A 65,968-nucleotide genomic window follows, 5' to 3' on the forward strand; every position below is an offset into this window, starting at 1 on the left:
TCCTATTTCTACTTCTTTTTTTTTCTATCATATTTGTCTTTTCTCTCTTCTTGTAGGAAATACTTTAGTTGAAAAGCCTTGACAATCTTCAACATTACTCCACTATATCCTACATCCACCCTCGACAAGTCTTTACAAATAGTAGTAGTTGTCGACATATGTTGTCCTAAACTTTCGGCATATGTTGACAGGAATTGGCAAGTGTCTACTAGGTGCTCGATGAAATACCCCAATGTGTTGATATTATGACCTTATTATTCAAAAATCTTGGCTACACCACTGGTGGTGCAATCTAGGAAAGCTACAAGGTTTTGACCCCAGCATTGCGATTATTTGTGATATATGAATTATGAAATATATGATCGCCCCTTACCTTCAAATTGTACATGTTTGTTTTTGGACCTAGATCTTTCAAAGTTACAAGGGCATTTTCCATGTGAATTCCCACTTTATGGTATAACACGATCCGATAGTTTGAGATTAATCTATATCTTTCTAAACAAGAATGAATTTGACAATGTTTTTGGAAGTGCATTTTCTCTGTGGCTCGTTTGAAAGTGTTTTCAAAATGATTGAAATCACTTTTAGGGAAAATGCTTTTTTGTTCCAAAAGCACTTGAAGTGCTTCCTAGAAGAAGCACGTAACTATTACTTATTCTAGATTTACTTTTGTTTTTATTAAGGATTGGTTTCAAAAACTTTCGTCAAAAACAATTTCGGTCATTTTAAAAGCACTTTAAAGCGAGTTTTTATACTAATTTGAAATCTTGTTTGCTGACGACTTTTAGTTTTCAAAATTTTGCCTTCACTTTTTTTTTTAACTGAAAATAGTATACCAAACAAAATTTCATGTTTTTAGTTTTAAAAAAAGTTAAAATAAAAACCGAAAAATGAAAATGAAATGGTTATCAAATGACCTCCAAATCAAAAGAACATTGCGCTAGCTTGATTATACATTCATGACTAAAATTTGATTCTTATTTTCTGCCTCACTTGAACATTAAGAAGAAAATGATACAATTATTTGAAACCCTAATATATTCTTAACTACATATGGAGTAACCAAACACTTAGAGATCCCTCAAATTTCTTAGCCCTTCACTACCGACTCCTTCCTTTGGTTGGGGTTGGCATGCAGTCCCCCTTTCTCTTCTTCCTTTTCAATCTCCTATCATTTCATTATGTTTGTGACCTGCCATTCCACTGCTTATGGCTGTTGGTGCAAAATTCAGTTTCTGGATTTCACTGTTATAATCTACGTATTTGTATTATTGAGATTTTATATTATTTTTCAAGAATTTATATCGATTTATTTGAAATTAGATTTTAATTAAACTAGTTACGAAGAGTGAATTTTGGAAAATTATTATTTACTTGTTGACCTTTCGAGGTCACAAGTAACGTTTTCAAATAGATCTCAAACCCACGAACGCATAGGCGAAAGCCGTTTGTGAGTCCGGGTTATAACGGTATAATTATGGACGTTTGAAGTTGTGAACTATATATTGTGGAAATTATTTAATTCCTACATGTGGGTTAAAGGTTAAGGGGAAGGGGGACCAATCAGATTAGGAGTGGGAAAAAAAAAAAAAAAAGAACCAATGAGGAGGAAGAGGAAACGAGAGGGAAAAGAAAAAGAAAAGAAAGGGGATATTTCCCCTCCATTCCGATGGATCCATTTACCCGCGCCAACCTGGAGTGGTTTTCAGCCAATTCCACCATTTTTTTCAGGTAAAATTTAAATATCCATCACCTGCAACCTCTTCCACCATCTCCCATCTTCCATTTCCACTCCAAGTTGAGGGTTATTAGGTCCAAAACCATGTAAAAACTGTGCGGGTGACCCATGGAGCTTTGACGGCAATTCCGCCGTTCCGGTGAGTTTCACCACCCACCACCACCCTTAGTGAACTCCCCTCGAACCTAGGAACAAGACCCAACAGGTTGTAGGGGCGTTGGAACACCGAGAAAGTTGAATTGAAGAACACCCACCTTAGGGTTTTCGGCGGTTCGTGGCTAGTTTGGGGTGTTTTCCGGCCAAATTGGCCTTGGCCGCAGTTATAAGTTTACTCTACTTGTTGAGATCTTTATTCTTGTGAAATTTGAAAATTTTTAGAAAAAGTCAAATTTTCTGATATGTAACATTTGATTTATGAAATGTTGTTGGTTGAGTATATTTTCGATAATGTCCTTCACTTGAATATTCTAACAATTGACGATTTTATCTTTGAATTGACACCAAATTTTAGTATGCTATTGTAGATATGGTTTACGGACCTTAGGGTATTACTAGTGAAAATCTAGTGGGCCTATATTGGTTTGTTAGCGACTTGAATATATGAGATATTATTATCTTAATTTCTTTTATTTGTATCAATTGTGAATAAGAATTGGTCTTATGAATATGATTTCTATTGAAATGTGATTTTATATATTTAGCCATAGACCTGTGTTTATTAAACATGATTTGGCTTGTGTATTGATAAGGATTGTGATATGTGATTTGACTTGCATATTTGAAATGTGGTTGATGTGCATAGATGGTATGATATGATAAAATGTGGGTGACTTTAATATATGTGATATTTGTAATTACCCATGTTTTCATAATTATGATCCGGTGTGGATATGAATTGGTTTTATGAATATGTATCTATTGAATTGTTATTTCCAATACTGAGACATTGATTTAAGTTTATGAAATGAGATTTGATATGTATATATATTGAAATATGGTTTGATTGGTTTGCTTGGCATGTTGTAATGAAATGTGAGGACTAGTGGTAGACCGTTCACTCGTGGTGATGGGGATTTGTTGCTTCGATATGGTTTTATCTCCCGTTTCGTTGATTCGTTCTAAATTTAGTATTTGTGCCTTATTTCCCTTGGTTGAACTTTTGTAAATTAAGTAACTTGTGCTTGTCTCATTTCTTTGAGCCATTGTATATATGGTTGTTGGCCTTTCGCAATTTCATTGAGTGATGGTCCGGAATTGTATCCACTCGGATTCCGTTAAAAGATGGTCTGGAATCCCTCCTACTCCGCAATTCCGTTGAGTAATGGTCCGGAATCATATCCATTCGGATTCCGTTGAGAGATGGTTTGGAATCCTTCCTACTCCCGGATTCCGTTGAGTGGTCTGAAACTCGAGGTTGTTGAATTTCGTGGAGTAGCCTAAAATCCCATTGTTTGGAGAAGTATGCTTGGCCTAACTATGTAACTCTAGCCTTAGTGTTATATATATATATATATATATATATATATATATATATATTTGTGTCAATGGTTTCGAAAGTTTTGTGAATTGAGTTAGAAAAGATGTTAGACGTCTGAGTGACTCATTCAGGATTTTTCATGATTCGATTATGATTTCATAAGGTATGAATTTAAAAGATATGGGAATGATTGTTATTACCTTGATCAAATTAATTAATTAATGCGGCTAGATAATGGTTTTGTGTTTCATCGGTTCTTAAATATGATGTATGTTGTGAATTGTGATATCATAATGAGACATAATGATTTATATGTTGGATGAGAGAGAAATCATGTTTTCATGGGGGTTGGTTATGTAGCCTGAGTCCAGGAATTACATGTTGTCAGGTTATAATAAATGATTGAGGAATGCTATGCTTCTCTGCTTGAACTTAGTAGAATAAACGTCTGGTTTTGTGGCAATGAACTACGAATGGTTTGAACCCTATTTGAGGGTACGTATGCAATCTAACGAGGAGGTTAGATGCAGCCATAAGGTAAACGAAAGATTTCTTTGCAATTTGATTTTCGAATTGTGATTACCATATTCCTGTGAGTTATACGAGTATTTGGGTGACGTCACGTGTCGATCTTGGATGTATGTCGGAATCAGGGCGTGACAGTCGGATTGTAAAGTCAAGACCTTTTTTTCCAGCGTCCTTCGCCATTTACTGGCTTATTTCATTGGTTTTTAATCTCCTGTTTTACTGCCTGCTTTTTCTTCTTCTCCTACATCTTGCCTTTTTTTTAAACCTTAATTTCATTTATTCAGTCTTTTTCTCTCACATCCATTTTTATGATTTCTCCTTGCATCTCCTGACACCTGTATCTCCTACCTCTCCATTAGTTTCCCTTTATTCCTACCAAAAATCAGATTTTCGAGTTCTGGACTCGATTTGGGATGTAGATCTCTATCCTACTGCCCCTTGTTTTACCGGCATGCCAGAGAGTTTTGGCGAAGTGTTATGCGACCTCCGTCATAGTAAGGGTGTTTTACACATCCCCTTGGCCCTCCCCACCCTCGTGTTGTGTTAACTTGGTTCTCTTCTTGCAGGTGTGGTGGTTGGTGGTACGGATCTGCATGGCTCAGTCGGTTGAATCACTTTGAGATTTGATTTTTGCTGTAGAATTTCTTTTTATTTTTGGGTTATTTTGGTTGTGCTTGACTCTTTGCAGATTCACCTTCTGTTTGGTTCCTACATGGCTGTCACTCCAGTGGTTGTTGGCAGAGTTTGGTGGCAGTTAGCTCCTCCTCCTTGATGGAGATTAGGTTTTCTTTTCTGTCGTTTTTTTTCAGTTCTAGGCCTTTGTCAATGGCAAGTTGGGCCTCCCACTTTTTATCTTGGGCCATTGGTTGACTTTGTAATATGTTTTATCTTTAATGAATTCCGACCTTCTCGACCCAAAAAAAGTTGTTTGCTAAGAGAACTCTTTTGGGTCATCTGGATGGGGCTGGTGATTTACTAGGCCTATTTGGGTCATAGCAAGACTTTACTTTGGGCTAGCATTTTCAGGCCTCAGCCTAGTGCTATTTGCTAGTTTTGTCATTTGTTGGGCTGTGGTTTGCCAATTACCAGCCGTCACAATCACTCTAAAAATCTGATTCTGCATTCCTCTTTTTTGAAAATACTAGATAGAACGATACATGATGCGGAACGACTTTTTCGAAGTGTCATTAGCTGCTGAAAAATAAAAGCTATAAAAGTGGAATCTGAAGTATTTTAGAGCGGATAAAGTGTGTATGATTTTGGTGACGAGAAAAGTACATGCAAGTTTGAGCAAGTTTGTAAAGTAAGGAAACCAAAAACAAACTAATTGTTGACTTCAAAACTTTCTTGCAGGAATTGGTAAAGCTCCTCTGCAACCATAGCAGGATACTCCTCTTGAGGAAGAAGAGCACCTGGCACCTCGACAAACTTACTTACTCCCTCAGCTTCCCGGAGAGCTTCCATTTCTGCTTTTGACCTCTTTGGAGATCCTTCGGTTGAGAGGACAATAACTGGTATCTTCCTTCTGCCCATATCCGCAAAGAGTTCAAGAAATTCCTCTCGGGTTTGTACAGGATCAAGGAGGCCAGTCAAGAAAGCAGCGGGTGCGTAGCGAGCTCCCTTCCGCTTTGTCAGCGCATATCTACTTTCGACAATTCCAGGAGTCACACTGTCAGGATTTGAATAGACATGTGATCGGTACTGAGATTCAATTGACTTCTCATTGCTGACAAGCATGTTATACATCATCCAGCCCACAGCAGGGGCTCGTAAGGTGCCTCGAAGCAGTCCATACCTGCAAAAAAATATTAACGAAAGGACTGATCAATCAGGTTCATGGATCATAATAAAACTGGTGGTTCAATATGGTTTCGAGGAAAAGGAACACTTTCCATTGAAGACATCTACATCAAAATCTTAACAATGGCCGAACTATGTGCAACATATAGAAGCAAGGGAAGCATTAACAGCACTTTTCCTCCAGAACAGTTATCCTCAATTTACCATCTTTATCTATTACCCCTCAAGTCTCAAGAACAAGAATCATTCCACACACACACATATATGAGGGTTTCAGATAGAATACCTAGTTTCCATGCTAGAATCTCTACCAAACACAATAGGAAGGGGACCAGCCCACGTGGGTGCAATAGCGGCAATGGCTTTAGGTTTCACAGCACCACGTTTTACAGCACGAATACTTAAAGTAGCTGCATGCCCTCCTCCAAATACCACAAAGTCATTTTCTGGTTGATATCAAGAGACTGTTAGACGAGGTTGACTACGTAACATATGCACAATAGATCAACAGGGCTAGCATACATCTTACTAAAAAGATTTAAACAGTAGTGGTATCATCATAACTGACGATTAATTTCAAGAAGAGAAGTAGTTACTCATCAACCTGAGCCACTTATAGGACCATCAGGTGCATTGATGAAGTCAACCAGAAATTTCTCCATGATATCAGCGGTGTAGTCCATCTTTGGTCTATCAGAGTACCCCAGACCAGGCCAATCAACAATGGTTGCTCGCCAATTAACATTACCGTCTTGCTGAACAAGATCACTTGCTACTGATCTCCATTCTTCAACAGTGCTTACATCCGAAATGGTTGGTATCAAAAGAATGTTTTTAGAAGGACCCTCCCTCTCCTTTTCATGCTCCTCATAGTAGATGTTGATAGAATTTTCCTTGAATTTCCATTGCCAACTATTGCTCTGAAACAAAGTACAATCATTTGTGAGGTAAGGTGACAACACGTTTAAACTGAATTCTGCAAATTACGAACACAACAACATGGCTGACCAGATTATAGTTTCCAAGTGCTGTTTCTTACCATATCAAATAGAATCATACGATATTGCATGGAATCTAACATAACATTAGCTCGCGTTTGAGTTTGATGATATAATGAGTCTCTTAGGTGTAAAAAATACAAACTTTCAACACAATACATGCAGAAAGTAAACTACTTTAAATCTTTTTCAACATCCAATTTCTCATTTCGATATGAAACTACGCATGATTGTTTTTTTTTTTCCTTTCAAATTTCCTAACAAAAAAGCATCAAATTACACGTTTTAATGCTTAAACATACCAAAATTCCGAGTTCATATTGCTTAGTTTTGAGAATTCCCATAACTCACATTAGCAAATTCATTCAATTTTCTCAAGTTTCCAATTCATTCATGATTCAAGAGCATGGTAAAAAAACTGTGTATTGATTCCAAACCCATGTGAAAACTGACAATCTAAGAACAAAGAAAAAGGTACAATTTCAAATTTTCGATCACTGACCTTTGATGGGGCTATAGATTTCTCACCCACAGGGAGCTTGGAGTAGTTTTCCAGGGTGGTTGAAGCCCTAACTGTGAGGGTTTTCTGGAAGCAAGCAGTCCGAGAGAAATTCGGTTTCCGGGTTCCGAACAAAAGAGCACGGGACGCCTGTGAAGGTGCGTAGAATGCTGCAGAGAGCGCCATGGATTTGTTGCAGGAATTGAGAGGAAGATGCTGACCGCTGGTTTCTCTTCTGTAGAAAAATATCAAAGAATCTCAGTTCTGCAGTCAGCACAAGGAATGAGAGATGTGAAAATATCACTAGTGTCCACACAAGTTTTGGAAATATCACTCCGCACCAAATGAGATACAAGTTTGTTCACTTCTTCATATGGTGGTGCCGTTGGCCTCCCTCCCGCCAAACGTTAAATTTTCTCACCTGACTCCTTTGGATAACTTTTTTTTTTTTTTTCAATATTGTATCATAACCACAAGAGTTTGAGAAAACCCCATGAAAATTGTAAATGCCACGAACTTTTCACGAATTAACAAGTGCTTCCTACGAAAGCAATTCCAAAGAGAAGTTCAATTGACGTAGATACTTTCAAAAATCTTGAAAAGTTCCATCTTTGAAGAATGTTTCCAGCACATAAGATTTGTACAATTTTGGGGGGGTCAAAAGCTATACATTTCAAAGAATTACACATAATTGTTGACAGAAAGTTAAAAACCAATTGAGTGAACTTAATTGCTGATCTAGCAGCACTTCAATTTCTTCCACCGAACCATAAGTCGAAATTTTCAATCAATGATACAACTCAAAGCCAAATTCTTGGCGTTCCGTCTTGTCTTTGTGTACTTCTTCAAGTGCTTCGTCAGTCGCCACTCACCAGTAATCTTTGCATGAACAAGAGCCATCCTTGAAGGAGTGAAAACGGCTTCTATCTCTCACAACTATCTCCACTCCATAAACCTTAGAAATCAGCTTCATCACCGTATGACAGTCCCTACAGACCCGTAAATTCTTCACAATCCTTATAATCTGCCCTTCACGCTGTCTTGCCAACCCAAAAGCTACAGCAAGTTTCTCACTGTGCCTGAAAACTGAATCTTCTTTATCCTCTTCTTCTATGTCATGCAAAACACTCCTAACCTCTGGAACATAGCCTCCTTCAACCCTAAGTTTTAACATTATCCCCCGTAGCTTCTCATAAGCCTCTTCTGTAATTTTATTTGATTGTTTACCAGCCATAAAACTATACATGACCCGGTCAACTTCAATCACACTCCATCCTGGAGCTTTCTTAATCCTCTGGTCAGCCATTGATCTTCTTAGAGCAGCAACATCCTTCCACTTCCCTGCAACAGCATATACATTTGACAAGAGAACGTGATCACCAGAATTGTCTGGGTCAAGTTTGGAAAGAGCTTCCTTCACTTGTTCTGCCAACTCAACATTACCATGAATGCTGCAAGCCCCAAGAAGAGTTCGCCAAATAACAGCATTAGGAGATATTGGCAGTTCATGTACAAAATCGTAGGCCTTCTGCAGTTTACCAGCTCGACCATATAGATCTACCATACAACCGTAATGTTCGATAGCTGGTTCTATACCATACAAATCTCTCATCTTAGCGAAATACTCACATCCTTCGTCAACCAAACCAGCATGACTACAAGCATACAAGACTGAAATGAAGGTGATACCATCAGGCTTAGTTCCTGACATTTCCATCTTACGGAAAATTTGTATTGCTTCTTTGCCATAACCATGCATGGCAAGCGCTGCTATCATTGAAGTCCAAGAAATAATACTCTTCTTCTCTGGCATTCTTTCAAAGACCAACCTAGCCATGTCCATATTTCCAGATTTAGAGTAGGTATCCAGGAGCGCATTATTGACTGATATCATCCAGTGTAATCCAGCCTTCTCTACTAAACCATGTAAAATTTTACCAAACTCAAATGCGCCAGCTTGTGCACACGCAGAGAGTACCCCGGTCAAGCTCGCCTCATTTGGTCTAATTCCCTCCCGCTGTAGTTCCCTGAAAAACCCAAAAGCCTCATCAAAACAACCACTCTGAGCAAACCCAACTATCATAGTACTCCAAGACACATCATCTTTCATCGGCATCCTCAAAAATGCCTTCTTGGCAAGCTCGAGCTCATCCGTTTTCACATACCCTGAAAGCAAAATGTTCCAAGACGTCAAATTCCTCAAAGGCATCCAGCGAAACATCGCCTCCACACCCTTCGCATCCCCACACCGAAAACACGCGGTAAGAATCGCATTCCACGCGACCACATTTGGTTCGCGCATTTCCTCAAACACTTGTCGAGCAAACTTAACACGCCCACATTCAGCATACATACTAATCAGAGTTGTCCCAACAAAAAGATGGGTATCAAGCCCACAAACCAAAGATTGACAATGGAGCCCCATCCCATCTCTCAAACCCCCGCAATTCGCCGCCGCCTTGAGTACGAACGCGAAAGAGAAGCTATCAATCGGGTCAGTCAATTTCCGACGCATTTCAGCAAACACAACAAGCGCATCATGCGGAGTATCCGATTCAGCCAGCCCGCGAATGAGAGTATTGTACATGAAGGCATCTGGGTTTCGAAAATGAAGGAAAAGGCGGCGAGCGTAGCGGAGAGCGTCGGAGATTGTGACGGCGCAGTGGAGGAGGAGCTTGCCGAAGACAAAGGGATGGGCGTCGAGGCCCGTCTTGGATGCAAAGGCGTGAACTTGCTTCACGGTTTTGAGGGTCTTGCACTTGCTCAGAAGAGACACGCAGAGCTGCTCCGCCGTGTTCATTGTCAGCTCTCATACTCCATAACTCAAAGGCGCAGGCTTTTTCGCGGGAAAAACTTCCCAACATCAATCGCAATCGATAAATTACAAGTTTCGGTGGAACAATTGGGATTTTCATCAAACCATAAGGGTATATAAGCAAACAAGCCAATAAAAAAATGAAACAAGTAGAAATCATGACCGTTGAAAGAGAACACATGACAGCCGTTGGATCGTAGGGCAACTGAATATCCTCTCTCTCTACCTCTAGGGCTTGTACTTTCTCGCTCTACCCCCAAAACGCAGTTGTTCTGAGTTAACCTAGAGAGAGGGAGAGAGATTGAAGATGGTTCAGAGGCTCACATACCGTACGCGCCACAGCTACGCAACCAAGTCGAACCAGCATCGGATCGTCAAAACCCCTGGTATCTTTACTATCCTTAATACATAGTTAATTATATGTTCATATGAGATTAAATGATGGTGCTTTTGTGATCAAAGTGCAAACTTTGAGTGTTCTTCATGTACTTTGGCTAATTAAATTTAATTTCTGGGGTTTTTTATATGTTATTTTGTAAAGAAATGATATGATGCGGCTGTTAAATCTCAAAATTTTGAGATTTTGATCGATCCAATTTCACAAAATAGTCTAGTAGTATGAAAATTTGTGTTCTTTTTATGAAATTTCTGTGATTTGAGATAATGAGTAAAAATTGAAAGAAAAACTAATGAAAATGACTTCAAAATTTTGAGATTTAACGATAAGGACAAAATAAAGAGGGAAGTGAAATTGACTTTTTAGTGTAAAAATGTAGTTTTTCGTTAAAGTGAACAGTACTGGGAGATTTCGTTAAAATTCCCAAAATTGAAATGGGACTTCAAAATTGATGAAAATAAGAATCTGCATTGTTTACAGTTATGAAGTCTTAATTTCTAAGAGTGAGATGGTTACCGTATAATTGTTTTTAAAGGTTACATTTCCGTACTGGTTTCGACTCGCTAAATGCCTGTTTGATTGTAGGTTTCTGAGTTGTAGTAATGGAGAAATGTTTGAAACAATGCTGAACTTTAGTTTATTTGCTCCATTTGTATGTCATCGATCATAGTTTTATTTGGGATCATAATCTATTCGTTCCTGCAGTTGCGTTTTAATTGTATTATAAAGTTTTATATTCCGTTGGTTTTGTGTGGGTTTCGCTTATTCCTGCGCTTTGATATTTAGGTGGAAAGCTCGTGTATCAGACCAGTAAGAAGAGAGCGAGTGGACCAAAATGTCCTGTTACCGGAAAGAGAATCCAAGGGGTGAGTTGATTGTTTGGGGCTATGACTTGTTTTGGTTCTAAGTTCTAACTATTGTTTTCCGTCTTTTGATCACGGATTTCTATTTTTTTCAGCAAGAAATGTGTACCGTATATGGTATTGACTTGGTGTTGTAATTACTAATTAGGAAAACAAGGATTCACATTAAGCATTTTTGTATATCGCATATTGTTGCTAACACTGCAAATCAAAAATTTTGTGCCATTTCTTCTTTTATATGGTTGCGTCATATGTATGGTTAGGAGTAGATTATTTCATGTTGAGCTTAACTTTGTCACAATTAGTGTTTTATGGAATGTTAGGGATGCCATGTTGATATATGTTGACGATACAAAGTATGTTGTATTTCCTTTTTCCTTCCAATTATAGTTTGCTTTCTGTTTCCTTTCTTGAGAAACTGTGTTGTGGCACAGCCTACCCTTTGCTAAGTTGTCACTCACTGCCATATGCAGATTCCTCACTTGAGACCCGCTGAATATAAGAGGTCTAGACTATCAAGGAACAGGAGGACCGTGAATCGTGCCTATGGGGGTGTGCTGTCCGGTGGAGCTGTCAGAGAGAGGTTTGTATTTCTATAAGTTTTACTTATCGAGTTGTGTGGTTTGTTTGGGCTCATCCGACTATATTTCTTGTAATTGTTGGCATTGCAGGATCATCCGAGCCTTTTTGGTGGAGGAGCAGAAGATCGTGAAGAAGGTTTTGAAGATTCAGAAGGCAAAAGAAAAGCAGGCGTCCAAAAGCAAATAGAAAGTGAACTATTCCCGTGATATGCAAGCGAGAAATTTTGACTAGTATTATGAGATGAGGAAAAATTGTTGGAACCATATAATTTGTTGTCATCTTTCCGTTAAATTTGAATGAGTTTCTTAGCTAACAGCATCATCTCAAATATTCTTATTACGTTTTCAGCTCCTTTGTTCTTGTGCACACAATGTATTAGATTCGGATGGATACAGATCGAAAATATGAGCTTTGTAAGGGCCAAACGTTGCAACCGTCAGTATGTCCAGGAGGCCCAGATCTCGCCATTGGTGAAAGGATCTCCGCCGTGAAGATACTCCATTCCTTCTTCAAACGCTCCCAGCCGCGCAAACACTTCCTCGAGCGCTTTCTTTTGTGCTTCACCTTGACTTCTCGCCACTTGGCTCGTGCCCTCGAACAACTGCATCAACGGAATTAAGCATGCTGATGATCGAAAAGACAGACAAACATAAAAACAATGACACTGACTCACCTGTTGCTGGATGTAGGAGGCCTAGAACCGAACTTTGGCTCGTCCATAAGGATCTTCGGGCACGATTTTAGGAGCGCTGTTCCAAGTTTCATCAATGTATTCTAGGACGATGTACGTTTCAGCAATCGGTTTTCCATTGTGGACGAGTACCAGAACGTTCTTGTGAACTGGATCGTACTCGAGTAGCAGCTCGCTCTTGCTCAAATCTTCTGCGGTGTACTCGTAACGTACGCCTTTAAGCCGGAGAGCCAGTTCCACTCTCTTAGAGTAAGTAGTAGCCCTCATCCCGTGTAGTTTTACTCCGTTTTCGCCTTCCATCTCTCCCACTACAAGCAACGGCTAGTTTTCTGGGTTCGAGTCTATGAGACTATAGTCAAACAAATGACCTCAGATATGCTTTTGGGGTAAGGAAGGCATGATCTTTGAAATTTGACCATCAACTAACAAAATATTAGTAACTGCACTTTTCAAAATTATTTGCACTCAAGGTCCCGAATTCAATTTTTCCTCCTTTAAATATCGACTGTTAAAAGACTCAAAATTATTTGCACTCGAGACTCTGAATTCAGTTTCCGCTTCTCTACATATCCGATTGTACAAAAAGGTTCTCTAAATATCCGATTGTACAAAAAAGTAGCAGCGAAAATGGAAAATTTAAAAAAAGAGGAAAAATAAATTGTCAAGAATGGGATTCGAACCCATGCCCTTTCGGACCAGTACCTGAAACTGGCGCCTTAGACCAACTCGGCCATCTTGACATCTTGCTATGTATGGACGCTAGCATTAAATTTAAAATATTGTTATCTTATTACAGTTTGACCCATTCCCGCGTTTCTTCAAAAGGTCTGTGACTCTGCTCTCCCTTCCCTCTTCACGAACCCAAATGAATTCTCTCCTCAATCAAAAACTCACCTTCAGAATCTCACTCTCAACTCTCAAGTTTCTATCTTCGGTTGCCGTAGCGGAAAACTCATCTTTTTTCCCCATCGAAAACGACCGAATTCCCAGTCGATTTGACCCGGTTCAGTTCTTCAATGAGTGTGCAAAATCAGGACAGTGTACTGCTAAAGTCACTAAAATCTTCCACACCCATTTGATCACAACCGGTTTACTTCAATCCGATATCTCGCTCGCAAATTCATTGCTCGATTTGTATTGTAAGTCTGCTGCCATGGTAAATGCACTCAAGCTGTTTGATTTAATTGCTGACCGAAATGTTTTTTCATGGAATATCATGATTTCCGGTTATAACCACATTTCGTTATTTGAGAAGGCATGGGAAATGTTTTGTAGGAAGCATGCTTCGGGTTTTGGGCCCGATGAGTTTGCCTTTGGGAGTGTTCTTTCAGCTTGCATTGCCTTGCAAGCTCCTATTTTTGGGAAGCAGGTCTATTCGCTTGCAATGAAAAATGGGTTCTTTTCGAATGGTTATGTTCAGTCTGGAATGATAGACTTGTTTGCGAAAAATTGCAGCTTTGAAGATGCTTTGAGGGTTTTTCATGATGTTTCATGTCAGAATGTTGTGACTTGGAATGCTATTATCTCTGGGGCTGTGAGAAATGGAGAAAACAGGGTTGTGTTGCATCTTTTTCGGAAAATGTGTCGTGGGTTCCTCTTGCCAAGTAGTTTTACATTTTCTAGTGTTTTAACCACTTGTGCTGCACTTGAAGAAATTGAAGTTGGGAAGGAAGTTCAAGGGTTGGTGATTAAATGCAGTGCAAAAGATGTCTTTGTTGGGACTACTATTGTAGATTTATATGCCAAATGTGGAGAAATGAATGCTGTGGATCTGTCTCCCTAGATTTAAACAGTCTACAATGCTCAAGACGCTGGAAGTACAAAACTTATCGGGTCTCATGCTTTCCTGTAACATTCGCTGGAACAATTCAATTGCCCTTCCAGAATTTTGACTCTGGGCAAAAGAAGATATTATTGCAGCCCATGTGCCAAGATCCTTTATATTTTCCATCTCTCTGAATACCATCTCCGATAGATCGACTGCTCCTATTTTTGAATATGTGTTAATTAACGCTGACCCCACAACTGAAGCTGAATACAATCCAGATTTCAAAATCAATGAGTGAATTTGGGTTGCCTCTTCAGTCATGGATGGTTTAGCACATGTAGTAAGTTAGTCATGGATGGTTTAGCACATGCAGTAAGTACACTCGTAACAGTGTACTTATTCATTTGCTCTCCGATTTTTCTCATTTCTCTGAAAAATTTGATGGCAGAAATAGAATCGTCCTTATGCACGAAACTGGAAATGATGGTGGTCCAAGAAACCACATTACGAGTTGTCATACGTGAGAATTCCTTCTTAAGAGTGGGTTATTTAATGTCTCTGTTGGTAGTTCTCTTTTCACAATGTACTCAAAGTGTGATAGTCTAGAGGAATCTTACGAAGTTTTTCAGAAAATTCCTGACAAAGACAATGTTTCATGGGCCTCGATGATTGCAGGTTTTGTGGAACATGGTTATGCAGATCAAGCCCTTCAGCTATATAGAGAGATACCATTAGAAGAAATTGTACCTGACCAAATGACTTTAATAGCAATTCTAACTGCATGTTCTGCTTTGTGTTCCCTACAGACTGGTAAGGAAATTCATTGTCATGCTCTTCGCATAGGAGTTGAACAAGGAATACTTGGTGGGGCAATTGTGACCATGTACTCAAAATGCGGTGCTCTAGAATTGGCGAGGAGGGTGTTTGATATGCTTCCCCAAAAGGATGAGGTTGCATGCTCCTCCTTGGTTTCAGGGTATGCCCAAAATGGGTATGTCGAAGAGGCACTTCTGCTATTCCATGATATTTTGATGTCGGGTTTGACTATTGACTCCTACACAATCTCATCCATTCTTGGGGCCCTTGCACTTTTGAATGGATCAAGTATCGGGACTCAACTGCATGCTCACATCACGAAAGTTGGCTTCAATTCACATGTTTCTGTTGGCAGTTCACTAGTGACAATGTACTCAAAATGTGGAAGCATTGAAGATTGCCTCAAAGCATTTGATCAAATTGAGAAGCCAGATTTAGTTTGTTGGACAGCTATGATTGTGAGCTGTGCTCAACACGGGAAAGGTGCAGAGGCTTTAAGAGCATACGAGCTTTTAAGGGAACAAGGAATCAGGCATGATTCAGTGACTTTTGTCGCACTTTTATCTGCCTGTAGCCATAATGGATTGGTTGAAGAAGCTTATTTCTACTTTAATTCAATGGTTAAAGACTTTGGACTAAAGCCTGGTGACCGTCACTATGCCTGTCTGGTTGATCTTCTTAGTCGATCGGGCAGACTGAACGAGGCTGCAACATTCATTGAAAATATGCCTATTAAACCCGATGCTTTAATATGGGGAACACTGCAGGCTGCTTGTATAGTTCATGGCGATACGGAGCTTGGAAAGCTAGTTGCTAAAAAGATGATTATGGAGTTGGAGCCATCAATGGATCCCGGCGCATATATCTCCATTTCAAACATGCATGCAGATGTAAGCCAGTGGGATGAAGTCCTGAAGATTAGAAGTCCTGATATGAGGAAGGAGCCTGGTTTGAGCTTTTTGTGAACTCTTCGTTTCATACTTGGTTTCTCATTCCATGTTTTCGATGGTTCTGTATAGCGAAATACAGTCTCACATTAGAATGAAACATGGGACACTTTTTCTTACTGCACATAGATTTGAAGAAACATGCCGAGGCGCGTTTAAATTTGGGATTAAACAGATCAGAGGTTAGTTCGAAAACCAACTAATTGGAGACCAAGCATTACAAATGCAGATGGTTGAACACAGGGGATGCATTGTAATGGTTTCTGTAGCTAAAATTTCCCTATATTGGGGAAATTAGGGTTCCAATTGCAGAGAGTTGGAGACGTGAAGAAGAAGTAACTGGGGTTTAATCCCCTGCAGCGGGAGTTTTAAGTTCCGTTTGGTCGAGAAACAACTATGATCCCACCACGTCATCTTATATAGTGGGACCCAATAGGGAAAATGCTTGTGCCAAATGAATGAGTGCACTGCACTATCAATACTTGTACGAGGAAAATAAATATGAAATTTTGATAAAAATTAGGATTTATAAATTGAAAAATATTAATCTCTTGTTTGAATTCATAAAAATAGGAATTTAGAATTTCTGGATGAAAAAAAACTTAGAATTTGAGATCTTCAAATCTCAAGTTCAAATTCTATATAAATAAGTATTATTTCTCAATTTCTATGATTGAGAGTTTAAAAATAACAAATTCTATATTCAATTTCATTGTTTAACCAAATAAAAAAAAATTTACAAATTCTAAAAAATAAAATATTTGTCATTTCAAATTCCATCGATTTTAAAATCTTGGTAATCTTAAATTTCTTTCACCTATAAAATCCCATTCGCTGCCAGACCCAAAAACCAGTGTTTTCGTCTCCGATCGTTGAAGCAGGGAGAAAGTTTGAAACTTTTAGAGAGAGAGAGAGAAAAAAAATGGGGGCGGCGGGAGAATGGCTGGAGAAGGCGTTGGTGGATCTATGCCGGAAGATGGAAACCGGGGGTTTGGATAAGGATATGATATCGGGTTTGGTCTCGTACTGTGAGCTCGCCGATCCTCAGGACGCCAAAGAGTACCTCGACGTAAGCCCAATTTCTTACTTTTTCTCCAATAACTTTGTGCAAATTCTTAGAATTTGTGTGTGTAAAAATTAGAGATGATGTTTATATTGCTATTGGATTTGTTGGTTTTTATTTTTTTTAACCCAGTTCTTGATTGCAATTTGGGATTGTGATTCACCAAATGGGTTCGGATGAGAAAGCTTCCGTTGTTGTTTTGGGAAATTCAAATTAACAATTTCTGGTGTTCTGCTGGAATACATTTAAAATTTGGCAAACAATTTGGACCGGAACTGGAACAATTGAGTATTTCCCTTTGTCTTATGGGATTCTTGTTTTGGACTGGACTCGAGACGAATGCTAGTGTATATCTTTCATCTATGAAATCTTGCACTGTCACTGAACCGAAGAATGAGATGATTGTTTGTGTAGTTCGTTTACTTGTACAACCGCGTCTGGTGTACATGTTTGTATGTTGGTATTTGAGATTGGATGTTTTTCCATGCAGAACATCATTGGGCAGGAGGTGGGCAAATCTGTGATTGAGGAATATCTACAGAAACGAGGTCGCTCAGATCTTTGCAGCAGCACCGGGGTTGTTCCAACCTCAAGTTTGCATGCCTATGTTAAACCACCCTCAAATGAAGGTTCTGCAAGTGGGTCCAAGAAACCGTTGAAAACTCCGAAAGTGGCTAGAGACCCCAGTGATCAAACAACTTACAGCAATCAAGTAAAGCAGGTTCCAGCTAAGACCAGCGAGTCAAAACCCACAAGTAACACGAACCAAGGCAACTCTAAGAAGAAGAAAGCTGGGAAAGTTGTTTCACTTGCAGAGGTTTCCAAAGGATCAGTTGTATTCAACCAGGGGAAGCCATGCTCATGCCAAGCTCGTCGCCACAGACTTGTGAGCAATTGTTTATCGTGTGGGAAGATAGTCTGTGAGCAAGAGGGCGAGGGGCCTTGCAATTTTTGTGGAGCTCTTGTGCTGAAGGAAGGCAGCACGTATGCTGGTTTGGAGGAAAGTTTCACTCCCACATCAGATGCTGAAGCAGTAGCAGAAGCTTATGCAAAGAGACTCGTTGAGTATGACCGAGACTCTGCAGCACGAACTACAGTTATTGATGACCAAAGTGACTACTATGAAATTGAGGGGAATAGTTGGTTGTCAAAGGAGGTTTGTAATTTCTGTATCTCTTTTTGCAAAAATTAAACAAACAAAATTTGTGTATGTTTGTATGTTAAATTCACTCGTTTCATCCCTAAACCTCTTTTTATTACTTCCAGGAAAAGGAACTTCTGACAAAGAAGCAGGAGGAGATTGCAGAAGCTGAGCGGATCAAGCGAAGTAAAGTAGTTGTATCTTTTGACTTGGTTGGTCGCAAGGTAATTATAACTTCGCTGATTGTGTGCTTGTACAAGTACGATATGTTGTTGTAAAACTTTTTTCACGAGTATTGCTGCTGGACACTACTCGCAATGACTTGTTCATGCTGATTTTTCTTAACTCCTTTCTAGCTCCAGCGGTTAAATTTGTCATGAGAATATCTATTCTTCCGTGTTGCTTTTGTAGCCTTGACCCCGCATATTCCTAAACGTGCATTGTTCCCGTCTAATATTTCGCGTTCTGCAGGTCCTTGTAAATGAAGACGAAGCTTCTGAAGTAGAATCAGAAAGCAGAATATTGAGGCCCCGAGATGAAAAGGAAGTGAACCGCATCAGACCAAACCCTTCTCTTAAGGTACAACCAGTATTTGTGGATCCAGGCCCTGGTAAGAAGCCTGTTCAAGGCAGGAAGTCAAACAAGACCCTAACAAAAGGCTTGTGCTTGGAGATTACCGGGAGGGTGCAGCACGTCAGCGATGAATTAAAACATCTTATGGTGGATAATCAATTAGAAACAGCTTCAAATGGGAAGTTTTCGCAAGGGACGCCTGTAAGTGGGGGTACGCTCGATGATGATGGAGAATGCTTTCTGGATTTCCATTAAGGGAAATTTTTGGAAGGAGCAAAAGAACAAAAGATGAATGAAATATACAAGTTCCATTTTCATTGCTTGTAATCTTTGAACATGCCTTAGACCAAAAAACGAAGAAGATTCGGTGTATCATTTTCAGGATTTAATGGTATAAAGATCGTTTTAACTAAATTTTGTCATTCACACTTTGTTTTAACGGATCCAGAATCGTTTATGCACTCATACAACTGAAACTGAAACTCAAAGGTGGAGACATGAGCTGTGTTGAATTCCCTTATGCTCAAACATGGTCCCAAAACTTGGATTTTCATGTGATCCGTTGAAGGTACCAATATGAGAGGAGGAATCAAAGTCTACCCTGCTGCAAACTGTAGCTGCTCAATAACGGTTCACTCTGTTAAATCTGAAATGGAGCTTTTACCTGAGATTTTCGTCACTTTCCTAGTTGCCATCAAGCTTCTTTCATTTAAAACATCATCCCACCTTCCTGCATCAGCAAGAATGTTGGAAGAAGTTACATGATCTTCGGCACCACGATGCAGTGTTTTCAGTTCTGTGAATCCACTAACCAAATATAATCCCCTATCAAAATCGCCATGAACTCTACAAGCATTAATCAACATCCTCCAAACAACTGCATTTGGTTCAACAGGCATACTCTTCACAAACTTGTAGGCCTCCTCTAGCCTTCCTGCTCGTGCGTACATATCAATCACGCATCCGCAGTGCTCAATTGTGGGCTTGATATGGTAAGACTTGCACATTGCGTTATACAAGTTCAGACCTTCATCAACCAAACCAGCATGATCGCAAGCTGATAGAACACTGATGAATGTAACTGAGTTTGGTTCAACTTTCTCAGCACACATTCTCTGGAAAGCAAGAAGCGCTTCCTTTCCTTCACCGTTGATCGCATGACCAACTATAATTGAAGTCCACGAAACAACATCTTTCCGTGGCATCTTATCAAACACAACTTTAGCTCGGGTCATGCTCCCGCATTTTGCATACATGTCTATAAGAGCATTGTGCAGAACAATACTCCCTTGATGACGATTACTACTCTCTACGTAAGAATGAATGTCGACTCCATTAGACAAATCCCCTGAGTTTCGGCAAGCTAAGATTAACCCTACCATTGTTGTTTCATCTGGCTCTAGCTTTTTAGACTGCATCTGACTGAAGAGCCACAATGCCTCTTGATTATGACCGCATTCGACAAATCCATGGATCATAGAGTTCCACAATGCAATGTTGTCATCCGGTGCTTCATCCAAAACTTTTTTAGCATACGCTATTAGTCCACATTTGGAGTACAAGTTAATCAGTGCTGTCCGAATAGCTACAGTTATTTTTGTTCCATTAGCTGTCATATACCCATGAATCATCTTCACCATACCAAGCTCTCTACTATTACAAGCAGCCAAAATCAAACTTATCAGCGATACTCTATCGAATCCAACGTCCCCAGCTCTCATTTCTCTAAACAAAAAGAAAGCTCTTCTACAATCACCAACTCCAGCATATCCTGCAATCATGGTATTCCATGAAACCAAATCCCTCTCAGGCATCTCATCGAACATCCTTCCAGCTTCATCTATATGCACAAACTTCGAATACAAATCAATAAGCACATTACAAACCTCGTTTACCAAATCCAAACCCGCCTTATAACAGTATGAATGAAGTGCCCTTCCCACATTAAACTTATCAAAATCCACACACCCTGAAATCAAAACAACCAAAGTAACATAATTCGGCTTCAATCCCAAACCAAAATCGCAACTCAAAACTCGGTTAAACAAATCCAACGCCGCACCAAACAAGCTGTTCTTCACAAAACCAGAAAGCATACAATTTACTGTCACAACAGTCTTCTGAGGAATTCTATCAAACACAATGCAAGCACATCCCACCAAACTCTTCGAACACGAATAAAAACTAACTAAACTGTTCAACAAATTCACATTACAATCCAAACCGATCCTAACAGCTTGGCAATGCACAGACTTCCCTTTCCGAAAAGCGGATAATTTGCTACAACCCTTGATCAAAGAAGCAAACACATAAGGATCAAAAACTGGGTCATTACGTTTTAGCCTCTGCATTTCTTTGAATAAAGCGAAAACCCGAGAAGGGTCGGCGTCTAAGCTGAGCCGGCGGACCATGACGGGCCATGCGGCGGCATTGGGTGTTTGTGCGTGGGTGAATAAGGCTGTGGCGTGGTGGAGAGTTGAAGGGGTTGAGAGAGAGAGGTTGAGGAGTGAGAGAAGGCATGAGGGGTCTGAGTGGAGGAGGCCGGTGGTGGTGAGCTGGGCCTGGATTTGAAGGAGGTTTTGGAAGGAGAAGACGGCGGGGCTTTGGTGGAGAAGATGGAAAAGTCGCTGTCCTTGGCGGGGGAATGAAGCGCTCATCAATCGAATCAGAGTGCCGGTTTCTTTGTTTGTTCATAGGTTTTTGTCTTGAAAACATGGCAAAGGATAAATTTTGGAAACTACACAAATCTTTAGACTAGTTAACGACATTTTACCTCAATTGCAGATGAGAATTAGGTAAGTTCGTTTTTGTGTTCGTCTTCCTCAACTCGAGTTTAAATTCAACGTAGTTTATTTCATAATCATGTGAAAAAAGTAAAAAAAAAAAACATTAGCTGAATTATTTGAACTTTAAGAATTTTAATTAGTCGATAAATATTTGAGCGTTCTCGAGTGAGGTTCGAGCACTATTTGTGAGGGCTCGAGAAATGTTTGAGTATGCATTAAGCCGAGTCCTTATATTTCTAAATCTTAATAAAAGAAGCCTCAATGTCTTTAGTGCGTTAGTGAAAATGATCGAGAATACCTCGAGTTAGAGTCGTTATATTTCTAAATCTTAAGAGCAAGTCCATTCCTAAAAAAAATGTGTTGGCATTTAGCTCATATAATCCACTCAGTGAACAGTGATAGGCTCCATGAACAGTAAATTGTACAAACGCTTCTGCACGCCTACAAAATGCGCTGGCACCCAGCCTATTTATTAATTTTTTTTTTATATGTGACATCCCACATCGCCTAGGGGAGTGATCCTTATATGTATATTCTCATCCCTACCTAGCACGAGGCCTTTTGGGAGCTCACTGGCTTCAGGTTCCGTAGGAACTCCGAAGTTAAGCGAGAAGGGGGCTAGAGCAATCCCATGATGGATGACCCACTGGGAAGTTGCTCGTGAGTTCCCAAAAACAAAACCGTGAGGGAATGGTAAGCCCAAAGCGGACAATATCGTGCTACGGTGGTGGAGCGGACCCGGGAAATGGTTCGCCCCGGGCCGAGATGTGATATTATAAATAATAAGTTTTATTTAAATATAGTTTTAATTTCAGATAGGATTTTATTTAGTGTATTTTGTTAAGTTTATTTGGTGAGTTTATGTAATTTTATTTTCTATGTTTTTTTAAGTTTATTTTGGTGTGTATAAATAAAGTACTATAAATTACATAAAGTACTAAAACTAAATAAGAAATTACATAAAGTACTAAATATAAAGATGAAATTAAATAAAGTACAACAAATAAATACGAAATTATACTAAGTCAGTGGAGCTAGGATATGTGGTGCTAGGATCTTCGTTGCTAGGATCTATGTAGCTAGAACCCCCTCGACTTGTTTATGCGTCTCTTGCACGCCTCATTCGCACCACGTCTTTTTTTTTTTTCTTATGTCCAAAAATATTTTGAATTCGGAGACAGTCCAACTAGAGGCTTGTTCATAGTGTCACGATCTGCTTGAGCCATCCTTTCTTCTCTAAGCATCTTGTTTTCTCGATTAAGTGTTTCTCTAATCATCTCGTTTTCTCGATTCAATATTTCTCTTTGTCTCTCAGCCGCCACATCGCATCACTTAGTAGCTGCTAATATTGCTACCATAGTCACATCATTTTCCTCATCTCTAGCCGCTTCTCGTGCCACATTCAGTTCACCTTGGCAAGCAAGTTCGTCCATATATTTTGTGTAGTTATTTTTGGAAGAAATCTATTTTTTCTTTGCCGCCTTTTTACCTTGGGGCCTTAGGGACCGATGAGTTGCATGGGTCTCCGGCACTTCGTCGGGCATCCATTCCGACACTTCTTCAAATGTGTCTTCTTCTTGTGCAGCTATGTCTAGTTCTGGCGAATCGTGTAGAGGGACGCCGTGCATGACAACTTCTGGACATGTTGGCACAATTTTGTATCTGGGACAATTTTTGACAATTTCCCAACATTTTCATTTGTTGTGGTTCTTCAAATTGTAGAATGCTTGTGCTTGTAGTGTCTATAAAATGTGGGATAAGACAATATTAAAATGCGGGTGTAACACAAACAAATAAATTAAAATATTGATGCGGGTGGAATACATATAAATAAATTAAAATATTGTCACCTGATTCGCTAAACTTATCCCACTACGCAAATTACCAGAAGCAATCGAGATAGCATTTTTCCAACAAGTAAAGGATGTGTTGAGCTTTTTCCAACGCCCTTGAAGACCTTGACTACTTTTGGCGTCTTTTCCATGTATAACGCAAAACACTTCCATAATTCTAGTCCACATTTCTCACAACTCCATCTCATTACCCGTAATTGGGTCATGAGTAGTATGAACCCAACATTCACACAATGTAATATCTTTGATGAGCTTCCACGTAACCTTTTTTTTTCACACAAAAAGTATTTGAAAGCTCTGGTAGAAAGTGTTGAAAATATTGAAATGTGGTGTAAGGATGAGGATGATGGTTAGGTAATTATAGAAAACAAAAAAAAAAATTAAAATAATTTTTTTTATTTTTTAACAATTTTTAATAATTTTTTATTAATTTAGTTAATTAGTATGGACCGCTAGATTTGAAAAATGTTCAAATCCAACAGCCTATATGTTGACACGTGGCCAATGATCATAATTCTAACCGTTGTGCCTTTTTTTAAATTTTTTGTGGGGAAAAACATGGACTGTTGATCTTTGGATCCGACGCTTTAGATCAAGCCACATCACTAGCCGTTGGATTTCAAATTCAAATTTTTTTTACCGTTGGAAATCCAACTGTCCAGAAAACTAGTTGTTGGAAACCCAACAGCCATAACTAAACACATGGCCTCCCCATCAGAGTCGTTAGTGTGCCTGTGCATGCGGGCCACCCCATGTTTTCTTGTCGGGACGCGGGTGTTTCCCACGCACCTGGCACCAGAAAAAAAAAAAATTAAAATGCCCTGTGACGTCACGCTGGCGTCAGCATGACGTTAGATGGGCTTCTCAGAGCTCAGCACATTTTAGGCTAGCCTGGAAATCAACTTGGGCTAGGTGTTGTCCTAATCTACTGGGTTGGAAGGGATTGGCTGGGTGCCGGCCCAAATGTCCCCAGTGGACTTGCTCTAATAGAAAGAAAAAGAAAGCCTAAATGTTATAATGTGTTGGTAAAACTAGTACTCTATATAGGCTTAGACTTGTTTTACCTTTTATTCGTATGAGTTTCAATTAAAATTTACGAGAAAATTTTGTGTTCTCTAAAAAGATAACTTCATTCGTACAGACGCACACACTACTAAACTAAACACATTTATACTAGGATCACAACACAAACTTTCTTTCATCTCAATACAAAGAGTCGTGTCTAAACGAACATACGACGTGATTCTCTTGCTAGACCCAAGAGTTTCACCAAATTTACCTACTCATATGGTACCTTTTCAAATTTGCCATGGCAAAGCAAACCTATCATCTTTGGTCCAATTCTCTGTGCTATATTTAACCAAGACGACGTTGCCCCAAGACAACCCCTCAGGTTTTCGAGAGATTTTTCAATGTGACGGAAACACGGGATAGTATAATATGTATCATTATATAAATGATGTGATATATATGTTAAAAAGTTAATAACTTAAAAAATAAAATTTTTCACCACTTAAATAAAAGCACGTAATGTACCGTATCCCGTTTACAATGAAAATTTTCTATATGTTTTCTTGGTGCCACGGGTCTCAACTCCCAACCGATTGGGAACTGAAATGGCGGGATCTGATTGGGCGAAAGTATCATCTATCCTCTGATGCCTTAAAAACGGAAAATTTTTAGGTGTACCGGGTACACCAAATTTTTTTGGTGTACCCTCACTCATTAGAATTTTTTTGGTGTACAAAAAGTGAGGGTGCACCAAATTTTTTTGGTGTACCCTCACCATTATGAGTGAGGGTACACCAAAAAAATTTGGTGTGCCGGGTACACCGAAAAATTACTCCTTAAAAACATGCGATCTTAAAGTAAACAGTGTCCGTCGACACAAAGAGGAAAAAAAAAAAAACCAGAATTGGAACAGTGTGTGCAAACACACAGAAGAACAAAAGCATCATCGGCCTCATCGTACTTGTCTTTCCAGTTAAACAACGTGAGAAGAACAAAGGCAGAGCCGCTCGTGCGGCCTCCGAGATCAAATTCGTGTCAGAATTTTAGCCACTACCCACGATTTCTGCCGCATTTTGTCGCATAAAGTTGTCGTCTTTTTTTCTCGATGTCTCCGTCTGTGTCGTGGGTTACGGGTTGCGGGAGGTGAAACCTGCGTTCGATTTGATTGAACCCGAAAAAGATTCGTGCTTTAGGCTCCCTGAGATCCGTAAGAGCCCTCGATTCTTTTGATTTCGATATGAATTTTGGGTTTATTTATGCATGCTGCATTTTTCTCTGATTATTTTATTTTATGGGATTTAATTGATAATTTTATTAGTTTGTTTGAATCTCGTTTTGTTGTGGTGTGCTTTGTTCTTGATTTTTGGAGTTTCTGTAATTGATAAATTGTTGGTTAATTTCGAGTTTATGAGACTGTGAGTCTGTGACTAAGAAGAAAACGGAAATGGGGAACTGAAATTTGGAATTGCAATTCGATGCGATATATGATTCAATGATTTGTGTTTCGATCAATGTGTAATTTGGTTTGCGTCGAGTTGAGCTTCGGAGTTGTGCTAGTCTTTGCCGAGAGGTTGGTTTCGAGGTTCCAAAGAATGAATTTTTCGAAAACAACAACCAAGCCTTATCACACTAAGTGAGGCCCGCTCTATGAATCATAGAACGCCACTTCTCGGTTTTGAGAATAAAATTTTTGAAAAATTTGAACTAGTTTGATTTGTTTTTCGCAGTATGCTCTTGAAATTCGTAATGCATGCTATTTTAGTGGCCATTGTTCATCGTTGGCTGGCTTTTGTATTGATAGGTTTCCTTGTCATTGTCTCGGTATATTTGTTTAATTCGAATCTTGAAATTTATGCTAAGAATTGGACTTTCTTTTTATGAGTAATTCAAATTGTATGGGAAAAGGACTCGGTGGGGATCACAGTCTACAACATAAGTGTACCTCAACTCATCAAGGTAGTCGAGTAGTTGTGGAGTTTGGATAGAATATGGAACATACTTTCTCCATTTTTTTTTTATACATGTAAGGATCAGCCCTATATTTCTTTTCATTTATTTGGAAAATGTCCTAATTGGTTTGGGGAATTGCAAAAAACATTCAGGCACATCATGGCGACAAAAGGGAACTCAGGAGATAACAGAAGTCGAAGCTCCATGTCAATTGTCGTTTTAGCTGGCCTGTGTTGTTTCTTTTACATATTGGGTGTGTGGCAGCGAAGTGGTTTTGGGAAGGGAGATAGCATAGCCATGGATATTACCAGTCATACGGACTGCAGTATTCTATCCAGTCTTGTAACCCATCATTCTGGGACTGACGGTTCTGAAGGAGTTGTCAAAGAGTTCAAATCATGTGGCAATCGCTATATTGATTACACTCCCTGTCAAGATCAAATGCGAGCAATGACTTTCCCCCGAGAAAATATGAATTACAGGGAAAGACATTGTCCGCCTGAAGAAGAGAAGCTACATTGCCTTATTCCGGCACCCAAGGGATACGTGACTCCATTTCGATGGCCCCAAAGCCGTGACTATGTACCTTATGCCAATGCTCCCTATAAGAGCCTGACAGTTGAGAAGGCTGTTCAGAACTGGATTCAGTATGAGGGCAATGTGTTTAGGTTTCCAGGTGGTGGAACACAGTTTCCTCACGGAGCAGATGCATATATCAATGAACTTGCAGGTGTCATCCCAATGGACAATGGGATGGTTAGAACTGCATTGGACACTGGATGCGGGGTAATTTCAATTTCTTTTTTCATTTTCCACCCCTTTAAATATCTTGGCTGTTAATACTGCTATTCTCAAATACATCCGTACTCGTCCCTCGTTAGAACTTACAACCCAATTCTCAAACACGGAGCTTTCGTTGCAGATTGTCTTAGTATTTATATTTAGCCTATGCAACTTACTTTTTCTTCTATTTGATTTGTCCCCCATGTTGGTTCATACTTCAGGTTGCCAGCTGGGGTGCCTACCTGTTTAAAAAGAATGTTATAGCAATGTCATTCGCACCAAGAGACTCTCATGAAGCACAAGTTCAATTTGCTCTGGAAAGAGGTGTTCCAGCAGTTATTGGCGTTCTCGGAACTATAAAGCTGCCTTACCCTTCTAGGGCCTTTGACATGGCTCACTGCTCTCGTTGCCTGATTCCGTGGGGTGAAAATGGTGATGCTCATAAATTAGTCACTGATATTGTTTTTTTATGAAATTTTAGTGATTTTCATTCCCCGTTTTCTTTGTGCGAAAGGGCGAGCTTTTATTATAATTTTAAGGATATCATTTATAACATGAAATCTTACGTGGACTTCTATTGCAGATGGAATGTACATGATGGAAGTTGATCGGGTTCTAAGACCTGGTGGTTACTGGGTGCTTTCGGGTCCTCCTATTAACTGGAGGAATAATTATGTAGCGTGGCAGCGCCCCAAAGAAGAACTTGAAGAAGAACAGAAGAAGATTGAAGAGGTTGCGAGACTTCTTAACTGGGAAAAGAAGCATGAGAAGGGTGAAATTGCCATCTGGAGGAAACAAACAACTTCCGAGTATCGTCGTGACCAAGATCCCCAACCAAATATGTGTGAATCCAATAATGCCGATGGTGTTTGGTATATCACTTCATTTGATCTACCGACTCTTTTACAATTTTGATTGAGCATTTGTTGGTTATCAGTCTAATTTGAGCATTTTTTGCCATTTCCAAAGCAGCATTTAACCTTTTTCTGTTTTGTAGGTACAAGAAGATGGAGTTGTGTGTAACTCCTTTTCCCGAGACTTCAGATTTTAATGAGGATGCTGGTGGGCCATGGAAGCCATTCCCGGAGAGGCTTAATGCTTTACCTTCCAGAATATCTAGTGGTTCTATCCTGGATGTATCTGCTGAGACATTCCAGGAGGACAATAAGGCATGGAAGAAACACGTAAATGCTTATAAGAGGACGAACAAGCTAATGGATACAGGAAGGTACCGCAACATTATGGATATGAATGCCGGTCTGGGAAGTTTTGCTGCTGCTCTTGACTCTCCTAAATTGTGGGTTATGAATGTCATGCCTACAATAGCTGAGAAAGACACATTGGGAGTTATATTTGAACGTGGATTGATTGGCATTTATCATGATTGGTAATTCTCGAACATTTCTTTTCTGTTTGTTCTCTGCGACAATGATGTTCGCAAACTGGACTCTAAATATCCTGAGGATTAGGATGTAAAATAGCATCTGTCTTGCTGCTTAAAACCAATCATTCATCCAGAGTCTTGCTCTTGGCTTTCGTAAATTATGTTTTCTTGACATGCTATTCTGTTTGATAATCTTTTCATCTTCCACCAGGTGTGAAGCCTTCTCCACGTATCCAAGGACATATGACCTTATTCACGCAAATGGTGTTTTCAGCTTGTACAAGGATAGGTACGCCGTGTTTTTATCCTTCATGTTAATATCGATTGCAAATGGTGTCTTTCCAATCAATCAAAGGCACTCGATTCTTTTTGTACTAACAAAAGGTCAATGCAGGTGCGATGCTGAAGACATTCTTCTGGAGATGGATCGCATTCTGCGGCCTGAGGGAGCAGTGATATTTCGTGATCACATGGATGTGCTAGTCAAGGTGAGCAAACTTGTGAGAGGAATGAGATGGAACGCGAAAATGGTGGACCATGAAGACGGCCCTCTTGTTCCCGAAAAGGTATTGTTTGCGGTTAAACGATATTGGGTTGCAGGTGAAGACAACTCTACAACCTCAGATTGAATAAGAAACGCGCTCGTCTCCTATTTTTTGGTGATTGCCTTGTTCTCACCCCTCTTCTTTAAGTAATTAAGCCATTTTTTTCTTTTTCTTGGTCCTTCAGTGTTGCAGCTCTACAGCATTTTCTTTGAGTTACTGTTTAGTTTATATATATATATATCCTTGTAGTTGTAGATCGACCTGCTAGTGGATTAAATTAATGATTTAATTCAATTTTAAATGCTGCATAATGTGATAGTACATTTTGGTGTGGAAAGTTGGAGGTTTTGCAAGCAAAACAACACTGCTTTTATAATGTTAAAATTTATCGGGATATTGTTGCGACAGCACAATTGTGCGTTTTAACTTTTTCATATGGCCAGTCAACTTGGGATCCTAACACCAGTGTTCTAAAAATCGGTCTAGTGGAGCGCTCGGCTGTGACCAGCCATTTTGATTAATGCATAATCGTGAAGAAAAGCAGACAGTGCATTCAGTGGCACCCAAATGGGCGCCTGGGAAGGCATGTAGGGCAAGTCGGATGGACGGTTTGGCAAGGTGCAGGCCTTTTCCTTCACCGGATCTGCAATTGCCACTTACAAATTAGGCAAGATAGCGGCGGCGAGGGGTAAAGTAAAGTTGCAGAAGGCAGATAGGATTCTTACGCGAGAAAGAAGAAGCAATTTTTTCAATTTGGAGAAACGACATTGCTTTATCTGAGGGGGAAATTGTAGCAATAGTCATTCAACTTTAACCCGATTGGAGCAATGGTCTCTCAACTTTATTTCCGTGACATTGATCCCTCAACTCATCAAAATATGTAGCTATGATCCTTTTCATTAACACCATTAATAGTTCCATTAAATTCAATCACGTGCGTGGCACGTGAGACTGTTTGTAAGGATAAATAAGGAAACAAATTGTTTCCCAATGGTTGAAATCGATCCCACGCAAAACCCATTCGCAGTTGAAACTTCCTCCATGCAGCCCATTTGGCCACCCGATTACCACCTAGCGATTTTTAGAATACTGCCTAACACAACAGCATCTCCGTTGCATGGAAGTCCCTCTCTCGTTTATTAATTAGTGACAAAATGAAGAGTACAAGGCACCTAATGTGATGAGGGAAAGAGGTTGTCGAATGATTGCAATTAAGCCCTAAGAATGTAGGACCCTCCCACAAGCCTACTTAATTGAAACTGGTTCTCAGGAGGTCTAGTCAATCTCCCAACCCTCCAAAAGCTCCCCGTCTTTCCAAAGCAGCAAAGCTCCTTTTTCTATTTTTGTGCTTTCTCCCCTTGTTAAATTTTAACCATACTCTGAGAATCAAGCCTTAAGAAGCCATGGAAGGAGACGCCAAGACCGGGACTCATACCCGGGACGCTTCGTTTTCTTCTTACCTCAACAGAGCAGAAGGTAACTTTGTACTCAAGCTTGCAGGATCAGTTCAGACTCCGAATCCCCCTCCTGCCACGAAGACTGAGGAGGGTGAAATCAGTGTCTTTGGAGCAGAGAAATATTTCAACATGATGCTGGAAGATGACGGTCCACGAATTGCGGACTATAACACAAGCAAACTTGGGCAGAAGAAGGAAGAAAATAGAGGTGGTCAGAAGCACAAGCAACCAAAGAGCAGGCCAGGAACTCCGAGTACTTGTTCTGAAGTGAGTTGGAACAGCCAAAGCGGCTTGTTACCTTCGATGAGAACCACGTCTCAGAGCAAGAAGAAAAAGAGAAATGGAAAGATCAATATCTTTTCGGGTTTTAGCTGCAACGGATCTTGTTCAGATAAGAAATCCATTTATATTCATGAGATGAATGCCAGGCATGAAGGTGGCGGAAATAAAGATTTTAGGAAGCAAAATGTTGGGAATATTGATCACAATCCCGCTAAGCAGCCTCAACCAAGATTTAAGGCAAGGGATGAGGTTTACTACTCTAGCTTTGAAAGATCAGTCAAGGAAGAGCATTTTGCATTCGCAAATTTGAATTCCGGTGCGAAGAAATTGGCGGCTAAATCACAGTTGGAAGAGAAGAAAATAAAAGACCTTCATCCACGAAAATCACTGGAGGTGTTTGGATCCCAAAGTATGAAGGGAGACAATGTAGCAATAAATTTAGAGAGGAGATTGTCCATGCTAAATTGGGATGCCATTCCGAAAGCTCCAATGATGAATGAAGATGCGGAGAGTGATGCGAGTTCGGATTTGTTCGAGATCGAGAACCTATCTGGGAATGGGATACCTATGGCATCCGCCACCAGGGATGACTCAAGTGAGACCGGCATGGAGAAAATGGCGGTAAAAGGTCGAACACCGGCTCCAACAACGACTGGCAAGGCAGTAGGAGTTGCTCAAAGGTTGGAACCTTCAATGTAAGTAGGGAAAGTTACCATCTGAAACTGTTAAAAATGCAACCTTAAATTGTTCAAAGTTCGAGATTATCACTTTCTGATTTTATCTTGTTCATGTATTTCATTTCTAGTAGTTGATTACATGAACTCAATTTAGACCATAAAAACGATACGTTCGAATGAAGAATCAAACCTTACCAATAGGTCAAATTTACAGTCTCGCTGTTGCCTTTGAAGAATGTGAAGTCTCATGTTGGAAACTTGACAAACTAAAATACAACATATAATTTCACGCCAAGTGAACTGTTCATGCGATTAAGTTGAGAACAGCATCAGTGTTGATTGGTCGGGTAATCTCATAAAATAACAACAATTTCTTTGAATTTCCTTAGGTCATTAAAAGTCAAAACACCCCAAAAACATTGAGAGCAGAGATTCCACACTCCCGGGGCCATTTTCCAACCAATTTCCCCACCTTTTTAGTTGTGGTTTATCTTGTTTTCTTGATTTGCGAGTGGCCGGCCATTCATGTTTTGGAGCTTTTTTAACGACTATTAACAGAAGCTGCTTTTTAAAGGACTTTAACAGCAGCTGCTTTGGCAGGTAGTCGGCAAATCCGTATCTCAAATAAGAAACGAAATGGCCCTACAAATGGAGGTCATGCTTCAGAAAGTGGTAGCACTCATTCGTCGGGGTTGCCCTAAAACTTTCTTTGCAGCCCGACATGGGCACATGATTGAGAGAAAAATCACAACTTACCACTGTTAGATAAAAAGCTTCTGTCTTGTCAACGAGTCAGCTGTAACCGAAGCTATTTACAGCTAACATAACTTGTAAGACTCATCTTGGGTTGTGAATTATTTTGAGAACCGAATTACTTGAAAGCCAAGTAAGTTAGTCTCCAATTTATTTGACTCTCATCGTGATTTATATTTGATTGACAAGAATCATGGAACCAAGATACTCTAGCTAACTATTTGGAACCCTAATTCACTAAGACATATTGTACATTTCTTGGTGGGACAACATTTAAGTTCAATGGTAATTTGGTTTATCTCTTTATTAACTTAATAGGCAGTTTAATTTAGAGGAACCATAACCACTATATTAAGAGTGTCCCTGCTCTCACAATACATGTGTTCCATTTTGAGCAAATCCTATTTTTGCTAGAACACTTTTGGTTGCTGAGAGTATAAGACTCGTTTGTCATCTAGAAAAGATATATCTACCATATTACACATATAAGTTTATTACTATTTCACGTTAATTTGGTTTATTGCATCGTGATCCTAACGTCTTGTTATTGTTGTGCCTTTCAAAATATATCTTACATAACTTCTTACATGTAACGAGTTGAGTATCTTCAATTGATCACCGCACATCTTTCTTTTCTTGTGATTTATATATGATTGATGAGAAGGATGAACAGTTAAGGAATATCAACATAATGAACCGCCCAACACATGATATATGATATTAGCAAGTTGGGTGGAAACATTCAATTCTGTAACTGTCTTACAAGTAAAGGTGGATCCCATGCTCTCTTATTTCCCTTTCATGTAATAGAAAGTAGGGTTGACAAGTAAAATACTTCATCAACAAGATTTTTGTCTGATAACGAGAGTAAGAATTTCGCATCGGGGAGTTGAAGCCTTACAAAATAGTTATATGATCTTAAGTCTCTCCACATATATAACGCGTATAGTGTAAGTAGTTAAGAGCATTTACTTGTCTATCCACGCATTGTCAATATTAAAAAAAATCCTATTGACTGCATTTCAGAAAGCTTGAATGGTAAAATTCATGTGTGACTCCATAATGAAAGGGGCAATCTCATATTCTTGGTATGTGAATCTACATCAAGTGCGCATTTTATTTTTTCATTGAGACCGAACCTAAACTTGTGCTTGAGAGATAGTTGTCCATACAATAATTTTAAGGATTATCGAGATTCAAGAACTTTGATTTCAAACCCCATTTCAAACATGATAAGTTTTGGATTTGAATGCTCACATTCTGACATGATATCAAACGTGATATTGACACGTCCCACACATTCTAACAATCTTATCTTAAAGGAAGGAATAAATATTTCTTAGATGATACACCAGCAAAATGACATTAGGGATTGAGAGGGAAATATGGACCCAAATTTAAGAATTTGGCTGTTCATTCATTCAATGTTGCAGCTTCCTAGTAGTAGTAGAAAGAATTAATGTAAAAAATTGCAGCTTCTGAAAACTTGGTTCATATGCTTGATGTTGAAGTTCTTGCATATTATTATGTCATGATTTAATTTGTAAAACTCCCACAAAAAACATATGTTCTGTGCTATAAACTTTACTTAAAAAGCTAATAATTCTCACAACGTTGCACAATGTTACTAATTCACATTTTATATTATGATTTACGAGGTCTAAACGATGGTATCTACTAATTGTTATGGAAGGAGGCACAGCCACAAAAACAGAGAGTCTCTCAAGCTAATTAAACAATAAATGTTCAGTGTTTTGAGACCATCAAGAAGCGTAGGAAACTTCCATCTCTACATATTTTCTGGGACGAAACAGATCTGATTGAACAACGGACAACCTGTGGTGAAAGAGATGCATATTTGATATTCCTCATCAAAAAATTAGTAGCCTTGATCAAGTTTGTTTTCCTGAAATCTTCTGCAGCTTGACGAGAGATTTTTTTAAGCATCGGGTATTCAAGTGGTACTTCAAAATGTCATAGTACAAGCGAAGAAAATGATTATTTTTAAGTGTCCCTCAACTTATTTGAAGTATCCGCAAGAATACCGGGCACTGAAAAAAATTTCTCCAGCTCGACATCCTATGTCCGTTGCATGCAGACAATCTAAGGAAGCAGATAATTTACCTTCCATGCACAATTACAACACACGTAGATTAGCAGAGAATTTACCTTCCATCCTATGTCCAGCTTGACTTCCTATGACGATGATCACACAGTCACGCTAAAAAACAATCTTTGATAAAACTGTGGTGTGTGGAGTTCAATGCTTTTAATAAAAACTCATTGCTTCCCAGATTCATTCCTGTTCATCAGCAAGTTCCGGTACTTGTCCATGATCGGAAGACCGGTTGCTGAGTCCCTGGTTTTACTTGAGAAACAAAAAAATTATCATCTTTTAGAGTCCATTTGATCACAATTTTGTTTTTAGTTTTTATCGGTAGAAATAGAATGAAAGGACACGACAGAAAAGAGGGTGAAGACAGGATGGAGAGAGAGTGGTGACATCCAAGTATTTAACAAATTTTTTACAATTTATTGGAAAAATAAAAATGCAAAATAAAATTTATCTATTTTCTGTCTAATCGAGGGTCGTGACCTAGGCAAGGGGGCTAAGTAGGCGTCTAGTCAGGTCTAGGCGTTATTTCTTAATTTTCAAACGTTTGACGATTAATCAGGACAGTGACGGGCCACCTAGGCAAATACTTTTAGAACAGTATTAAATATTCGCTTTTCTGTCAGATTTCAAATCCCCATCTTCTATTGATGAAATAACCAACTTGTTCACATGGATCTTTGTAAGTATCAATACAGTTTCTTTATGTATTTCAAAACACATTTGATTTTGTTTAAATTAAGTAATTCTTGAGCGGAATTTTATCATCGTTGTTAATTTACTCATGTTATAATATATGTATATTTTTTAATATATTATGGTGTAAACATGTCATTCACACATATAATAAGATGTTACAATATGCTTATAGAAGTGGAAAATGAAATATATTTATAGAAGTGGAAAATGATTTATAGAAGTGGAAAATGGCTTTTTTTTTTTTTTTTTGTCAATGACATTTTCTTTCGATGGTTGAGTAATATTTACAATACGCTTGACCCAAACCAAAATAATAATAATAATAATGGGCCTGTGATTGTTTTAAAGCATTTGATCCGGCCCAATATGGTTTTATGGGCCGGTCAAACGTCGACCCATCTTTTATTACTACATGTCAATAGCTGAGTGGCTCATTTTCCGTACTTTAACCGTCGGTTCCCGCAGCGGATTATAAACCCCCCCAAAACCCTACCCCTTGTACTCTCTCACACACACTCGCATTGTCACTCGAGGAGAGGAGAGAGAGAGAGAGCGGTAGGGTTTTAGAGAGAGCATCAGAATTCAGAGCTCGAAGAAAGATGGTGGCTGACAAGGGCAAGAAGCTGAAGCTCTCAGAGAAACCCGAGGACGAGAACGCTGACCACATCGATGAGAAGCTCGTCCTCTCGATCGAGAAGTTGCAGGAGGTCCAAGACGAGCTCGAAAAGGTTGTACCCTCATACCTTTCTCTGCATATTCTTGTTGTACCTGCATAATTGAACCAAACGGAACATACAGTTTCGGTTTCGACGATGTTCTGTTTGGGAAATTTCTGCCAATTCAGGGGTCTGTGTTCTTGTGTTCATGTTTTTGAAATTCAATTGGTTCCTAGGGTATGCATGAGTCGTAAAGGGATTCGATTTTCGGGTTTTGGTTTTCTGGATATAGGGAAATTAACCCAGAAAAGGATCTGTTGGTGGCTTACTTGGTTTTGGTAGAAATTTGGATTTTTTTTTTTTTTTGTTTTAAGAATTTAAAGTCGCTTTGTTATATAGACGGCCATAAGTGGGAACTCCACGCTTCGCATTTTCATATATGTTGTAGAACACTGGATGCTCTTAACTAATTGTTGCAATTGTTAACTGTGGAATGTGTTTCGTTTTTGTGAAGTTTGGATTGCTGCTTTTGGTTATAAGATTTTCTCCTTGTTTGTTTATATTCCTTACCATAGGTTGGGTTACATTTGACTAGAGAGTAAAAGGGAAGGAAAATAACTTAAGGTTTACATTTTGTGAAGTTTGAATGCATGAAAATATAGAGAAGAATGTACGATTTTGGTAGCTTTTGATCATAATAGTACTCGTCCAATCTTGCCTATTTTGGAAAGAATTTGTGAGAGGTAAAATCAGCATTAAACGGCGGTTCCTCAATTTTGTCTTGGACCCCAAATGAAAAGTTGATCTTGTTGAAAGAATGCATAATAGCTCACTGATCAAGCACTCTCGTGACAAAGACCAATGGAGATTGGGGCGTAACCGAACTTCTTTTAGACGAAGACAAAATCTGGTAGCCAATCGTTGGCTTTGAATAACCAGCTCAGCAATAAATTCAATTATTCTATTCCATAACGGGGCGGGGTTGTGCACATGACGAGTGACGTAAGTGCATAAACTGTCAGCCCGATTAAGGAAAATATAGAGTTGTTTTCTTTTGTATTCTGTTCCCATTTTTCATGTTTATTATAACCAAACAACTAGTAGTGGCTAAATTAATTGTAGTTTGTAAGGCGAGGCTAAATTTGATTGAGGTGGGGTTGAACCCATGCTATATTTTGTACTTTGTGGCTTTGTTTGTAAGGCCAAGCATTTCATGAATATGAATGTGTAGTGCTTTGTTCTCTTTTAAATGAATTATGTTTCTTATAAAAATGCGTATTGCTTCGAATTTTTATAATCGCACGGGGTCATTTTTAAGTTCTGAGACATACTTGTTTCAGTGGCTACAATTCACTTGTATCAATTTGGACTTATGGATTATCACAGGGGACCAACCTTGTTCATTTGATTTTAATGTTTTCTTATGAATGCTTTATAGATCAATGAGGAAGCAAGTGATAAAGTCCTGGAAGTGGAGCAGAAGTATAATGAGGTACGCAGGCCAGTCTACGATAAGCGAAATGATATCATCAAGTCCATCCCTGACTTTTGGTTAACCGCTGTAAGTTATCTATCCTTATTTATATGCATATGGGAAGAATTTATTATGTTTAAGTGGTATTTAAATAATTTATTTTCTCCTTACTCTGCAGTTCTTGAGCCATCCCGCGCTCAGTGAACTTTTGACTGAAGAGGATCAAAAGGTTAGCATTTGTTCCCATGTGACTCCAAAATTAATTTGTGCATCTTTCTGTTTATAACTTTAACTAATCCACCAATAATAAATATCTGTTACTGGTCATTGATTATGCAATTCAATTACTCGCAGCCCCTTCTTGCTCTTCCATAATCAACGAAATCATGGAGATTCTTTATTTTAAGCTTTCAGATTTGATTCTTGTTTGCCCATCATTTCTAGTAGTCTGGGTTCATCGTTCCTTTTGTTTTCATAGATTTTCAAGCATCTAACTTCTCTGGAAGTCGAGGACTTCAAGGACGTGAAATCTGGTTACGCCATCACGTTTGTGAGTTTTCTCTTTTACTTTGCCTTTTTATCTTTGAATCATATTAAGGCGTGTTTTATGTTGTATTTCAGTTACAGAGTATATTGAGATTGTAACCATTGTTTATTATTTAAAATGTACAGGTGTTCAGCCCCAATCCTTATTTTGAAGACACAAAGCTTACGAAGACCTTTACTTTTCTTGATGAAGCAACAAAAGTTACTGCTACATCCATAAAATGGAAAGAGGGAATGGTATAAGATTTATCTTGCATTCAATTTATATCTGCTGGTGAATTATGTTAGGGTATTACAACTTACTGCATGCCTTATTTGTGAAGGGCATTCCTAATGGAGTTAATCATGATAAGAAAGGGAACAAGCGGCCTCAGGTTGAGGAAAGGTTTGTGATTGGAACCTGTTAGGATGAACCTCATGAAAACACTTTCATTAGTTTTTCGAATTACCTCATATTGACTGAAACTCCTCCAACCCTTGTTGTTTTCTTTACAGCTTTTTTAGCTGGTTCAGTGATAGTCAGCACAAAGATATTTTGGAGGATGAGATTCATGACGAGGTTAGTTTCTAGTTGTATTTCAATATGGTATCAAGGGCTATGCATCAATCTCAAAATTTTCTTACTCTTGCTTTCTCAACTTTCACTTCATACTGCAGATTGCGGAGGTTATTAAGGAGGATTTGTGGCCCAATCCTCTTACTTATTTCAACCATGTAACTTCTGCTTTACCTTACTTCCCTATTACTCAAGCATAACTTAAGTATTTCGCAGAAGCTTTTACTGCTTGCTTAATTTTCTAATGGTAGCTCATGTCCGCTTTGACATAGGAGGCTGATGATGATGAGGAATTTGATGATGAGGAAGCTGATGAAGAGGTACATGTAGATTCTTTTGGGTATATATGTCAAGTAAAGTGAAAATACTCCAAATACAGACTACCTTTATGCTACAGTTAACTGCCAATGGAATATGTACTTTCTAAAGCTTAAATGTTTGTGGCATGCACAAAGATTTTGAGGCTCACATAAGGAATTTTTGTACTTTCTAAAGCCTAGATATTTTAAGCTTTGCCACGTGATTCAAAAATGAAGATAAATTTGAGATGTTATTTTCTGACTTATTATTATGTCTTGCCATGAACTACATAAATGTGTAAGAAATGTTGATAAATTGAACCTTGCAAGCAGAATTCTGTTAGGCCTTTTGCATGTTAGAGTCGTAGGTGGTCTAGAATATGCTTGTGGAACCCATACTTGTAGCTTTTGGCATCTTTGAAAAAGTGCCTACTTTTGGTGAACTGATGTTAGTGATATCACACTGTGCAACTCCTGCATTGTTAGATTCATGTGTGTAAATGTATTCTCGTGGAGTTCTCGTTCATCCAGTTTCTGTATAAATTGGAGGCATATATCAAGTTGCCTTTCAAATAGTTTTGGTAGTTGTGTGTATGCAGTTGTTTACTGTGCTTCCATTTGAACTGTCCCGCAACATATGTAGCTCCTTGATGATATAACTAAAATGAAAATTATTGCAGGAAATGCCATATCTTAATCTTTGAGGTTTGACTATTTTGCAGGGAAAGAATGAAGAGGACGACTCTGACGATGATGAGGATGACCAAGATGATGATGAAGATGGTGATGAGGATGACGGAAAATAAACATTCATCTGGGTCTTCAAATCTTTTAGCATTTGCTGCTTTGTTAACAGCTTGTGTAAAGTGAGTCTACAGTAGTTGATACGTTAAGTCTTAAGGTTACAGGGGGTGACCATCATGACTCTTTCTTGACAGCGTTCTGTCATGCAGGTGCCTGACTGCTCTCATAGGCCAGTCTGGTTTTCCGGCTCTGCTGTTACTCTCTCTCCGTGGCGTTTCTCTGTTACGATGGCTTGTGGCTTCTCCCTGATATGCAGGTCTCTAGATGACAATATTAGAATGGTCTTTTCCTTTTGTTTTTGAATACCTCAGTGAGGATATATTATGGAGTTGGAAGTTCTTTGGCATCATTTTATTATTTAATTCTAGTAGTATTAAGTCATCGAGAAATAATTTCCGCATACCCTTTCTGTACACTCGGGGGCGGGTGTACAGAAATCACTTCCTAATTCATGTACAAGTGTGCTGGCAATCTCTCTTTAGGGACCGCCTGTAAGGGGATCAGCATGTAGCTCACCAAACCTGTGCCCTCGGACATGTCGATCTCCTTGGGCTGGACCCCTCCGGGCAATGTCCAACAAAAGCCATGCAAAAGGTGACCCAGCATTGATGTAACAAGGGTAGTGCCTACCTGTGCTGCCGGGCATGCGCGTCTTCCTGCACCAAACGGAAGAAGCTGAAAATCGTGACCCTTTGCCTCAATGTCTTGTTCGATGAACCTTTCAGGTCGGAAATTGAATGGGTCGGACCACTGTGTCGGATCGCGCCCTATTGCCCAAACATTTACATGAACAATGGTTCCCTTAGGAACATCATAGCCACCAATCTTGACATTGGCATTTGCCTTGTGAGGTAGCATCAGTGGGGTTGGAGGGTGCAGCCTCAGTGCCTCCTTGACAACGCATTTTAGGTAAGGAAGGCTTGAGATATCAGATTCGGTCATTACCCGATCGAGCCCGATAACGCGGTCGAGCTCCTCTTGGGCCTTGTGCTGCACCCTCGGGTTCTTGATCAACTCGGCCATGGCCCATTCAACTGAGACAGCAACTGTGTCCACTCCTGCAATGACCATATCCCAAACTAATCCTCCAACATTATCCTTACTAAGTTCATACTTTTCTTGAAGACCAAGCAATGCTCCCATGAAATGTTCCTTGGCACCGGCAACACTGCTAATCTCACCCTTAACCACATGCTCCTCCTTAATCGCTTGTATGAATTTGTCTTTGCGCGCCACGTGTCTCGAAATCTCCGTGTTCCGAAACCAAAAAACCCAGTTAAGCCACAAAATATCTACCAAAATTGGAAGGTATGCACCAAGCTTCTTTTCACTATCCAAAATCTCCGCAATCTCCAAACCTTGCTGGTCAAGCAACCCCTCTTCGTTCTCAAACCGCTTCCCAAACACCATCCTTGTAACATGGTTGAAAGCTACAGATCTCAAGTATTTTCTGACCTCCAAACATTTACCATCGGAATTGTTTCGATCTGCGAAAATGGACCGCACCATTTCTCTAACTTCACCTTCTCTAATGTGTCTGAAAATTTCAAGACTATTAGGAGAAAAAATCTCAAGCATACAAATTTTTCTGAGCTTTATGTAGTGAGGACCATAATCTGCCCACACAAGGTCCTCACCATTTTTTGTGATCCTAGCCATGTACGAGTCCCTGTGCCTATGTGCTAGTTTCTCATCATGTTCTTTGAGCACTTGCTTTGCCAATTCATGGTTCGAGACCACAATGTGGATATTCGGACCAAACCAGACCGACATGATCGGACCGAAAACTCGTGACAGATCAAAGAAACACCGACATGGAACCGCCCCCACGTTGTGAAGGTTTCCGATGATCGGCCATGGATATGGTCCCGGAGGCAGCATAAATCTTTGCTGGTTGTAGAGTTTGTAAGCTAGGAAGATGAAAATTATTGAGACAGGAAGCAAAACGAGAGCCATTTTAGAAAAGGGTTAATCGAGGTTGGCTTATGAGTTTTGTAATTCTAATTAACTAATTAGATGCCTCTCAATATATTAGGCATTGTTTTTGTGAGAGACCATCATGCATGCATGTTAACTACGTGGAGCATTCTTTTCGTGACAAAACCGTCATGCATGTAAATATGTTACAACACGGGGAATGCGTAATGTATTGCTTATTCTTTACACGCATATATCCTTAATACGGAAACGAGTAATATTAGAACATGTAATATTAATACACATCTATAATATCGTCAATTCATATTATAACACGTTAACATTGCACGTTAGTACGACGTCACATTGGAAATTTTTGGTCTTTGCACCCAACAAAACCCTAGAAGGACGTAGATTCATTCACTTTGGTAAAAATTTATTATTTAGTAGTGCTTTTATCAAGGTTATTCTAAAAAATTGGAACTTTCAATCAAAATGGTTCCTGAATTTGGGATTATTACTACTTTGGCTTTTTGACAGCATGTACTTGTAAGAGAAAAATAATATTTTTCATGTTGCTTTTATTTAAGCTTAATTGGAAATTAAAAAGTTTGAGGCGAACATGATTGATGGCCACATTAGTTTGAGGAGGAGAACATGATTGATGGCCATATTAGTGTCGTGCCACTTTCACTCGAAGGCTAAAAAGAGATCGAGTAGTAAAGCGTGAATACAAAGTTGCCAACTAGTATGAGTGTCTAGTTGATGAGTTTTGTAATTCTTTTTGTATTCGTTTTTCTCTTAGTGTTTTCTAGCTTGGTAACACGAGAATTTTCCTAATAATGAGTTTTACCTCGTTAAATCCTACATTGTGCGTGCACTCTTTATATTCTTGCTAAATATCAATGAGTAAGATTTAATTTGCATAATTGGTTAATTTAGACTAGATTTTGAATTAGACCTTCAGTTGGAATCCTTTAGTTTTTTATTTCTAAACTACAAATATAATGATCAATGTATACTGGCACAAGCATGTGGATTTCACTTCACAGCCAACAAAGTTGATAAATGCCTTTAAACAAGCACGTGCATTTGTTTTTATTTTTCTAACCACCGGAGGAAAAAAATGCAGTCATCGTATATGTGGCATAACAACTTATATGGCCTAGATATATTGTTACAAACCGTTTTATACTAATAAAATATGAATATGTGGACTAATATTTACAAATCTTATTTCATTAGTGCAGAATATCACCGTGACGATGAACCCGTGCTATATATGTCCTCTATTTATGACCATAAAAGCCGTTTATTTTTAATTTCTTTGCCTTTTCATTACATGCAGAAGGAGAATGAAATTAAATATATACCTCAAATGGCTTAAAGACATTCTTGTTAATTTGAAATTTTCATTCTTTTTTATAATAACTTTAAAAAAAATTCTACATTAAATTTATCTAAGCTAAGAAATAAGCTGGTATTCGAACATGAGGGAATAGCACACAATTAACTTGGACAAACCCAAATTTGCTTTTCTATAGTAATCTTTATTTTATTTTTTTTTGGAAAAATTCTATAGTAATCTTTATGAAGCTAAAAAGTATAAGTTGAGTTCTTCTTTTTCACATCCCGGCCCGGGGCGGATCACTTTCCGGGCCCGTTCCACCACCGTAGCACGATAATGTCCGTTTTGGGCTTACCATTCCCTCACGGTTTTGTTTTTGGGAACTCACGAGCAACTTCCCAAGTGGGTCACCCATCATGGGATTGCTCTAGCCCCCTTCTTGCTTAACTTTGGAGTTCCTACAAAACCCGAAGCCAGTGAGCTCCCAAAAGGCCTCGTGCTAGGTAAGGATGGGAGTATACATTTAAGGATCACACCCCTGGGTGATGTGGGATGTCACAATCCACCCCCCTTAGGGGCCCGACGTCCTCGTCGGCACACCACGATCAGGGTTAGGCTCTGATACCAAATTGTTACATCCTGGCCCGGGGTGGATCACTTCCCGGGCCCGCTCCACCACCGTAGCACGATACTGTCCGCTTTGGGCTTACCATTCCCTCACGGTTTTGTTTTTGGGAACTCACGAGCAACTTCCCAGTGGGTCACCCATTATGGGATTGCTCTAGCCCCCTTCTCGCTTAACTTCTGAGTTCCGATGGAACCCGAAGCCAGTGAGCTCCCAAAAGGCCTCGTGCTAGGTAAGGATGTGAATATACATTTAAGGATCACACCCCTGAGTAATGTGGGATGTCACATTCTTTATTTCTTTTTTGCTTTGTTATTATATATTAATTCAAATTTGGATACAATTAGTACTCTTTTGGATCCGATGCCAATGGTTTTTGCTTTTATTTTTTTACTGAAAAAGAACAAAGATATGAGGTGTAAAAGTAAGATTGTTTTCATATCAAATCTTAGGCCAAGCACTATAAAAGTAAATGTAAAAGGATAGGAGATTTTGTTATATTCTTTAAGGAAATGCTTTTTCTTTCTTATCATTCTTTTACTACATTTTTTATATGAAACATTTGATTATTTGGGATACAACAGCGACTGTATTCTTAGTCAACTACACAGTGCCATAATTTATGTGTTCTAACTTTTTTAAATGTGTGATTACATTGAAATACATTTATTGTAACATTCAAAATGACTGAAGAATTTTTCGTTATCTAAGACCAAGAAGTTTATTTATTAAAATGGGGGAAATGGAAGCTTCTTATAGCATCTCCACCATATTCAATAGCCCGGTGGACCGGCTGTTGCTACAACCCAATTGCCCCCAGCTAGCAGCTCCAGCCCATGCGGGCGATGGGGCTCGAGGGAGACTCGAGCGAGAGGCCAGGCGAGCATCAGTGCATGCGCCGACCTTGACATATCCTCGTCCTCCTTCGACATGTTGCTATTGAAGCTGAGGCTTCAGGCGGAGTTCTGCACCACTAGCTGCCGCTGTTGCGGCTGAGCCGCCAACTAAGACTGCTCCGTCTACATCATCTTCTCTTCAACCTCCTCTACTTCCTCTTCACAAAAACAAAAACCAGCCCTTTTCGTGAAATTCTCTATATTTTCTTATCTCTTTCTCTTTTGCTTTTGCTTTTGGAACGATGGGTTTTGAAATTTGTTATGGAAGTGCTCTGTTTTTTTTTTTTTTTTTTCTGTTTTTTTTTTTTTTTTGCAGAGGTTATGAATGGTTGAGGCTGGGAGCTGAAAGGCTGGTGTTAAGGGGTTTTAAAGTGTCAAGCCAGCAACTAATTGTGTTCTTTAGTTCCACCGATGCCGCATGCAACGCCACAGTTGGGTTCCTTGAGTTCTAGGGATTCCAAAAATATTATTTTTGAGCTTGATTTTTGAAGGTTTGAAGAGGAAGGAGGAAGAGAGCTAACGAGAGTGAGCTGGTAAAGAGGGAGAGAAAGAAAGAAAAAGGAAGAGAGAGATAGAAAGAAAAGAGAGAGAGAGAGAGGGAGAGAAAGGAAGAATTGGTCAAATGAGGGGAAAATGGAAGGGGTGATGGGGGTGTTTGATGGATTGGTTGAGGAAAAAATACTAATATTTTATTGCCTATTGCCATGACTATTCAGTTTTAGGGATGGAGATGCAAAAGGCAGTTACTGTTCATAAATGGCAGTTACTGTTTATTGGGTGGATTCAATAATGAGTTGCCCTAAGGGACCTTTGCAACGCTGGAGTTGCTCTTAAGCTTACCTAAGTCATTTTGCTTGTGTGGGCCACATACTTCAATGATCTGAACATTATTGCTAGTTAATTAATTCAACCTGCGAACAGATGTGAATTTGGAAAGGAACCGGATCCCCTCCAGATCCATATATACTGAGCCTGCTGAGCAGGCGATCCGGACCGTTGAAATTTGATCCAACGGCTACAATTATTATAACTTTTAGAGAGTCTCTTGTTTGTAGCAGTTGGATTAAATTTCAACAGTCCAAATCGCCTGCTTAGTAGGTTTAGTTTTATTAGATATGAAGGAGATCCGGTTCCAGGAAAAAAATTGTACTTATGCTTAGTCACTGTCTGCAGTGGACCTGTGATGGTGGCAGTGATGAAATTTATCAAATTTTGGAATTTTTTGTATTTTAGAGACTAGATGTAAAGTAAAGGGCAAAGCAAATTTGATTACTGGAAGCCAAAATAACCGCGTTGAGAATGTGTTGTAAAGTAATTTATAAGACACGATTATACAAGTACGTAGCGTCATATGCTATGATACAGCATTAAGTGAAAGTGTAACTACTAAAATTACACCATGTGTTGTCCATTGTCCATTGTCCAAGGCAGATATTTTGATAGTGTGATTGGTTCATTGTCTTTTCATGCTTAGCTGCTATGCTCTGATTGGACTTCCCTAAGTTTGGTTGGGATAAGACTTTCACTGTAGCCATGGATTTTAGCAACTTGGAACGACAGCAAAATGTCATCCAAACTGACCTTTTTCATTGGTGCAACAAAAGCAACAATCCATCTCAAAAAACTCATTGGTGCTACAAATTATCATCTTTCCTTCTTGCTGAGGCAAGGCACCACTATTGCTTGGGAATATATACTTAATTATTCACACATTTGAGTACGATTTAGATACAGTTCTTATATATATTAGGTATAATCTTATCCTTACTCTGAATTATTATAATGAGCAGCTAAGTACAAAAGATTTTCAAGTTCAGAAAAGTGATATATCTTTTAGTGGAGTAGCCCTCTTGACTTTCAAATAATGTTTCCCTTTGTTAAGCGGAAACAACTATATGAACCACAAAGCAACGTGCTTGCCTAGAGCCTAGTCTCAAAATTAACCTGCCCCTGGAAGTGGAAAATGGAAAACAGAATTTTCTCAAGCCCTAATCCGTTGCATGTGAATGCGGTTGCAATTTTTAGATTGATCGATCGATAGGTTCATTGATCATTCTCTAGGGTATAGATCAATATCAAGTCATTTAGTTGTATAAGTACGTATTCATGCAATCAAATTCATACTGTAGAACCCTTATAACTCCTTAATCATCATAGACCTGATAATATTTCATTTTGGTGCACTCCATTAAGAAATTAGCATATGAAAAATCATAATCACAAATTAATATACATAAATCACATAAATACGTGACAAACTCTTTTGGGAGTTGGGAATTGGTTAACACATAAAAATCTCGCAACAAAACCAGATTTAGGATATACTTATCATGATTCACACTTATGACAAGGAAGTGAATAGTGATGAGTGGTGATGAGGGATATACAGAAATCGCATAAATATTGCATGCAGATGCAGTGCAGACGAAGAAAGGGGAAGGTGTGGATCACAGAAGGGATTCCGAGAGGGGGCCTTCCCTTTCTTTTTCGTTTCTTTTATTGAGGATGATGAAGTCACTGAAGAGTCCGGAATAGAGGCAGACAAAAAGTTGAGAAAGTGATGTGACTCAACTCCCTCCATTTTCAAAATATTCCAGTGCAACTTCCAGCCTATATGAAGGCCAAGATTCCAACTGTCTCTACTACTCTCAATCTAAAGACCATAACCAAAAACCCTTTCTTTTTGTCACATGTATTTATGTTGGAAAATTTAATAATAATATTATTATATTAAATTTATTAATTGAATGGAAATCAAAAGTGGAGCCCTTTGGTAGAAATATCTGTCTACTCAAATGAAGAGTTGCAACTTTTGACTCTTCATAAATAGTCACATGCTTTCCAAAAAGGCATCTCACATTCTATAAATAGGGAAGCCCCCCAATCACAAAATAATTTTTCATTGTTTTACATAATCATACATAGAGTGTACTTAAATATTAGAGAGCCTCATTGAGTCCATATAAGAGAGTTTTCAACACAATCGTGGTTCATGGAACCTTGTAATTTGGAGTGCTACTATTACAAAGACGGGGTCGTTGTATCTTGGGAGACATGCGCCAATCAACCATGAGCATCGTAGTGGGGGCATAAACTTGTCTTAAGAACAAAGTGTCCAACACTTGCCTCGACCGTATTTTCTAGGTTTTTCTAATCCATTATATCATGTTCATTTAACATTAGTTACTCATGCGCATGCATTAATTTATATAATTGCATGAATGATTTCTTAAAATTTTATATGATTTAATATAGCAATTAGACCCAAGTTTTCCAATAATCTTAAGACAAGTTTATGGTTTGATTGCTATGTTTGTTTGAGAACAATATTATATCGTGTATCTTTCTGCGTGGATTTTCTTTTTCATGGTAGAATGTTTTGGTTTCTAGTTTTGCATAAAATAGTACATATGTTAATTGTTTCCAAATATATTGCAAGTTAATTTGATTCAAAAGATGCCAACTTGTAACCTTTCATTATTATTTTGTTCGTTTGTTTATAGTTAATTGAACCAAATATTCTTTACAAGTTTATTGGTTTATTGCTATTATAATTTGGCTTGTGGGTTTTAATTTTCTTGACAACTTTGCTTTGAAATTGATTGTGATTTTCTCCTGTTGTGCGAGTAATGATGGCACAGAAAAGTTATAATAATATATATATATATATATATATATATATTTATACATACCTGCATATATGCATTTTATTTCCTACCATTACACTAATTAAATTCATGTATTTGTTGACAATGAGTTTATTAATTTCAATTCTCTGAAATATGCATGCAAAAGGATATAAAGGTTTTGTTTCACAACTTAGATTCCTTGTTTATGCGAACTCCAATAGTGAAATTGTATGGACCCAACCAATTGTAAGCAGCCTAAGAACAATATATATATATATATATATATATATATGAAAAACCCTAACAAAAGACTAATAAACACTATATATGAAAAACCCTAACAAAAGCCCAATAAACACTAGCTTAGCAGGTTTTGTAGGACAAAGTTTTCTTGGGTTTTTGTTGATAAACGATAGAAATAATCTACACTAAATTAATCTAAATTTCAGAGAGAGAGAGAGAGAGAGAGAGAGAGAGAGAGAGAGAGAGATCTAAATGTGAGTGCAGAGAAAGAAGCACACTCTTATAGCCAACTTAGTGCGATAAGGCTTTCAGGTTCAGTTTTAAGCTTTTAGCAGAGGCTATATAGATTAATATGTTGAGTGGAACTTTATTTGATTTGAATTTAGGTTTATGGTTTCAACTTTTACATCCAGAAAGTTGCCAATGTGAAGAAGACTCTAGTTTTCCATAAGATATTAACAATTGCACAGCTGACGAAGATGGTAAGCTGTCTCGTTCAATGGCATTACATAAGTGGCAAGGCATGTGGTCTCAAAGAAAGGCAACATTTTGCTAATTCCTGGTTCACATTTCTCGACAGTAACCCCACAGTGCTGTCATGTACAGTAAACTCTGCCATCTCAAATCAGATGTTGCCACATGCTACAATGGACTTGTTCAAATGGAGTCCCATTAGGTTTCGTTCAAGTTATTAGAAAGAAAAAAAGTCATTAAACTAGTGGGGTGGAAGTTATTAAATGTATTAGGAATTGATCAGGATATATATTTACTTGCGGGGAATACCTTTTATTTTCACTGAAAGACCTCTTATAATAAAGTGAAACCCTAACTGTCGTAGAACAAACGATGACGTGCAAAGTTTTAAATAGAAACTGATTTTTGCACATTTTTTCCTCTTGCATTTCTCTCTGTTTTTAGCCGTTTGATTGAATAAATTAATCAAAATAAAGGAGAACAAATGAACAAAAAAAAAAAAAAAAAGAGTCGGAAGAAGAAAACAGGAGTGCTAAAAATCTTTTTCCTTTTAACTGTAGTATAGTTGACAGTTAATCATAAACCAAGAGTTGATAGTTAATGTGTTTCTGCAAATATCATAAAACAAGTGACCCTACAAAGTTTTAAATATACGTAAAGATTGAAGGCATTGCAAATCATTCATACAAAAGAAAAAGAAAAGATAAGGGGCATTAAAAATCAACAGTGGTTGTGACAATCAGGTCAAGAAACTGTCAAAAATGTTAGTCATTATCTCTCTGTTGTAAATTGGTACTTGACAAAAAACCTGAGAAATTCAAAACCAGCTATATAAAGATTAAGACTTGTTTTCTTTGATATAGCAATTTTGGTTATGTATCTAGAATAGTTCATCATCGACATCTTTATTCATCCAGTTTCTTTATTTAAGGGATTGTGCTATCCATACAATCCCGTTTATCTTTCACACATCCTCTCAACTTTTAGTCAGATCGAATGAATTGAAGATGATCAAATAATAGAAGGGGGTGTATGAAAAGTAAAATGGAGTGCGTGAATAGCGCCACCCTATTTAAACTACCAAATCAGATTATGCCACATGTTCATTTGATTTGCAAAAGACAACAATACCATCAGATTAAGTATATCACATCAAATATTGTGTGGAGCAGATCACATTAGCTGTGATACTCAATAAAAGCATCCAATCAATTTCAAGTTGGCAATTTTCAGATATTATAGCAAGTAATCTGCAAATATATTACAACTTTTTCCCAGCTTCATAAAGCTCAATATCCAGATCAATTCAACTCAACATAGACGGAATTTTCTTTCATATTATATGTTGTGGTCTAATTAATGATGCAAATGGATTAAAAGAGAAAACCAATGGGGTTTGTAATTTGATTAACTAATTAATTTAATTAAGTAGATTGGTCAAATGAGTGGATTTATGGACCAGCATGAATGTAAACAAACCTTAACACAGATTCTTTAGAGAAAACCAAAATGATTTAAATGGGCCTGCAGCCTGCACATAAAACCAGTAGCTCTGTTCGATCATGATTGCATATTCTGCATGTTTTGTAATTTAAAATTTGGAAGGAGTACTGCTGATCATCCAGGGCCATCTGCTTGTCCCGAAGGGTAACCCACATTAGCATTTATTAAGGAACACCAAAACCAAAAACTTTTAATACCACCTAACCGTCGTTATATAGTACAAAATGTAGGGTTGCGAGAGGTAGCAGAACTCTTGTGGTCAAAACTCTTATCATGAATGCGTAAGTAAATGATTTGTTTATCGTTGGAGTAACAGATCCTCGCAACATGCATAATAAGGTAGAACCCTAGTTACATAAAAGGAATCAAAATATACAAAAGAATTGAAGATGCTTCCGAAACTCGACCGGAACCTATAGGCCAACCACATTATAATAAGGAATACCAAAACCCTAAACTCAATACCATTTATCCATATACCAAAATAAAATAGGGGTGTGATATCCACACAACCCATTTTACTTCTCACACACCTTTTTGATTTTCGGTCGTCGGATCGGATGAATTGAAGAATATCAACGGACATAAATTATCAAAGAATGTGTGAGAAGTAAAATAAGATGTGTAGATAGCACATCCCAATAAAATATATAAGTACAACTTCATAATATATAACTTTTGTCGTGAATGCGAGACCAGAACTCTTACCGTTAATTCATAGATAAACATTGCGTTGATCACTTAAGTCACAAGTCTTCGCAACATGCACTAATAAGTAATCCAGGTACCCAAGAAAAACTTGCATAAGCAAACCCTAATTAGGGTTTTGGATCAAAGAGAAGAATGGAACACGTCTGAAACCTAGAGACTAAACCCTAATGCCAACAAAGATTATAGGCCCAATAGGCAACAGTCAGCAAGAAGGATCGAGATCAGGGGGAGGGTAAGTTTAAAGATATTTTACTGGTTGGAGGACTTAAGGGATCCCAAAGTTCCCTTGCCAGCAACTAACAAATAACAAAGGTGCAGAGCAAAAGGCAAAGGGCCAAAGGCAAAATGAAATGATTACTTGAATGAGACCGGGACCCACTTTATGTAATCTTTCCTTTTTTTAAAGTCTCTAAAAATTTTTTTGACTTGGGGTTGGGTCCCACCTCGGCCACCATTGTCTTTATGGGATTGAATGATAAAAGGAGCACCTCACGTGGAGAGTCTGAGCCAAAGGGGATGTCCAACCACAATAAAAAGGGGAACCCGTTCACCTGGCCTCCTCCTCTCCCCTTTCCCTCCTCATATCCTGAAAATTCCCCAAAAAATTGAAATTTAAAATCTAAATGTTATTTGATATTTGGGTATTTGGCAATAGATGTTTTGATATTTTCCTCCACAGAACAGAATGAAAATTTTGGAAAGGAGTTTTAGACTTGTAGTGCAAGCAGCTAAAGCACTTATTTTTTGTATATGAAGTCTTGTGTTTGATCCCCGTTTTCCTTTTTTTTTCCTCTTGAAAATTTTCAAAATTAAATAAAAATCTAGATATTAAATTTTTTATAGGATCTAGATTTTAATTGATTTGGTGTTTGATCGATATCATGGATATCTTGATATTTTCCTCTAAGGAATAGAAAAAAAACTAAAGATGGTTGTAACTGATAAGTGTTTAAGAATATTTATATTGTCATTTGCACCCTAAACTTTCTATAATTAGAAATAAAAATATACTTGTGAGGAGTGTATAATGAGATTTTTGAAATTCTAATAAACATTCTTTATTTATCCATGCATGTATCTGAAGTTCTGTGTTTAATAATTAAATTAAAAAGCTGGATATTAATTGATTTGATATTAGATGTTTGATCATATGGATATTTGGATATTTTCCTCTAAGGAAAAGGAAAAAAAATGAAAGATGCTTGTAATTCATCTAAGTGTTTAAGAATATTTATTTATGCATATGAAATACTGAGTTTGATTTTTTGCCTCCTTTACCATTACTTGTGTAATTCATATTTTTATATATATGAAAATACAATTACAATATAAAAGAAAGAAAGCTAGAAAAAGCTCAGCACAATAACAAAGCAATTTCTTTCCTTTAAAAAATTGCTTTTTAAAGCTCACCCATATAATTCCCACTCATTATCTTTGTTGCTTAAAGCTTGCCCGCCCAGCCCTCTCTTCCTCTCTCCCTCCCTCCCACCCTCCTTCTCTCCCTCTCTTATCTTCTCTCTCTCTCTCTCTCTCTCCAAAGGACCATTTTAGTCCATACTTCTTTCTCTCTCTAGCTACTCTCTAACAAAACATATCATCTAAAACAAAATTTCAGTTTTTTTCATACACAAATTCCAGCCAACCAACAACCAGAGAATTTTTATTTATTTATTTTTAGAAGGAAAAAAACAGATTTGTCCTGTAAAAATACTGTCACTAAGTGACTGAAGAGAGCTGAGAGCTGAGTTGAGCTGCTGCTGAGTGAGAGACCCACCAAAACCCAATTATACTAATAACTAAGCCCTCTCTCTCTATCTCTTCCGCACTCTCTCTCTTCCACACTCTCCCTACTCTTCTCACGCAAAATCCTCCACAAACCGATCATAATTCTCTTTCCCATGCGATCATGGAAGGAGGTGATGATCATCAACTCCACCACCACCACCACCACTATCAACAACACCAACAACAACATCACCACCGTCCGAACTTCCCCTTCCAGTTGCTAGAGAAAAAAGAATTAGATCACCAAGAAGCCGCCTCCTGCTCCAACTCCACCTCCCCCTACCCTACTCTAGCCATCACCACCGTCGACCCCACCCCCACTAACAACACCGTCTCTACTGCCACAGCCACAACCACCTCAGCTCTCCAAGCTTCTTCCCCCGAGCCCTCCAAAAAGCCACCCCCCAAGCGGACCTCCACCAAGGACCGCCACACGAAAGTCGACGGCCGAGGCCGCCGCATTCGAATGCCGGCTCTATGCGCCGCCAGAGTCTTCCAGCTCACGCGCGAGCTAGGTCACAAGTCCGACGGAGAAACCATTGAGTGGCTTCTCCAGCAGGCCGAGCCCGCCGTGATTGCCGCCACCGGTACCGGCACAATCCCCGCCAACTTCACGTCACTTAACATCTCACTCCGCAGCTCCGGCTCCAGCATGTCGGTCCCCTCGCAGCTAAGATCCTCTTATTACAGCCCGAATTTCTCTCTCCAACAGAACCAGCGGCGGAGCCTCTTTCAGGGCATTGGCCTCTCATCTTCTGACAGCTCTTCGACTCTCCTAAACTTCCAAACAAACACCATGCACGCTTCCATGTTGCAAGCCAAGCAGGAGCTCCGGGATACTGTGTCTTTAGATCTCTCGGAGGCGGCGTCGGCAGGGGAGGGGAGCTTGGGAGGGAGGAAGCGTCGGCCGCCGGAGCAGGACTTGAATCAAATGGGAGGTGGCGGCGGTGGTGGTGGAGGAGGGTACTTATTGCAGTCGAGCACTGGTGCGGTCCCGGCCAGCCACCCACACAGTCAGATTCCGGCTAATTTTTGGATGCTGGCTAACTCTAACAACCAAGTTATGAGCGGAGACCCTATTTGGACTTTTCCAGCTTCGGTCAACAACAGTGGAATGTATAGAGGAACGATGCCCGGTGGCTTACATTTTATGAATTTCCCCGCCCCAGTCACCGTGTTGCCTAATCAACAACAATTGAGTGGCTCGGGCGGCGGCGGTGGTGGTAATGATGGCGATAACATGAGCGATGGGCAGTTGAATATGCTCGCTGGACTCAATCCGTACCGGCACATGTCCGGTACAGGTGTTTCAGACTCGCAGCAGGCGAGTGGCTCACACTCACACCACGGCGGGGGTGACGATCGGCACGATAGTACTAGTCACCACTCATAAAGCGGGCGAATGGCGGTCGGATTTTATCTTCATGGTCATCGTTGGTGGTCGTCATTTCTTCCCACACGTGTAGTAGTTTGCTGTGTAACAACACACGTGAGGTTTGATTGATTGCTCTTAAAATTCTGAGGTTTATTTTTATCTATTTATTCCCAATTTTTTTGTGTGATTAATATGATATGGCCGGGAGAAGAGAGGTTTTGTTAGGGTTTGAAGAAAAAAAAAAACAGGCACTTATTTTTAACATGAGTTAATTATTTTGGCTGCTCTCTTATTTCCCTAATTTTTGGCGATTAATCACAGTATACTATCATCATTGTTTGTGTGATCAATTCTCCCTTCTCTCTTCTTTTTATCTTCTGCGAAAAGTAACTCGTCGAAATTCTAGAATAAAACGGCTCATACTATGAATCAAGTGAATGAACGGTTGGACGAACAGCTTATACTGCTTCGTAATTTATGCATTTTTACTGTGTTGGTGAAAGGGACTTTTTTTGCATGGTATATGGTAAGTCTCCTACCTAACTAACAATTGGATTCCCTCTTTTTTCCTCTCACTTTCTCTCTCTAGATTCTCTCTCTAGGCCACCACCATGTTTGTGTCCATGTAAATGGGCAGCTTGTGAAAGGGATGAAACAGTTGCACTAGTAGTTTTACTGTAATAATGCAGGATTAAAAAAAAATTCACAGCCTTTTGATCATTCTGATTCTTCATCTCTCCTGCCATGAATCTCTAGGGTTTACTGCATCAATTATATAAAATTTTCAGCCAAGGTGGGGAAGGGTAATAGGACGGTAGGGTCCACACCTTATCAGTTCCAGGTGTTGGCTCAGGTGGTGGGACCCGGATGCTGGTCATTGCCCAAACCGATATGCAACGTCACTGACAAACAGGTGCATCATTCCTCATCTTTTTTTTTTTCTTCTTTTTTTTCTTTCTTTCTTCTTTTTAATGGTGCAGTTGCTGACACCATAGAGGGTATCGGTAGTGACTTTTAAAATTATTTAATAACTCTACTGTGTCGTGGCCCACCATCTCATCAATCAATCTGCACCTTTTATTTCTATGAAACAACCTTTTGATTGGGTACCGTTGAATGATTGGGTCTCCGACTCTCTGAGGAGAGATTTTATTAATCTATGATCCGCTATGTGTTATTATACAAATGTAGGAAGTGTATTTTTTTTTTTCTTCAAGTGTCTCATCATTTATATAAAGATATGTGACATTCATACTGAAAAATCTCTTCAATGGAGGGTAGGGTTTTTTTCAAGAATTTTCTAGTTAGCAAACCATGCATAAATTTATAAATTGCTATTGTTGTTCAAACACCTTTTTTTATTTCCTAATTACTTTTGTTAATTCTATCTATTAATCTTCTTGAATTCATTCGACCCGACGGTTGAAAATTGAGAAGAGTGCGTGAAGTAAAAATGAGTGTGTGGATATGACTACTCTATTTCCTTTCTTATTATAGGAGTAGATAAATTAGTTGTGCTTTAAACTTCAAGAACAAAATAACACAAGGATTGTACACTTTGCACCAATTGGATTCCACACATTTAATTGATACCCACATATATATATACCTAAAGATTATATTCTTAATCACACAAGGGACGATTGCCATTACATTTACCAGAAGGCACATGACATAATCAATCTTAGTAATGTCCTATCCTACATGACTTAATGGTGGTTTGGTTGTGGTTGGCCGGGTTTGTTTAATTTGTAAAATGAATTCATGAAAACTTTATTACGATTCAGCATATGACATGCATAAGAGTACTTGACAGTTGGATGTGCGGTTAAGAATAAAATAAACAAAAATTCAACAGTCATAAACTTCGGTGTATAGGCTAGTGCATATTAGAAAGTCCTTCCTTTTCTTTGATGGTGGTCAAAATGCGATCGAGTGAAAGAAAGAATGACTCGTTCTTGAGACAAACAGTTTAACTGGATGAAACTTGAAAGCAAGATAAAGGTTCTAGCTAGGATTTATGAAAATTGAGAACTGATAAAAGTTTTTATGGGCTCCCTGGTCTGCGTAATTTTGGAGTCTTGAGGTAATTGGGATCAATGCAACTCTTGGTAGTGCTCTAGTTAATTTCTGGCCATCGATCGCGGTTCTTATATATTCTTAGTGATCCTTTGATGAATAAAGTGGACAAAAAAAAAAACAAGTGTAAAGTGATTAGTTGTTGTTATCGTGTATTAAATATGCAGATTTATCAAATATAAAAGTGTAATCTCATTAGGTGTCCACACGTAACAGATTAGACATTTTTATAATATTCCATGTCGAATAAATATCATGTTCATAAGATTTAGCCAAATTATAATTGAGATTGTATTTGGTTTGGAACAAAAGGATATTGGAGTAGATCACCGTTGGAAGATGTAATGTACACATCAAAACTAACAAAATCACCTTTAATCAAGTGAATATATATTAAACAGAAAAAAAGGTGTTAAGTGAAAAAGTTCAATGGTGCAATACATTGTTAAGTTCGATGACTAAAAATTAAAATAAGAGTTCATGGACTAAAATTAAACTAGGGGTAAAGTTCAGAGATCGTTGCTATAATTCGGTCAAATGGTTCACATTCACATACATGGCTACCTATGCATCTACATTCACTTATTCATGACATTCAAACCCTTGCGCATAAGTTGCAAGCTAACATGTTTATGGAGAATCGAATTTCAGTCATGACTAGTTCTTATTGCACATTATTGGTTTGTTAATATTCTTTAGCAATTTCTTCGAATTTTTTGTACGAGTAAAGGAAGTTAAAGATCCTGAGAGGATCATCGTTGTAATATAATTTCAGTTAAAAAAGTACGTTTAATTTACAGCAAATACACATTTAAGAGATATCCTGATATATATTTGTTGGACGTTGTTCGTTGTCATGACTGATGATCATGACAAGTACTGTGATTTGGCATGTACTATCTTTAATGTTGTTGTGTGAGAAATCTGTGTCAAACCCATCATCGCAAAATATAACTTGGTCTGGGTCGTACACATATTGTGCACATGGTTTTGAACCCTGTCGACGACACAGCCGATGGTCCCATGCATGCAACCAGGAACCAGCAAATGAAAATCTCGATAGATCGTATGCCAGAAGTAGCATGATTAGACCATCTAAACTTATTTAGCCATGCATGAAATCTTCCTGAGCGAACCAACAAACCTGCCTCCATTTGGGAATTAAATCAAAACCTTATTAATATTCTACTAATTTGGCCCATAAAATCACTTCTAATCCCGTTTTCTGTGATTGATTATTAGGGCCCAGAAAATCTTATAACCCCACCTTCCACGAAGGGAGTTAGATTTTTTTATTCCTTTTTTTTTTTTTTCTGATGGAAATAGATGGAGTGGCATGCCACATGTGCCTGCCTAGCTAACTACTGGCTTTTAGCTTAAGGATTGTTTGTTGGGCAGCAAGAAAATGGGATCAAATGACCCACCACCACATCCACATCCACCCTTAAATGTCATGCTTTTTTGCGATAATACGACCTAGAACTCTCCACTTCTGTAGAGCAACATCTTGGGTGTAATTGTTTTACAATTTCTCTCGTTATGTGATCATTATTTGACAAGTCATGTGATAATGAAGATATATTGGATGACTAGTTCATGACTAGTTTAGATACATTAACGATTTAATGTTATTACGGAAATATTTAAAAAAACACAAACACATAATTTGATCGACCTCTCCATCTAAATTATTCTTCTATAAGTATCTTTGGTTAATTCATCTAACTATTATATAGGTAGTGCAGCCTAGCACACAGTTGAATTTAGACCCAATTTTTGGGGAGAAATGATTTTAACTCCTCTTTTTCCCTCATACACTCCTCTCATATATGTTAGTTGATAATTGTTTTTTATTTTTTTCAATCCAAAGGTTAACCACCTTTGAATTATCGACTATGGATTTAGGGGTCCGACAATAAGGGGAATCTAGCATACAACAAGATACTCACACTATCTCTCACATTACGTGCCCTCATATGGTGTGAGAGAAAAAGAGAGAGATATCATCGACACGAACAAGATCTCCTCCAAGATTGGGCATAACAAATTGGTGACAATGGTAGTTGTCAAAAGTTGTTTCATGTATACTCAATCACAATGAGTTTTTTTGTATTAGAAATGAGTTTTCTGCACAAACTATTTTCCTATTCTACACTTTTATTTATTTTTATCATTTGATTCTCTTATTATAATTTAATCCAAATATTTAAAAATAAATAAAATAAAATAAAATAAAGACGTGGAGAAAGAGATGGCCATGGTAGTTGTTTGGGTTTATATTTGACACTGGGCTTTGTAATAATGAAGGCCCGAAGATGCGAAAACAAATAAAAGACTAGGTTTGGGCAAGTCAATGGACCCAAGATGAATTGGAAGCTATTTCAGCGAAGGCATAGGCCACATGTCAATGATTGAAGTGCCCAAGATGAATTGGAAGCTATTTCAGCAAAGGCATAGGCCATATGTCTATGATTGAAGTGATGGGCAACAGAAAACACCTCACCACCAGCCAAAAAGCACTTTTCAAGGGCATGGATGAGTAAATAAGTGATGATGACTCACTGCCATCAGAAAAGACATCGGCTAAAAGCAAAGCTTAGATAGTCAGGCCAAATTGTCTATAAAAGTAGAGAGGGACACCAGAGACAATGACACTCAACCAATCAATCAAAAGACATCTCACTTTGCTCTCAAGCAAGCAAGAAACCACAAAGCTAAACTTTGTCTATATCTTGTCCTTTTTAGTTATAGTTCCCTTATGGAAATCCATCTTTTGTCTAGATTAGAAGCTCTGCTACCTTCCCCTAATGTTGTAGTATCGATTCCCTCTTATAGAACCCTTTTACTTTTCATCCTCCAGATTATAGAAACCCCCTATAAACATAAAGAAAAGTGGCTGTAAGAAGTTGAACCTTGCTTAACAAACTTAAATCTTGCCCGACTCTCTTTTGTTTGTACTTACATATAGTATATCTATTATTTAGTGCATTTTCCTTCATGTTTTTAAATCATTTTAGCTGTTTTACACTTAGAAGTTCCATCCGCAATCAAATCTGGATAAGTCAATGAACCTGTTTTCATTAAAACGAACTTTGACCGAGAAAATGGTTGGAAGGGCCTTGAACTCCCTTCATTTTGGACATACAAATGTTATGGATTAAAAGTCCTTGTTTACAAGGCAAGAAAATAACCTTATACAGACTTAACCAATCTGTGACAATCCTTTGATAAAACAAGAAGTCTAAATAACTTATGGCGCAAGTAACCAACCTATTTCACCTCCATTCAATAATTTGTTATAAAAAGATAACAGTGGTACGCTTAGGTCCTTGTTAGTTTTGATTGAGAGCCTCAAGGCCTAAACCAAATGCCGGACAAAGGCACCTTTCAAACTAACAATCAACTTGTATTGTAGCACAAGAAGCAGCAAGATCTTGCCCGACATGCAAGAAAAAGCCAGAGCCCCGAGAAGCTGTGCGAGGGACTAGATCCTGAAATCCAGCCCGAACAATAGTTAATCATTTTTCGTCCCTTTTGTATTATGGTGTAATATTCTTATAGACTAAAGAGTAAACCGTCCCCATGAACTAACAACCCTTTCGAAATTGTCTCCCAAAACTTATATTTCAGAAAATCAAGGATTTAAACTTGAAGAAAGAAATAGTTCGTGAAGAAACTGCCAATTTGTTCTTGTTTTGGCCTTTTCATGCCAGTCACATTCTCCTTTTCTTCTTCGGCTCAAAATCCACGCACTCACCTAGTCACACGAAACGTGAGAAAACTTATGGCACGAAGCAGAAGTTAACAAAGACAAAACCAAGGTCCTATTGGTTTCCACACATAAACAGTTGAATGTAAGGTATTGATCACAGGGCTTCCTTCTCAACAACAATTTGAAACGCATTGATACAAAGATATTGCGACGAAACTATTTTCCCTATCGCCAGTCTGGCCAAATGAACCAAATACACTTCCATCATCTTACAAAATGGAAATGGCAGACAAGCAATCTCCAAAACCCCACAATTCTAATGGCATGCTAGTGAATACGCAATACGACCATCATCAACTTCCAAATTGTAAGCTATAATAATTACATACAAAATTCAACTCACAGTCACAGAGATCATAATAGTTGCAAAACATTCCCTTGATTTGCTCCATACTGTTATTCAAGTAACAGATGATAGATACAGTAGCTACTGAATTAGAAGGAGAAACAGAAAAAAATGCAGAAAAGAAACAAGGCAACAACTGCATATACAACATAAACACAATCTGTAATAAAACACTAAACAGATGAAATGTAGCGTTTCTTATTGAATGTAAGATGTGGAGATTATTTAGCCACTAAGCTGACAACGTAAAACTGAGTGACTAAATTTGATATCCAACTTGTCATTCACAATTTTACGGAAATTAAATCTAAAACCACCAATTTATAATTGTGAAAAAAAATACCATTAAATTGTAAAATTGAGTGAATAAATTTTCATTTTTCGCTCTTAATGATTATTTTTCTTTGCGTGAAATGTAACACTTTAAATCAGCAGTTAGGGAGGTTGTTGGTTTGGAATGTGACTCTTAACACATTGATCGTATCACTTGATTGCTGAATGCAGGGAATTTGATGGCTCAATATTAGAGTTATTCGATGGAACACATAATAAAAAGAGATGAACTATGCTGCAAACAAACATGGGTCATCAGCTATCTCTACTCTATATAATTTTGATTTATAAGACAACTTACATAAAACGAGACTTCGTTAATTAAACTTGTGGGAACATTTGTGCATGTAATTACTATTTTACTTTAAAAATGTGACTTACTTAGGCCTTCAACAGCAGTTTGAATGCGTGTGATACTTATATAAAAATTACGTAATTTAAGTTTGATATCTATATATACCACTACTGTTATACTAGTATGAGTTCAATATATTAGTATCATACTTAAATTTTCCGATCCATTATAAGAATGCGAATCTTACATGTGTACAATATATTAATATTACATTCATTTTTTCTGACATACTGTAGACAGTCTTACACACCCCTGGTGACGATTTTGTTCCGGACTAATAACATGACACCAAATGTTAACTTGAGGAAAACGACACTTTATCCGGCCGTTTCGTGTAAGTAATTCTCTTCTAATATTTACCGCCACTAACTCTCTCTTGTACTTCTTGTTAAAAAACCGTTAACCAGCTTTTCCCTAGGAAGTTACCAGTCTCGCAGCCACTGGTCAGCTATGGCGACGGCTACACGGCGGTGATGGGCAGGGTGGCGCTGACGACGTGGCGGAATGAATCGCTTCAAGACCGTAGCTTTCATCTGGCTCCTCTATGCCTTGTTTTTCTACTCTCTCTTCCGAATGGCCCTCAGGAACTCCGACTCCTCACGCAATTACTCCTCCGCCTCCGGTAAATTCCAATTCCTTTTCCCTTCACTCTCCCACTATCTTCTGTTTGGTTCCCGAGAAAATTACTTAAATCACAATTTCCCGCTGCAGATTCAGTAATTTCGAACAAAGAGCGGAGGTCCGTATTATACGATCGGATGGGTCGGGATTTGGAAGACCATGGACCAGTTTTTCTCAACCGCGGCGGCCGAACCTCTCAGTCTCTGTCACTTTCTGATATTTTTACGATAAGGGATGGATCTGTAACACCTGTACTTAAGGTAATCCTAATTCGTTGATTAAAGAGTTAAACTATGGAGATTTGGCTAATTGGATATTTTATCATGTGTGTGTTCTATGTAGGCAGCAAATCCTCCTGTTCGTGCTAATGTGTTGTATCTGAGCACGCAATACTCGCTTCCGATTTCGTAAGTATTTAGCTTTGTTCTTTCATTGTGTTTTTGAATTCGAATGGTCAATGATGGTATGGGAAAGAAACAATTTTTAGGGCTGATATTAGCAATGTAGCAATTGTTTTGGTTATTAATTATATGTGTGATTCGGGATGGAGCGTAGGATTGACATCGTGCGCATTAGAGTTTAGAAATTTTGTTCGGGGAGGCGTTTTGCTGAAAGATTACAAGATTAGGTACAATTTTCATAGCTTTAGCTTAATGCTCTTTCGTTAATGTCGTGTATCGGTGCTTGGCTTGTTGCAGGAAGGCGCTCAAACCTATACTCGATCCTTACTTCGATAAGGGTAAGCTACTGTCTGCCAATTTATAATGTCTTTGACAGATTATATGATCATAGCTTACGAATAACGGAGTAATTTATCTATTTTTCAACTCGCACGTTTACTATTTGTTGGTATGCTTATGTGCCTATCTTGGCTAGCAATCTGGTTTCAGAACTCGAGCTTGTATCATTTTAGTATGTTTCATGCCTCGCATCATATTTCACCTGTTCCTGCTACGCAAGGCGAGGTAGACTGCACTTCTGGAGCCATTCATGTGTTTCCTAACATCTTGTAATTTGCACTTAAACATGAGTTTAGTTTTTTAACCCTGTTTTTTATTTTTCCCTCAGATTGAAACCGAAGCAGCTGCAGTCAGGACTACTTCACAGGGTCTCTGCCCTTTAAAAATTGTCTTAGACAGAGTGGTCTTGACCTCAACAGGTGTGCTTCTTGGGTGCTGGCAGGTTATTTTCCTTAACCTATATACTCACCTTTTTCTTTCTTCCTGTTCGTAATGTATGTCACATAAGAGTATTTGATCCCTGTAAATACAGATTTTTAGAAAGGTCGCAATTTCATAACCATCAAGGGAACCATATAACCGAGAAACTATTTTCCGGAATCAATCTTTTGTATTTACCTTCTTTTTTTTCCGTTGTAGGTAATCTCTGGATCAGATCCTATAACCATTCGAGCAAATTTGAGGACCGCGCTTCCACGTGCACCAGAAAAGCAACTTGTAACAACCATATATATCTGTCTTTATTCATTTTAGACAAGTACAGTAGCCCAATACTATGCAAACTAAGAGTTGTTGAGTTTACCAATAGACTTACTCTTAATGAGTTGAGATCATGGAAGAACCGAGGTTTTAACGGTTAATATATGTTTGAAAGTGAACGATTGTAACTCTTGCTTGAGGCGACTCTCTCCTGCTACGAAACTTCTTCCTTTCTGATTTATCTTATTGGCTGTCTGCGGGGCACATGTGTTCCGGCAAAAGTTATTTCATTCTTCTTCAAGTTCTAGAATTTAAAATAGAGCTTTCCTGCACATGAAAGGATATTTGCAGCAATGAATACCTTCTTATTACTAAATATCTGCTATGAAAGGATAAGCAGTCTGAAGGTGCATTAATCCAATTTCGTTAAACTATAAGAAATACATGATAAATCCTGATGCGGAACTCATTGTGGCATCGCAGCTCCCCTCATTATTGCGTTATGAAATGTTATTGGTAGACTGACAGCAAAATTCTCCCTGTCTCTTATGCTTCTAGCACTTGCTAATCTGCAGCCGTTGTCTCCTGCAGTACGATGCTGTCATTCTTCATACTTCATTTGCAAGGCTTCTCGGTCACGCAAAAGCATCATCCAAGGTAGTACATCTAATGACTCTTAGTTGCCTATCTCGTTGCTTGGCATCGTATGCACCTGTTTTAATATTGCGGTTCCAATTTATTTGGCGATCTGCTGAAAATTTTATTCCCAAATGTGCTTCTAATCTTTGCAGAAAATCGGAGTTTTCTAATTGCTTTTCAATTTTCGTAGTTTGTGAAATTTGACAACTCTTTATAAGATCAATCCAGAACAATTCATCGACTAGAGTTGAAGAAACATGTCTCATATCATTCTAAGATCGACTGCCACTGCATCTATGTACATGTAGGTTCTGTTATTTACGTAGTTTTTGTCGTGTTCAGGTGCTATCTAATACTTCAGATCAAATCCACTTCTTCCAAGAGCTTGTTCATCGTCTAAACAACGAACTCCAAGGATTTGAGGTGAGTTGTTATGCCGTGTATATCACTCTACGTACGTAATTTATGGCTCGTGTGTTTCCATAATATCCGAGTCTTTCAAGATCCTCTAAAATCAATTGAATTCAGGCAGTGGTATCTGAGCTCTGGTATGTGGAGGAATTCGACGTGTTGGCTCTAGCATTGAACGGAAGAATGAAGGCGCGCAGGTTCCAACTTGGCTGCTCAAGAAGTTGACATCACGATTCGCCAGTTCCACTAGTAGAAACCCAAAATTCAAGTAAATAACGCATTGTTTTACAAGTTAGTTGTTTTACATCGAAGCAGGTTCTCTGTGCTGGCGTGTAAATTCGCATCTTGTTCTTCTAAACTGAAAATCTAAAGCAAATAATTGATGGTGTGGACTTGATGAACGTTTCTCGAACTTGAAAGTACCTTATGATAAGGGAACGCTTAACGACATATATGATGCGAGGCAGGTAACGTACTAAGCAGAACATTAGCAAACATAAACAGAAGCATCACGATTCACGGCATAAGCGCACCAACAGATGGTACGGTGGATTAGTGGTTTGAGCGCATAGCGACCAGCTTGACTGTCGGAGAGTCGCCATTACTGCCCAAAAGAGAATCAATATTTTTTTTTTAGTACGACGATATATGTTACACTACAAGAGATGGGAGTTTGGCTAAATTCACACGATGGACATCTTAATTTGGTATCGATCGCCATTCACAAGATTCAAACCTAAGACCTCTCACTTACAAATGTATACCAAAAGACCGTAGTACTGAATGACAAAGAGAACCAATAAATAAATATGAAGGAAGTGTAGAACAAGAAATTCAAAATTGAGGTGTCAAATTCACTGCATCCATCCACTGCATCAAGTTGGGGTGACAACATGATCACTGTCATTCATTGTCCTGTAGATGGACGTTCTCATGGATGGCACACGCCTAATCCTTCCTCTTTCTTTTTTTTTTTTTTTTTTTTTTTTGTAAAAAGGAAAACTGGTGGCAAGTCACGATTATCTATCATTTTCGGAAACCGGAAAGATTCACAGAACCTAAAACAAATTAAAAAATTGCAGTCACTTTCAGTAACGCTTGGAAAATACGTATGCTTCCTTGTGGATGCCACAACCCTCTCTTGCCAAACAAGTCCTTGTTGTCATTTTCTTTTAAATTATAGACCGTGCACATATTCTTTGCTAAAGTCAAACGTCAAATTGATCAGTCTGTGTGCGCGGACGAATGACGATTGCACAAAAATGATCTTTGATCAGAAACTACACACGTGCAAGTAGATGATTGCTTGTAGCATAAATGAATTACAAAAATTAACTCAAATCCACTGGCGGAGAAATTTTCTACATGTGAGAAGACTGAGATGCAAAGTCTATCTCGAGCTTCTTACACAATGTTATATGCTTAACTTTTTTTTGATAGTTTTGAGGGAAAGGAGACTATTCTATCTCAGAGTCAGAACATATCATAAGCTTATTTGAGCACTAACAAATAAGGTCTTAACCTCTTTTTTAATTTCTATGGATCGGTTACCAAGAGGGATTGCCGGCAACATAACTCAAACATAAACCTTGTTTAGCAAAGAGAATGATCTTTACTCATTCAACCAATCCTTATTGGCTATATGTTTGAACTTTATCACATGGCAGCTCGTTGTTTACAATCCTCATTGACTATCATGTGTTGTCTTAAAAACTTACACGTAATCAAACACTAACCAAGACAAATCACGATAAGTGGTTCAGTGGAAAGGTACAGATTATAAATTGTGAATCTGTTTAATCGTAATCATGAGTAGGATGTAATTCCTAATTAGCATGAAAGAGAGAAGACTAATCAAGACATGATAAAATTAAAATTCTAAAAAATGTTAGACGTTGAAAGCTAGTCGAGCAGTAAGTTGGAACCTAGCTGTTAGGCCGCGTTAGCCGGGATTTGTAGATAAAATGGAAAGCAAATGGCACGAGGGAAGAAAATCGTAAAATATGCAGAGACACAATCCACAGCGCATACGAAGGAAGGTCACGTGTCCGGGTTCATTACACAGCAAAAGGGCAAGCGCTCGCCACACGCCTCCGCTGCCTCGTTTTCTCCCGCCACACTCTATGTCTTCCTCCTCCCCTAA

The 65,968-nt window shown here is 38.5% G+C and overlaps 13 protein-coding genes, 1 long non-coding RNA gene, 1 other non-coding gene and 2 pseudogenes across 22 annotated transcripts in view; 10 read left to right on the forward strand and 7 right to left on the reverse strand.

The window, feature by feature from the left end:
- Nucleotides 1–3,517: 3,517 nt before the first annotated feature.
- LOC125478888 lies at nt 3,518–4,768 on the forward strand. The gene is made up of 2 exons (XR_007259659.1): nt 3,518–4,237; nt 4,310–4,768. It is a non-coding gene; the product is annotated as an uncharacterized LOC125478888 (long non-coding RNA).
- A 184-nt stretch (nt 4,769–4,952) lies between these two features.
- On the reverse strand, nt 4,953–7,383 carry LOC125478885. Its single transcript, XM_048587623.1, has 4 exons — nt 7,044–7,383; nt 6,148–6,463; nt 5,830–5,989; nt 4,953–5,538 (listed from the first exon to the last, which is right to left on the reverse strand). The coding sequence occupies exons 1-4, from the start codon at nt 7,224–7,226 to the stop codon at nt 5,067–5,069; spliced, it is 1,131 nt and encodes a 376-aa protein (XP_048443580.1). The 5' UTR covers nt 7,227–7,383; the 3' UTR covers nt 4,953–5,066.
- Nucleotides 7,384–7,593: 210 nt separating this feature from the next.
- Nucleotides 7,594–9,997, reverse strand: LOC125478884 (pentatricopeptide repeat-containing protein At1g74630). Its single transcript, XM_048587621.1, has one exon. It carries the CDS (start codon nt 9,838–9,840, stop codon nt 7,909–7,911), a length of 1,932 nt encoding a protein of 643 aa, XP_048443578.1. The 5' UTR covers nt 9,841–9,997; the 3' UTR covers nt 7,594–7,908.
- Nucleotides 9,998–10,085: 88 nt separating this feature from the next.
- LOC103958726 (60S ribosomal protein L34-like) lies at nt 10,086–12,010 on the forward strand. The gene is made up of 4 exons (XM_048587624.1): nt 10,086–10,241; nt 11,039–11,118; nt 11,589–11,698; nt 11,787–12,010. The coding sequence occupies exons 1-4, from the start codon at nt 10,163–10,165 to the stop codon at nt 11,881–11,883; spliced, it is 366 nt and encodes a 121-aa protein (XP_048443581.1). The 5' UTR covers nt 10,086–10,162; the 3' UTR covers nt 11,884–12,010.
- A 123-nt stretch (nt 12,011–12,133) lies between these two features.
- Nucleotides 12,134–12,691, reverse strand: LOC125478886 (annotated as a pseudogene).
- A 356-nt stretch (nt 12,692–13,047) lies between these two features.
- TRNAL-CAG lies at nt 13,048–13,128 on the reverse strand. The gene has a single exon. It is a non-coding gene; the product is annotated as a tRNA-Leu (tRNA).
- A 61-nt stretch (nt 13,129–13,189) lies between these two features.
- On the forward strand, nt 13,190–16,016 carry LOC125478887 (annotated as a pseudogene).
- Nucleotides 16,017–16,746: 730 nt separating this feature from the next.
- LOC125478945 (activating signal cointegrator 1) lies at nt 16,747–19,110 on the forward strand. The gene is made up of 4 exons (XM_048587853.1): nt 16,747–16,988; nt 17,473–18,138; nt 18,249–18,347; nt 18,595–19,110. The coding sequence occupies exons 1-4, from the start codon at nt 16,842–16,844 to the stop codon at nt 18,949–18,951; spliced, it is 1,269 nt and encodes a 422-aa protein (XP_048443810.1). The 5' UTR covers nt 16,747–16,841; the 3' UTR covers nt 18,952–19,110.
- Nucleotides 19,111–19,328: 218 nt separating this feature from the next.
- LOC125478977 (pentatricopeptide repeat-containing protein At4g21065-like) lies at nt 19,329–19,931 on the reverse strand. Its single transcript, XM_048587924.1, has one exon. It carries the CDS (start codon nt 19,929–19,931, stop codon nt 19,329–19,331), a length of 603 nt encoding a protein of 200 aa, XP_048443881.1.
- A 23-nt stretch (nt 19,932–19,954) lies between these two features.
- Nucleotides 19,955–21,353, reverse strand: LOC125478978 (pentatricopeptide repeat-containing protein At1g08070, chloroplastic-like). Its single transcript, XM_048587925.1, has 2 exons — nt 20,076–21,353; nt 19,955–20,005 (listed from the first exon to the last, which is right to left on the reverse strand). Exons 1-2 carry the CDS (start codon nt 21,351–21,353, stop codon nt 19,955–19,957), a joined length of 1,329 nt encoding a protein of 442 aa, XP_048443882.1.
- Nucleotides 21,354–25,223: 3,870 nt separating this feature from the next.
- LOC125478910 (probable methyltransferase PMT2) lies at nt 25,224–29,329 on the forward strand. The gene is made up of 7 exons (XM_048587732.1): nt 25,224–25,553; nt 26,449–27,082; nt 27,301–27,511; nt 27,663–27,951; nt 28,077–28,466; nt 28,675–28,752; nt 28,858–29,329. The coding sequence occupies exons 2-7, from the start codon at nt 26,456–26,458 to the stop codon at nt 29,090–29,092; spliced, it is 1,830 nt and encodes a 609-aa protein (XP_048443689.1). The 5' UTR covers nt 25,224–25,553; nt 26,449–26,455; the 3' UTR covers nt 29,093–29,329.
- A 786-nt stretch (nt 29,330–30,115) lies between these two features.
- LOC125478911 (protein PHYTOCHROME KINASE SUBSTRATE 3-like) lies at nt 30,116–31,601 on the forward strand. The gene has a single exon (XM_048587733.1). The coding sequence runs from the start codon at nt 30,412–30,414 to the stop codon at nt 31,444–31,446; it is 1,035 nt and encodes a 344-aa protein (XP_048443690.1). The 5' UTR covers nt 30,116–30,411; the 3' UTR covers nt 31,447–31,601.
- Nucleotides 31,602–35,486: 3,885 nt separating this feature from the next.
- On the forward strand, nt 35,487–39,705 carry LOC103958727 (NAP1-related protein 1). Of its 3 annotated transcripts, XR_668950.3 has the most exons (11): nt 35,488–35,717; nt 37,084–37,206; nt 37,298–37,348; nt 37,598–37,669; nt 37,792–37,902; nt 37,989–38,050; nt 38,161–38,224; nt 38,323–38,379; nt 38,494–38,541; nt 39,243–39,386; nt 39,474–39,705. XR_668950.3 is itself a non-coding variant. In XM_009371034.3 (10 exons), exons 1-10 carry the CDS (start codon nt 35,589–35,591, stop codon nt 39,324–39,326), a joined length of 801 nt encoding a protein of 266 aa, XP_009369309.2. In that variant the 5' UTR covers nt 35,488–35,588; the 3' UTR covers nt 39,327–39,705. The 3 variants fall into 3 exon arrangements, 2 of the variants coding, with proteins under 2 accessions (XP_048443998.1, XP_009369309.2); XM_009371034.3 differs by having other exon boundaries at nt 39,243–39,705; XM_048588041.1 differs by lacking the exons at nt 39,243–39,386; nt 39,474–39,705 and having other exon boundaries at nt 35,487–35,717; nt 38,473–38,514.
- Nucleotides 39,557–41,280, reverse strand: LOC125479034 (cytochrome P450 98A2-like). Its single transcript, XM_048588040.1, has one exon. It carries the CDS (start codon nt 41,278–41,280, stop codon nt 39,769–39,771), a length of 1,512 nt encoding a protein of 503 aa, XP_048443997.1. The 3' UTR covers nt 39,557–39,768.
- An 11,065-nt stretch (nt 41,281–52,345) lies between these two features.
- Nucleotides 52,346–54,164, forward strand: LOC125478844 (transcription factor TCP14-like). Its single transcript, XM_048587516.1, has one exon. It carries the CDS (start codon nt 52,577–52,579, stop codon nt 53,846–53,848), a length of 1,272 nt encoding a protein of 423 aa, XP_048443473.1. The 5' UTR covers nt 52,346–52,576; the 3' UTR covers nt 53,849–54,164.
- A 6,979-nt stretch (nt 54,165–61,143) lies between these two features.
- LOC125478856 lies at nt 61,144–64,226 on the forward strand. 3 transcript variants are annotated; one of them, XM_048587554.1, is made up of 10 exons: nt 61,144–61,337; nt 61,427–61,596; nt 61,679–61,743; nt 62,035–62,075; nt 62,213–62,301; nt 62,405–62,495; nt 62,716–62,793; nt 63,351–63,432; nt 63,757–63,837; nt 63,943–64,226. In XM_048587554.1, exons 1-9 carry the CDS (start codon nt 61,220–61,222, stop codon nt 63,812–63,814), a joined length of 792 nt encoding a protein of 263 aa, XP_048443511.1. In that variant the 5' UTR covers nt 61,144–61,219; the 3' UTR covers nt 63,815–63,837; nt 63,943–64,226. The 3 variants fall into 3 exon arrangements, 2 of the variants coding, with proteins under 2 accessions (XP_048443511.1, XP_048443510.1); XR_007259633.1 differs by having other exon boundaries at nt 61,145–61,337; nt 62,405–62,518; nt 63,943–64,011; XM_048587553.1 differs by having other exon boundaries at nt 61,146–61,337; nt 62,405–62,518; nt 63,367–63,432.
- Nucleotides 64,227–65,831: 1,605 nt separating this feature from the next.
- LOC125478891 (transcription factor bHLH47-like) overlaps nt 65,832–65,968 on the forward strand; it is a 2,863-nt gene continuing 2,726 nt past the window's right edge. The window contains exon 1 of one of the 4 annotated variants that reach the window (XM_048587630.1): nt 65,832–65,968. This exon is cut by the window's right edge and continues 15 nt beyond it. The gene's annotated coding sequence lies outside the window, so the exon portion shown is untranslated. The other 3 variants (XM_048587632.1, XM_048587631.1, XM_048587629.1) reach the window with 3 other exon arrangements.

The sequence above is a fragment of a genome, unplaced genomic scaffold (genome assembly GCF_019419815.1).
Source record: "Pyrus x bretschneideri cultivar Hongxiangsu unplaced genomic scaffold, Pyrus_bretschneideri_v1 Contig27, whole genome shotgun sequence".
Taxonomy (NCBI): Eukaryota; Viridiplantae; Streptophyta; class Magnoliopsida; order Rosales; family Rosaceae; genus Pyrus; species Pyrus x bretschneideri.

Excerpts from the sequence above, each read along its gene's own strand:
- LOC125479034 (XM_048588040.1), bottom strand. The coding sequence starts at position 41,280 with ATGGCTCTCGTTTTGCTTCCTGTCTCAATAATTTTCATCTTCCTAGCT.
- LOC103958727 (XM_009371034.3), top strand. The coding sequence starts at position 35,589 with ATGGTGGCTGACAAGGGCAAGAAGCTGAAGCTCTCAGAGAAACCCGAG. Across the intron at positions 37,670-37,791 it reads CTGGTTACGCCATCACGTTT|GTGTTCAGCCCCAATCCTTA; the intron begins GTGAGTTTTCTC and ends TAAAATGTACAG. Across the intron at positions 38,380-38,493 it reads CTCTTACTTATTTCAACCAT|GAGGCTGATGATGATGAGGA; the intron begins GTAACTTCTGCT and ends GCTTTGACATAG.
- LOC103958726 (XM_048587624.1), top strand. The coding sequence starts at position 10,163 with ATGGTTCAGAGGCTCACATACCGTACGCGCCACAGCTACGCAACCAAG. Across the intron at positions 11,119-11,588 it reads CCGGAAAGAGAATCCAAGGG|ATTCCTCACTTGAGACCCGC; the intron begins GTGAGTTGATTG and ends TGCCATATGCAG. Across the intron at positions 11,699-11,786 it reads GGTGGAGCTGTCAGAGAGAG|GATCATCCGAGCCTTTTTGG; the intron begins GTTTGTATTTCT and ends TTGGCATTGCAG.
- LOC125478977 (XM_048587924.1), bottom strand. The coding sequence starts at position 19,931 with ATGACCCGAGCTAAAGTTGTGTTTGATAAGATGCCACGGAAAGATGTT.
- LOC125478885 (XM_048587623.1), bottom strand. The coding sequence starts at position 7,226 with ATGGCGCTCTCTGCAGCATTCTACGCACCTTCACAGGCGTCCCGTGCT. Across the intron at positions 5,990-6,147 it reads TGGTCCTATAAGTGGCTCAG|AAAATGACTTTGTGGTATTT; the intron begins GTTGATGAGTAA and ends GATATCAACCAG. Across the intron at positions 5,539-5,829 it reads GATTCTAGCATGGAAACTAG|GTATGGACTGCTTCGAGGCA; the intron begins GTATTCTATCTG and ends ATTTTTTTGCAG.
- LOC125478911 (XM_048587733.1), top strand. The coding sequence starts at position 30,412 with ATGGAAGGAGACGCCAAGACCGGGACTCATACCCGGGACGCTTCGTTT.
- LOC125478910 (XM_048587732.1), top strand. The coding sequence starts at position 26,456 with ATGGCGACAAAAGGGAACTCAGGAGATAACAGAAGTCGAAGCTCCATG. Across the intron at positions 27,952-28,076 it reads AATAATGCCGATGGTGTTTG|GTACAAGAAGATGGAGTTGT; the intron begins GTATATCACTTC and ends TCTGTTTTGTAG. Across the intron at positions 28,467-28,674 it reads ATTGGCATTTATCATGATTG|GTGTGAAGCCTTCTCCACGT; the intron begins GTAATTCTCGAA and ends ATCTTCCACCAG.
- LOC125478978 (XM_048587925.1), bottom strand. The coding sequence starts at position 21,353 with ATGAGCGCTTCATTCCCCCGCCAAGGACAGCGACTTTTCCATCTTCTC. Across the intron at positions 20,006-20,075 it reads AGCCAGATGAAACAACAATG|AGAGTAGTAATCGTCATCAA; the intron begins GTAGGGTTAATC and ends ATTCTTACGTAG.
- LOC125478856 (XM_048587553.1), top strand. The coding sequence starts at position 61,220 with ATGAATCGCTTCAAGACCGTAGCTTTCATCTGGCTCCTCTATGCCTTG. Across the intron at positions 62,519-62,715 it reads TGCTTCTTGGGTGCTGGCAG|GTAATCTCTGGATCAGATCC; the intron begins GTTATTTTCCTT and ends TTTCCGTTGTAG. Across the intron at positions 63,838-63,942 it reads ACGAACTCCAAGGATTTGAG|GCAGTGGTATCTGAGCTCTG; the intron begins GTGAGTTGTTAT and ends AATTGAATTCAG.
- LOC125478945 (XM_048587853.1), top strand. The coding sequence starts at position 16,842 with ATGGGGGCGGCGGGAGAATGGCTGGAGAAGGCGTTGGTGGATCTATGC. Across the intron at positions 16,989-17,472 it reads ACGCCAAAGAGTACCTCGAC|AACATCATTGGGCAGGAGGT; the intron begins GTAAGCCCAATT and ends TTTTCCATGCAG. Across the intron at positions 18,139-18,248 it reads ATAGTTGGTTGTCAAAGGAG|GAAAAGGAACTTCTGACAAA; the intron begins GTTTGTAATTTC and ends TATTACTTCCAG.
- LOC125478844 (XM_048587516.1), top strand. The coding sequence starts at position 52,577 with ATGGAAGGAGGTGATGATCATCAACTCCACCACCACCACCACCACTAT.
- LOC125478884 (XM_048587621.1), bottom strand. The coding sequence starts at position 9,840 with ATGAACACGGCGGAGCAGCTCTGCGTGTCTCTTCTGAGCAAGTGCAAG.